Below are 72,089 nucleotides of genomic sequence, written 5' to 3' on the forward strand. Positions count from 1 at the left end.
TTTACAAGTAGAATGGGTGTAGCCCATGGTGAATTGCTTGGTTTGATAAAACCCTTATCTAGATATTCTTTTATCTTCCTTTCTACCTCTAAGTGCTGAGACTCACTCAGTCTATAGGGAGGTTTACAAATAGGTCTAGCATCTGTAGCTATGTCAATAGCATGGTCAACCTCTCTCCTCTCTCAAGTGGTAAGCCATATGGTAGATCGACTTTTAAATTCACAAAGCAATTCACTTAAAGCATCTATACAATCAACATTATACACACTAGAATAAAAAGATTTCTTTTACATTTCAAAAGCAAAGTAACTGGCTCACACCATATCATATATACATCACATGACTCAGTATCAAGAAGCCTCTGTAACTCAAGAGAACATATCAAAGGATAATTATGTACATTGTGTTCACCCTAAATAACATAAGTTTTTCCCTCTTTTTCAAATTCCAGTGAGTTCTGTTGGATAGCTCCGTTTAAGGGATGGTCCTAAACCCCAAAACCATTCTCTACCTAACACTACATCAGCTCTATCCATCTTCATAATTTGGAAGTCCAAGCTATCTTTATATCCTTGAACCTCGATTTCCAAATTGGATACCATAGTATCCCATATCTTTTTATCTTCTCCGTGCATCATGGAGACAACGTATTGATGAGCACTAGGTGCCTAGGAAATCTTAAGCTTTTTGACAAGAGCATAAGTCACAAAGTTATGTGTGGCAAAGTCATCTATCATGACTCTAGCTCCATGTCCATGAACAAATCCATGCATTTTCACTAACTCATGTGGACCAAAGGAGGATTTCCACATTGATGATGACAAGCAACACTGATATGTGATGTCCGTATGCAAAACCTCTAACAACTTATATTTTTCATTATCTGTCAGTGATAGGGTTTTGTCCTAGATGGATCTGTTTATCCTTTCTTCCCTTGTCAAAGGTTTTGGTTTTAGTTTTTTCCTCTTCCCCCTTCTTAGCATTTTTCAAACAATTCCATTGAGAATGGTTTGGTGACAAACAAGTGAAACACAAATTATCTTTTTGGCCTTCTCGAAGTCTTCCTGACTTAGCCTATGTCCCTTGACAGTCCTCTTCTTGAACGGCAATTTACGGTCTTTGTTAAACGACAGTTTTTTCTTGAATTTCCCTAAAGGTCTAGATATACTAGCCTCTTTGGTGTTGGACTCCATATCAGTGGGGTTTGCAGAGCAACACCCCAGCGTGTATGGTCCTCATATATCTAAGCGAGTTTACTCACTTCCTCAAGAGTCTTGGGAGCATTGCATTTTACTTCTCTCTTCAAAGATTTATCTAATCCCGTATGAATCCTTTGGTCTTCTAAAAGTTGTCCATCCCTTGTAATTTGAGGATTATCTCACGATATTCCACGATATATACCAACAAGGGTTTTCCTCGTTGCGCAGTGAAGTTCAAGCGTTTCTTGACCACCCTAAGAGTTCTATACTAGCCCCCTGCCTTTCTGTCTAATGTTAGACTAAAGGCATTGGTCTTGGAAACCTCATTTGATTCTCCTAGGGCCTCACACACTTGATCAAAAAATTCCAAATGTCTCATAGGATCACCATTGCCAGTGAACGTATGGGTTGGCTTGGCTATCTGAGCAGTCTTTTCAGGGCTCTGTCGACCACCATCTCTCACAACAGGTGCTATGTTTTCCACTACCGCTCTTCCCATGGCCTGTGCAAAAGCAACTAGGTCTGTGGGTAGAGCTGGTGCTCGCAGAACTATAGCAATGATAGGAGCAAGTGGAGGTGCAACATGTGGCACTGCATGAGGGTGCATTGGCCTAAAACCTGGTGGGGGTAGATGTGCGACATAAGGCATGTGCCCTACCGGTGCCCCAATAGGTGCTCTAGCCATGTGGGCATTAGGGAAAGTTGGTCTCGCAGGAGCTGGTAGCCCACTTACTCTAGGGGAGGGATCTTTCATGGGTGTACTAGAATAAGATGTGACCGCTCTAGGAATGGTCAAACTAGATATGCGAGGCATAAGGGGCTCCATGTGTGAAGTGGTATTGGTTACCATAGTAACCATGGGCATGTGGCTCAGAGGCAATTCTACATCAGTCCTAGGTGCCATAGTTGATGCAATGCCATCCAGTGGAGGAGGCAATAAATTAGTATTATCTTGGCGCGGGGGTAGCTTAGGATCTAAGAAAGTGAAGCTCATGCTAGTCTACCCTTGAGTCCTTATAGCATGGCCTTGCGAGTTAAAGGATGTGGGTTGGTCCATGGTATAGCCAGGTGATACTACAAAAGTAGGATCTGCTGGGCTCATAGGAGGTGTTACCATTTTGCTAATTATGGGCATCCTTGCTTTGGATGTCCCAACTTGCACCATGGGTCTTTGGATTCTTTCATGTTCAATGACTCTATATATACAATGGCAGATACCCTGCAATCGTTCCTCCTCTGTTGTGGCTCCGGATATGGATTGGATAATCCCTTCCTAACTAACACCATACGCTTGGCCTGTGGCAAAATCCACAAGAGTCTCTGTGGATGCATCATACTCCCAATAACTTGTGAGAAGACATTGATCCATGATTTGTATGCATAGCTCTTTCCCTAAGGTAGACACAATGTTATTGCTTGTATCGAGACTATCGGGCACTACTTGCACAGTCCTGGGATAGGACTTGTATTGGGCTAATTGGGCTATTAATTATTATTGTGCTAATTGTAAGGTCTCTTCCTCCTTTTCTCTAGCAGTTTGGATCAATGCCTCTACTGCCTGCACTTCTTTTCTAATGTTCTACCATCAAGCATAAGCACTTGTGTAGGGGGTGGTTTGATGGTCACAGTTGTAGTAGGTGCAACAGGAGTTGCATGGATAGGGATATCAACATGAACGCTCCCTACTTGCATGATGAGAGTACACCAGTGTCTTTCTAGAGTTAACCTTAACTCCTTCATCATATGGCCTATAGGTCCTCGTAAGGTTTGGCTTAGAGGTAGCGGTTGAGGCCGGACCTTTAGGCTTTGAGGTAGATAGCTATGCGGCCAAAAATACTGGTGGTTGGCTTGGTTGGTGAGACCTAGTTAGAGTTCTCACTTCTAGGGGCTAGGGATCCTTCCATTGAGTCACAATCTGAAGATGTCTCACTGGTCTCTCTAGTGGAGGTCCTTGTACAACAATGCTAGTTAGAGTTCTCACTTCTAGGGGCTAGGGATCCTTCCATTGAGTCACAATCTGAAGATGTCTCACTGGTCTCTCTAGTGGAGGTCCTTGTACAACAATGCTAGTTAGAGTTCTCACTTCTAGGGGCTAGGGATCCTTCCATTGAGTCACAATCTGAAGATGTCTCACTGGTCTCTAGTGGAGGTCCTTGTACAACAATGCTAAACTTGGTTCCAATCGAAGGTCCTAAGCCCAATGTACATTGGTACGTACCTAGTTCGATAAATGTACTATCATCTATTTTGGCCTCTAATACACACCCAGATTGTAGGTGCATGTGATTATAAGGTGGTGTAGAAAGATCCTACAGATGCCTTGGACAAGTTTAGGAAGTTTTTTAAATTTTTTCCTTTTTTAGATATTTTTTTTCAAAAAAAAATTAGATTGGCCAAAGTTTTTCCGAAACACCTATTTTGCGCTTCTTAATCCATTTGGCACTAGAAATAGTGTACTTCTTTTGGGTGGGTCAAGCGGCGCTGCAGGCACTAGCTCCCATAGTTAAGGAAGCTCCTTAACTATGTAAAATTGTAATTTTACAATTTGCGTCAATGTGATTGCAAGAGCCTAAAACATATCATAGGCAAGTTTGTGCGCCAAACATATTCGATACTCTCTCTCTCTCTCTCTCTCTCTCTCTCTCTCTCTCTCTCTCTCTCTCTCTCTCCCCCGACCTTTAACCGTAATGGTCCTATGGAATAGTTATGGCAATTTCCGCTTCAAGAGCATGTGATAGTAAGTTAGGATGAAGTCCCAAGTGATGTACTTCATGGATATATGTTAATTCCATTTGGATTAACACCATGATCCTCAATTGAGGACATTAATAAATGTCATGGATATATGTTAATCCCATTTGGATTAACACCATGATCCTCAATTGAGGACATTAATAAGTGTCATGTAAAGGCACTATAGAGGTTGTACATGATGAGACATTGGCCAACCAAGGCCTAGTTACTAAGTTTTGAGCGCCCAAGTGTGAATAAGGGCCAATTGTATATAAGGTATTTTCTCATAATGAAAGGACACAATTCCCCTTGTGCTATTGAGAGCTCTTCCCTTCTTGTACTTGAGAGAGTGAGGAGTGAGAGCATTCTAGCATTGTGCCTCTTTCATGCTTGTGTGTTTATGCTTGTATGAGAGAGTGAGAGAGAGTGTAATTGGCCTATGTGATGGTGTGAGCAACTCCACAGTGACAGCGTGGAGGTGGACCTTGGAGTTTGGAGCATACATGCGAGCTTGGAAGCTTGAAGAGACACAAGCTCGAAGCATTGGTAAGTACCCCATGACGGTTGTGTTTCATTGCTCATCCATTAGGTGAATGTGTAAAGTTCCCTCTTGGAGGTGTGGTCAAGCATAACATTTTTGGTGCCGCTGCCGAGGGAAACACCTTTTTTTCTTCCATACTCTTTGAGTTTCAGCTCCCATTGCATAGTATTCATTGTTGCCTTTGCATTTTGGTAATGCATTGTGTGAAAAATGGAAGGCTAAGGTGTGTGTGGTTGAGAAAAAAATTATAGTTTTGACGCTTTGAATGTTGTGGAAAGTAGTTTAGGAAAGGATTCATTGGTTACTCTTGATACTTTTTGTTTCACGAAGTGAACTCAATCTTGCTATTTCATGAGAAGACCAAAACCAACAAATCGACCAAACTAAGGCTGTGAGGGTCAGATAAAGAAGGAATTTAATCTTAAGGAGAAAAATTGGATCACGTGAAAGTGCAGTAGACTTTCACGACGTGAACCATTTTCGAAGTAGTTCACGGCATGAAACACTTTTTGTTTCACAACGTGAACCATTTATTCTGCAATTTCATGACGTGAACCATTTTTTCACGACGTGAACTAAGTCCTGCTATTTCACGACTTGAAATATTCTCTGCTAATTCACACCTCCTGAACATAGCGATAGAACTAGGAATTGAATCAGTTTGGGTTAGATACTATCTTATAAAATCATACATATATGCACTTAAGATCTGGAAAACTCATCAAAGACGATCTTGATGATAGTGCATCAAATCATCTAGGAACTTCCTATCAAAGAAGTGTCGGATCGGGACAACCCGCAAGGACACACTTGAGTGTCTTGAGAAACCTGACCACCGCAGAAACCAATAGTGAGGAATCCATGGAAGAAGGACTGAGATACACTGTGGGGAGGGTGACAAACCACACTCTCCAACCAAGTCCAGATCATTGATATAGCCCGAGGATTTTTTAGTCTCCAAACCAGTCATGATGAAGAAGCGCAATCTGCGGGGGGCATGGGTCCATCAACTAGCACTCGACTCATTGATATAGCCCGAGGATTTTTTAGTCTCCAAACTAGTCATGATGAAGAAGTGCAATCTACGGACATGGGTCCATCAACTAGCACTCGACTCGGTCCAAGATAAGAAGGGCCATTCCAGACGTTGAATTCTAGGCTGTCAAATACTGGCACCCCTCGAATTAGACGAGATATGGAAAGTGCAATTAGGACGAGTCAAATATTCTTTCCCACCACTGAGGAAATGGAATTGGAATTTCAACAAAGTGAGGTGGAATGACAACTCCAAGAATTGAGCTTAAGGAAACAAGAGCTTGATACCCATAGGACAAGAGCCGAGACAAAGGAGATATAATGTTAACCATCTCCAATCACGAGGAAAGGAATTTGAAATTGCTACAGGTAGAGGCAATGGGGATATTCCGAACCTGGAACCCATCAATGAGGAATCTAGAATAGAGGAAGGGGTTACAACTAGAGAAGAAGAGGGTAACATAGCCAACTTGGCTGTAGAAGTTGAGGAACGGCTTTATACCAAGAAGGACATAGAGCCAATGATCAATCACCCTACATTCTTACAAGATATGGAGCTCTTAATTACACAAAGATGCACAAAGGCTACTATTGGGGAATCCCACCAGGATACCACAATTGGACAAGTCCACGAACCTGAGATACCAAGAAGAGCCAATATGGGTAGGGGACGAGGTCTAGGAAGGGAGGGAGCAATTTCGCAAAGACCTAGAAACAATCCAGCCATGGACCTTAATGGAGCCACAAGGACAGACTTGTTAAATATTGCAGCTGAGATGGGTAGGGGGATGGTTAGGGAGTTAGTGTTGAGATATCGAGCTCTAGTGAGGCGGTGGACACTGATGACCCGCGTGGGGGATAGGCCCCACACTTACACCACTGGCATGGTTGGTGAGATCATCGGAGATATGCGGCCAGTGGGATGACAGGCTGTGTGACAGCCACTCTAGAGACTGGCATAGTTATAGCGCCAGCTCATTTAGTCGGGTTCACACTATAGAGAACCCGTGTATGTATTTGGTTGAGTACCTTCCATATTGTGTGTACTCTTATTCTTGTATATGGTGTGTTGAGTGTTGAGTAGAGAAGAAGAAGATTTTCAGCCTCTCACCGTGTGTGTTCTCTATTAGGGTTTTGTGAGTGTGTGTGTATGCTTGCAAGAGCTCAAGCTCTCTTCCCCCCTGCATCTTTTCATGGTATCAGAGCCTGGTTCGTGCTAAGGGCTGAGCTGCAAGCAAGAGAACCACAAGAAGCGGTACGAGGGTAAGAGCTTCAACTACTCTTCCCTATTGTGTTGGTGACTACACCCTTGTCGGGAGCTCTACGGGAGGCACCGGCAAACGATCTCTGATTGAGGAGCTTTCTTCGCGGGAGTAAAGCTACAGGGCTACTATACAGTCCTTCGGACTATAATTTGCGGGCCGAAAACGCGTTTCAGGCGTGTCTGGACCTCCGTTTTTCAGAAAGCAGGCGATTTCGAGCATTGCGGGTAAGTCATCAATTCTCTGCAGAACTCTGTTTTAAGAACTGCAGGAAGACAGATTGACTGTGCAGACACTGTGGGTGCTGCAAAGAGGTCTACAGTTTCCATTGGGTGTATGTATGCACATTGAGGTCACTGGTTGTGACATTTGAGTGAACTGCAGTACCGCTGTGCAGAAAATACAGCATTTGTGCAGAAAAACCAGAGTGCAGTTTCTGGTAAAATTGTGTGTTTGGCAAGATGTCTAATGATGGCATAACACAGATTGTGGCTGAGAAGCTGGATAAGAATAACTTCCATGCTTGGAGGTTCAGGTTGACTAATTTCCTGATGGGAAAAGGCTATTGGGACTACATAGAAGGTGAACATGAAGAGGCACCGGAGATACCGGACATAAATCCTACTGCTGCAGATGTGAAAGAGTTTAAAGACTGGAACCAAGGAGCCAGGAAGGTTATGTATTGGCTATCCTTTAGTATACAGGACACCATGATTGGGCACATTCAGGATGCCAAGTCCCCCAAGGAGGCGTGGGACACCTTGGTAAAGCTTTATGAAACAAATACCAAGGCACGTAAGATACAGTTGAAGAATGAACTTCATACTGTGGAGAAAAAGAGCATGTCTGTGAATGACTATGCATTGAAGATAAAGGGTATTGTGGAATCCCTCGCATCTATTGGTGTGTCAGTAGATGATGATGACAAGGTGGAAGTCTGTCTACGTGGTCTCGGGCCACAATACAAGGCGTTCAAGATGTCTATTCAGACTCGGGAAAACATTCCCAACTTTACAGATTTGGTGTCTGCTGATTATCGAAGAGAAAAACTTGGGTGAAGACCAACAGTCTTCACAAAGCAAAAACAGTTCAGAGCAACAGGCCTTCTACACGAGTTTAGGAAGAGGACGAGGTAGAGGAGGCCGTGGACGCGGTCAAGGAGGTGGCCGAACAGGTAATCAGAATTATGGCTAGCAGCAGCAGCAACAACAACAACAGTCTCAGAATCAACAACAACAACAACACGCAGGTGGAAGAGGCAGATTCAGAGGCAGGGGGAGTCAAAGAGGCCGTGGAAATTGGCAAAGGCAGTACAATGATGCACGTGAATGCTATTATTGTGGTAAGACTGGACATGTGCAGTCAGAATGTTATAAGAAGCAGGCTGACATACAAAATGGGAAAGTGCAGCAAAACAACTATGCATCCTCAAGCAGAAATAATGAGGATAATGAAAGGTTGTTTGTTATGCAGCATGTCGTGAATGCCATGTCTGAAAATGTTGATGCAGCACAAAAAGATAATGTATGGTATGTGGATTCAGGCGCTTCGAACCACATGACGAGTCATGGGGAGTGGTTCAAGGAGATGAAAAACCCGGAAAGACCAGGTTTTGTGGAAACAGGGGATGACACTGCTCATCCAATTGCCCACATTGGAGATGTGCCATTGTCTATGCAGGATGGCAAAGTGAAGTACCTTGCAGATGTACTTCATGTACCGAACATAACAAAGAATCTGGTTTCAGTTGGCCAGATGATTGAGCAGGGTTTGCAGGTTCGGTTTAACCCTGATGGATGTTATGTTGAAGATTTTAAAGACAAGTGCAGGTTGGTTGCAAAAGGCAACAGAGTGGGCAGAATGTTTACGTTGGATGTAGACATGCCTGAAATGAGTGCTGCAATGTTTGCAAATGGTTCAGGAGTTGTTGCAGACACAGACATATGGCATAAAAGGATTGGTCATGTGAATGTGCAGAGATTGAAGTCTATGCAGACAAAAGGAATTGTGACAGGGCTGCCAAAATTTAAAGTGGAAGGTATGCAAAAAATATGTGAAGCATGCCAATTTGGGAAGCAAACAAAGCATGTGTTTCCACGCAACAGATATGTGAGCAGAAATGCACTAGATGTTGTGCATTCAGATGTATGGGGTCCTACGAAGACCATATCTATGGGAGGCTGCAGGTACTATGTGACTTTCATTGATGACCACACAAGGAAAGTGTGGGTATATTTCATGAAGGAGAAGAGTGAGGTGTTCACTCACTTTCAGAATTTCAGAGTTTTGGTTGAAAAGCAAACAGGAAAATATGTCAAGTGCCTAAGGTCAGATGGAGGGGGAGAGTACTTCTCCAATGAGTTCTCTGAATATTTGAAGAAGAATGGTATTCGGAGACAGTATACATGCAGATACACTCCGCAGCAAAATGGAGTTGCTGAGCGGAAAAACAGGCACATTGCTGAGATTGCGCGAGCATTGATGGAAGAGAAGAATATGCCGCATTGCTATTGGGCTGAGGCAGTTTCTACAGCAGTATACATCATGAAGAGGACTCCAACTACAGCCATACATGATGTAAATCCAGAGGAGAGGTTTACTGGCAGAAAACCAGATTTATCTCATCTGAAAGTCTTTGGATGCATTGCATATGTGCATGTGCCAGATGAGCTAAGAACTAAGCTGGATCCAAAAGCTGAAAAATGTGTGTTTATTGGATATTCCCTTGAGCAAAAGGAATACAGGTGTTATAACCCTGCTACACGTGAGTTGAGGGTAAGCAGGGATGTTGTCTTTGATGAGATGAGCAGCTGGTATGCTGCTGAAAAAGAAGCTGTTGGGGCTGATGTGAGTGGAAGTGTGGTTGCACAGAATGCAGGTCAGCAATCACAGTCTTTGAGTGGACCAGGAGAGTCCTCATCTAGTGGGTCTGTTGATAGACCATGGAGTGGCAGGCTGCGTCATAATACCAGCCCTGCAAATGTGATTAGTACATCACGTAAAGGAAAAGAGAAAGTGGTTGAGCCCCTTGGTATGCCTGACATTTCTGCAGGGCATTCTCATGTTGATGGAGAGTCTAGTGGCTCAGATATGAGCCTTGATGAGGAGCTTGGGATCCCAGCTATGAGAACACCTGGTGTAAAGAAAGCTATGGAAGCCATGAATGAAAAGCTGCGAAGATCAGGGAGAGTGAAGAACCCTGTGCAGAGATTTACATATGATGGTTATGTGGCACATCACTATGCATATATGGCAAAGGTTGTGCAGGTTGTTGAGCCCACATGCATTGATGAGGCTATTGGAAACGTGTGTTGGGAGAAAGCTATGGATGAGGAGATGGATGCACTATATGGAAATGAAACTTGGGATTTAGTGCAATTGCCTGAAGGTAAGAAACCCATTGGATGCAAGTGGGTGTACAAAGTTAAACATAACAGTGATGGAAGCATAAACAGGTACAAGGCTAGATTGGTAGCCAAAGGATATGCGCAGACATATGGCATTGATTATGAGGAAACTTTCAGCCCAGTTGCCAAGATGGCAACGGTGAGAGTTGTGATAGCAGTGGCTGCGTCAAAGCAATGGTCTTTACATCAGATGGATGTAAAGAATGCATTCTTGCATGGGGATTTGCAAGAAGAGGTGTATATGTTATAGCCACCTGGTTATGAGGATGAGGGTCACCCCGAGCATGTTTACAGGTTGAAGAAAGCCTTGTATGGCTTAAAGCAAGCACCAAGAGCATGGTCTGACAAGATTTCTGAATATCTTGTCACTATTGGCTTTCATGTAGCCAATGCAGATTTCTCATTGTATGTGAGACATGGTGATAGAGGGGTTGTGCTTGTTGTCACCTATGTAGATGATTTGATCATTACGGGGGACCATGATGCAGAGATCTTTGATGTAAAGATCTTGCTTAGACAAAAGTTCGAGATGAAGGATCTGGGGGAGCTCAGATATTTCTTGGGCATTGAGGTGATTAGGTCACCACATGGTATTGGATTACTGCAGAGACAGTATGGCTTGGACATGTTGTCCAAGTATGGTATGACAGGCTGTAAGCCTATTTCTGTGCCATTGGATCAGAATGGCAAGTTGAGTGCAGATTCAGGAGAGATCTTGGAGGATCCTACTATGTATAGGAGCATAGTAGGAAGCTTGATCTACATGACGATCACCAGACCAGATTTGAGCTATGCTGTTGGGTTGGTGAGTCAGTTTATGCAGGTTCCACAGAAACCGCATTTAGATGCAGTGAGACGCATACTGAGGTATGTGAGGTCTACTTTACATTGTGGACTATTCTATGAGACTGGGACAGAGATATGTGTACATGGGTACACAGATGCTGATTGGGCTGGTAGTATCTCAGATAGAAGATCTACCAGTGGATTCATGTTTTCTTTGGGGAGTGCTGCTGTGACTTGGAGCAGCAAGAAGCAGCCTACGGTTGCTCTATCGAGTACAGAGGTCGAGTACAGAGGAGCTGCTATGGCAGCATGTGAGGTAGCTTGGTTGAGAAAGCTACTTGCAGATTTGGGTCTATCAGTGGATAGACAAGTTGTCATTTTCTGTGACAACATTAGCAGTATACAGTTGGCCAGGAACCCAGTCTTTCATGCTCGTACGAAGCACATAGAGGTCCACTACCACTTCGTCAGAGAGAGGGTCTTGGCAGGAGACCTTGACCTTGTTTATGTCAGCACAGAGGATCAGGTAGCTGACATCTTCACCAAAGCATTGGGTACAGAGAAGCTCCGCAGATTCAGGGCTTCGCTTGGTGTACATGAGATGGAGTTGAGCTCGAGGGGGAGTGTTGAGATATCGAGCTCTAGTGAGGCGGTGGACACTGATGACCCGCCTGGGGGATAGGCCCCACACTTACACCACTGGCATGGTTGGTGAGATCATCGGAGATATGCGGCCAGTGGGATGACAGGCTGTGTGACAGCCACTCTAGAGACTGGCATAGTTATATCTCCAGCTCATTTAGTTGGGTTCACACTATAGAGAACCCGTGTATGTATTTGGTTGAGTACCTTTCATATTGTGTGTACTCTTATTCTTGTATATGGTGTGTTGAGTGTTGAGTAGAGAAGAAGAAGATTTTCAGCCTCTCACCGTGTGTGTTCTCTATTAGGGTTTTGTGAGTGTGTGTGTATGCTTGTAAGAGCTCAAGCTCTCTTCCCCCCTGCATCTTTTCAGTTAGGTTCTACTCTAGAACCTCGACCTTCCCAGATGAAACCCCATATCATCTCAAAACTTGTCCAAAAATTCTCTGGGGATGGAGATCCTATCGAGCATGTAGGGATTTTTAAATCTACATTTAAAACCTTCGGACCAGTCATCAGTGATGTGACCATGATACATGCTTTTTCGCTGACCTTAGAAAGAAAAGCTCATCAGTGGTTCAGAACCCTTAAGCCTGAGGATAAGATTAACTTCACCAAGTTAAAAAATATTTTTGTGCCCAGATTTGCACATAGTGGTGACAAGTGGAGCCCTGTGGCCCAACTACATAACATCAAACAAAAGGAAGATGAGTCTATGAGAGACTATGTTTCTCGCTGAAACACTTGAATTCAAGATGCAAAACTCGGGAAAGATTGACAGATGATCAATTGTTACCTTGTTTCAGGAGAGGGGTTAGAGACCATAAAATGCATGATTACTTGGTACTAGCCCGGCCAACTACCCTTGATGCATGATGCTACAAATTGGCAATCGAATACAAAGATAACATGTTAGAATTGCCACAACCTGAGGATGTTAGAACATCGACAGTAACCATGACTTCGCATGTCTCGAGTCATAAAGAAATTGGAACTCGAAGCAAACAAGTTGGACATATGACTGTGGATGAGCTCAGCAATGCCATATTGGAGAAATTAAAGGTAAGGAAAGGAAGAGAGATGTCGGACCATGGGCATAGTCACCTTTACCCCCGCACGGAACTGGTGTGGTGCTCCATGTGCAGACTAAACCATACCACCACTAAATGTCCGTAGTTAAGGGCAAGACCATTATTGTATTGTGCACATTGTGTAAAATTGGGCAATCATGACACATCATCGTGTAGATTTCCAAGGTTTCAAAATATAGCAGAATTGAAACCAAATAGAGCTCCACTAGCCTTGCCGGCACCACCTATGCAAACCACTGCCATTGCTGTACAACCCAACCCTTCTTACTTACCTAGGGGGATGTTCCGGGTGGTACAAGACGCTTTGCCCTTGCCACCACCAGTTCTACTGCCCCACAACCACCACAAGAGTCCAAGATTAATCAAGTAATGATTGAAGAGCCATCAAAAGATATTGAACTGGCACGGGAACTTGAATTTAGTGGGGAATACTATGAGGATATGGGTGAGGTCATGCCAGATTATTATGTCCTATAGAATAACAAGCCAATACCTATGTTTCAAACCATGGTACACTGGTGGAAGGGCAAGGAAATCAACTCAAATCTGAGAAGAGGACCTTTACAATGCTATGGCTATGGTGGGTCACATCGAGTAGTTGAATGCCCAAATAAGAATATGACTCATACACATCAGCCACAACAATTGGTGACCACACCCACTTAGTGCTCACTTGCACTAAGTGTGGAATTAATCATCTGATCAAACATTGTCCCTATCGAGCAAGTGGTTTAGCTTCTACTACTAATCAAGCCACCATTAGAACCATTAGTGTACAATCTGGGAAGGTCACACTACTCAATGTCCTAACACGAGCTCAAGCTCAGTTAGGTGACAAAGGACAAAGCCGGGCGGATGCTACTATTTCCAAATCTAGTCGCAGGAGAAGAGTGAAGAAATTATGAAAGGGGGACACACGGGTTACAATCCAAGACGGATCCGAAAAAGATACAATTGATACCGGATCCACACAATCAGAGGAAGAGGGGGGTCAAGGGATCAATCTGGAAGGGTTAGACCTGGGAAAACAAGGTGAACAACCAGCAACCCCAAAGGGGGTTGGTGAATATCCTAATGCTGATGAGACGAAGAAATAAGGAAGTTAGAAGATACCAAGGCCCTAGTTGAAAAGTACCAACAAATAGGGCCAGCCGAGTAAGGGATACCATCTATCCACTGGATGTACCACCCCGTAATAGGGCTTTGAACCTACCCATCCCGATTCCGGAAGGAAGAAGACTCCCAAGAAAACACAATGACTAGAATGTTCGAGGAAAATGAGTTGGGGGGTCCATTCATTCCTTCCTCGTGGAAGAATACAAGACACCTCAATGGGAAGAACACTCTATATCTAAGGAACCCAAGGATATAGGAAGCCTAGCAGCAGCTATGTTATCCACGCCTGTCCAGATGCCCTTGGGTCAGTTGTAACGCAATTCCCCCACCCTATGGACAAATGTAAAAGAATGGGTCGAAGGAGGTCTATGGCCAGTGGAGAATATGGATGAGGCTCTGCCACCCTTGGTAGAAAGACCCTTGAGGCATACAAAGGAAACGTGAGTGGTTAAGATACCAGTTAACCAACTAGGACGCTACTATGAGAGTGATGACACGAATGCTACCATTCCGATTCATCATACTGGATACCAAGCGTTGGCCATCCTGGATGGCAGGGCAGGTGTCAGCATCATTACAAAACATTGCTGGGAAAATTGGGGGAAGCCGGATCTAAAAAGAGCAAATCTAATCGTTAAGATGGCTGATGGAACATCTTCCAAGACCCATTGGGCTCTTGGAAATCTTGAGTGTGCAAAATAGGCAATTGTCCATGGTACCCTTGAATGTGCTTACACACTTGAAAGCCAAGGCACAAGAAATGTCAAAAAAAATGCAAAAGAACACACTTTAAAATGGATAGAAGAGCATGTACTCAAACAGAAACCAAAAAATGAGGCAAAACCTTTCAAACCCAAGAAAAACAAGGGCCAACAAGCTGTCAAAACCAAGGTTGAAATAAAGGACAAGGGAAAGGAGACTATGGTGGTCCTAACCCCAAAAGAGCCAAAAGCTACACATGATGCAGAAGCATCCACCTCAAAGGCTAACCCTCAAACCACAGAACCCACATGTGCGACACAAGCCCAAAAGAAATCCTGTTAAGGGAAATCAGAGTTCATTTTGGGGCCTTTTGCCAAAACGAAAAATCCCTCTCCACCAATCAGAGAAAGGCCAATGTAACATTGGGAAAATTGCGAAAACAAAGTAAAATTCACAAAAAGAAGAAATAAGAATCATATTTTATTGGATATACAACTATTTGCATTCAATGAAGAGATCCTCTTCTATTTTAATAGGATTATTCTATTGTGAGTGCAGTTATATCATCAAAGACACACAAAAAAGGTTTCCTCCTAAACTACTTTTCCCACTTAAATATCTTCCTCTACCTTCTTCAATTTTCTACACTCTACCATCTCTTACTATCTCATGCTCTCAAGAATGGCAACAGAAAACCATCACCGAGCTTATGCAAAACACTGTGTAGAGCCAAATGCAAAGGATCAAAGAAGGGAGGTGAGTTCTTTGCCCCGTCAACCTGCTTCTTCTATTAACTCTATTGAGATTGCCAACAGATTTTCTGCAACTAGGTGTTGGCAAAAGCTTATTGTATCAAAAGGGAGCTAGGTTTTGATGCAACCAAATAGGAGAAAGAAGAAAAGATCAAATAATCAATTTTTAGCAGCAAGGTAGGGTGAAGGATTTTAGAACTATAGAAGGGAAGAAAAATGTCAACAAGGAGATTTTAATCCAGCATGTGTACATGCACAAAGAACTTGTGTTACATGATTATCCCGACTATCTTCAACAACATAGACCAAACTGTAAGTGTTTTTTTTTAACCTTAATGTTTTTTGTGATTTTTTGTTGATTTCTTTATGACCACAGAATTTAATTGTTGCAAATATTTATCCATCATCCTATCAAGAATGGCAGCCAATAGAATGCATTTTGGGACTATTGGATGTTCTACATGGTAGCATTCGACAGTTACAATACTAACATAGATTTGCCACCCAGTTAGCCCAATCAGGTATTTTCTTTTATAATCATTTCTACCAATCGCTGAACAAAGGAAACACCTATGGTGCCTTGAGAAGGCTAGATCTTCCATAATGGCGTATTATGGATTAGCCCATTTCTCATGCCACTATTAATACAGAGACTTACAGAGCTAAACTCTTCTCAAAAGTGCAACGTTCTCTACGGCCAAGCATTGCAACTAGAATTATCAAAATAAATATTTGCATGCGCATTACAATTTTTGTGGACTTCTTCAGCAAATATGATGTGAAGGTCTGTAGAACAATGCCTTGCTACAAAGCCAATGCTACTGCAAATAATTTTGACTTTCTAGATGATGGTGGCTGGGATAGAAAAGCATACAATAAAGTCTATTGTGAAGTGGTACCAAACTCAATTGCAATCAAATATATGATTGTGACTCATAATTTCATATTCTCTTTTTACTACAAATACAGTAGGCTTATTCAAAATCAATTTGTCCTCTTGATGGATCAAGACCTAGACTCTTTTGGTGATGAATAATGAATTGGTTGATATTAAGGTTTATGAAGATGGATTGTTGTTAGGTGTTATATCGCTTAAATAGTGATGTACACTTACACAATTACGTTATGATGTGCTCCTAGAGACAGCCAACAATGTTTCAGAAAGCTTCTCATTTATTTTGAACAACAAAAAGGTAAATGAAATAACTTAAGCTTGCTTAATATCTAAGTTTGTCATATATACAATTGAAACAACATCACAATAGGTACTACATCGAAGGGAGAACAAGATACAATGCAAAGATATCCCAAATGGGATTGTCAAAATTTGCCAAGATCAACAATTACAGGTTTATTGATACATCATTACAAAAGTAATTACATGAGAGTAGGTGATGGGACAAGCTCATTAGATTGTGGCTTTACTTGTGCAGATGATGAGAGAGGTTGATCCTCTAGAAAAGGTTGATCCATGGGCATAGGCAGAGGTTGATCCTCTAGGAGAGGCTGATCCATGGGCAAAGGCACAGGCTGATCCTCATCCCGGGGATGTTCTTTTGGCACAGTGGGAGAGGAGGTCAAAGGCTCAACTCCTAGCATTGGCTCATGCTCTAAGGAAGATAGAGGGGCAATTTGTGCCACAGGTTCATGCTCCAAGGGCTTCCCCTCTTCCATGAACTCCTTTTGAGCCAGCATTTTCCTGTACCATGGGATCCTCTTCTGCAGCACAAGCTCTTGTTCCATAGTGCGTTCTTCTGCACAGCAGAGCAGGCTCTTGTTCCATTGTCCCCTCTTTTGCAGCAGGCTCCTTTTCTCTAGTCTCCTCCTAAAAAATTTCCTCTATCTCTAGATCAGATGCCATGCTTTCCTTCTCTTTGATATGCTTACCCTCTTCCATGAACTCCTTTTGAGCCAGCATTTTCCTGTACCATGGGATCCTCTTCTACAGCACAAGCTCTTGTTCCATAGTGCATTCTTCTGCACAGCAGGCTCTTGTTCCATTATCCCTTCTTCTGCAGAGCAGCAGGCAGGCTCCTTTTCTCTAGTCTCCTCCTCAAAAATTTCCTTTGTCCTGTCTCTGGATCAGATGCCATGCTTTCCTTCTCTTTGATATGCTTACCTGAGGTCTCTCCTTTTTTTTGGCACATGCACCTCTTCTCTTGGTGCTCTGTGAGCATAGTCTAGGAGAAAACTTACAGTTTTCACCCTAAAACTGCCACAAACTCTGTATTGTAACTATCCTCATCAAGCTGCAATCAAGATTAATGAAGTTTAGTTACCTTTTGATCCCATATTGATCAGTGTACAGTGTCATTATAAATGAATGTGTCTGAAATTATAATGTCTGGTCTTTCAAAATCATAATAAGTTTCCAACATTTATTTTGTATGTATCAAGGTCCTCCATTCACAGGAGTACCCATCTTTCTACTGTGGAGTCTGGACACGCATTAAAAATCATAAGCAATCTGTTACATCATATTGAAAACCAGCATGTGTAGAGTGAAGGGGAGCACTTACAAGCGTGATGAAAAGAGGTTTAATAGAGTCTAGAAGATTGACATTGGGGGGAATTTAATCAAGAGCATTGAACAATCTCTTTAAGAATCTACAAGAGAGAGATGTACTTATAAACAATTCCAAAATAACCTTACCAAAATATAACAAAGCTGTAGAAGGGAAACATACAGACTAAGCTCTTAATGGGTCCCATATAAGGAGTTGAAGAGAAAGCACTCTACATCAATGCATACAAAGCTCCTGATGAAAAACATGTAGAGGGAGAGTAGACACACACAAAGGAGAAAACCCTGATGTATATTGCAAACCCTAACCATAGAGGGAAGCCATCTCCCTTCTCACACAATGCATAAAGCCATAATCCATAATCTACAACACACACACTGTGTTGTGTCCACACACTCATAACCCTAGCTATTGTCCACACACTATGACCAACTAGATGTGGTCATTTATGTCTCACACATGTTGCTACCTAACATGCCAGCACACACTCATAACCCTAGCTATTGTCCACACACTATGACCAACTGGACGTGGTCATTTATGTCTCACACATGCTGCTACCTAACATGCTAGCACATAGTGCAATTGGCACAAGCTGACATCGAGCTTGAATCTCAACAGCTCCAATGTTGACTGCGCAAGAAAGACATAAATCAGTCAGTCTTCAAGTAGACATAGTAAAAAGATCAAGATGATAGGCAACATTTACTTACTCTGAGTGATAGGAAAAAATGATAGTATTGACCCTATGAAAGTTGCAGTGTGTAAACCATTTGATTATGAAAGATCCTTGCCCCCTCCGCGCAACGAATTCCGGGGTGCTAGCAGCGGAAGTAGCACTTCTTGCACAGGGCAGAGCCTCTCACTCGGGGCCTCGCCCATGGATATCTGGACAAGAGACTAATCCCTTGACTCTTCCAAAACCGAACCTAAAAAAACTTCTCTCACCCAACAGACATAGGTGATTCCTCCATAATATTTTATTCTAACATAGTCAAGGTCTTCACTAACCAAACTATTCGACTAAACTCATAAGTCTCATGGTCAGATCATCAAGGAAGAGACTTGCACTTGGATCATAGATCCAACGCTTTTTTCCTCATCAAGATTTAAGAGGCACAGCCGTTGATTCTTTTCCATAGAACAAGGGTTATCCGGGGTTTACTTTAACTATCCTAACTTAACAGAATTGAACCTCATATTAGGGATCCATCAATCCAGCCTACTAACCCCATCCAATCCCATGGGTTAGCTAACTGCCCAACCACTGTAGTGATAGGATCCATTTAGGAATTTGGTTATGTTTTGCCCCGGGTACCGAGGAAAAGAGTTCCCAAGCCCCCTAGCCGCCGACGCTTCAAGCAAACTTCAAGATAGTCACACCACTTACACACCCAATATGAAATTACCAATTTCACAGATTTAGTTGTCTTTAAAACAATCTTTTAATGAAACCTTAGTATTCAGTTTCACAGATTCAGTTGTCTTTAAAATAATCTTTTAATGAAACCCTAGTATCACTAATCATAATCCTCCAAAATATCGAAATTCTAATTTCCAATCATTCTTTCATCAGTGTATCTATGGCATCATTGGTAACCAGAACGCTCACCACCTGTTCACTCAAGGGCCTTTTCAATAGTTCCTAGCTCATAGTACCCAAAAATATAATCAAGTATTCCATTCATTTCTTCCTCAGCGTACCTATGGCATCATTGGCAACCAGAACGCTCACCACCTGCTCACTCAGGAGCCTTTTCAATAGTTCCTAGCTCATAGTACCTGGAATTATAATCACTTAAGAAAAATCCAAATGGACTCTCCCTTGAAGATCAGCAAGATCAACCAACAAATCCATATAAAAGAGCCATGGACTCATCCATTGAGGACCAGCAAGGCTAATCAACCAGATCCATGCCCGTATTCAGAAAACAACTCTAACTCCTTGTTCCATTTTTCTTCCTCGACGCACACATGGGTATCTTCGGCGACCCAAAGCCCGAGCACCGTATGGTCAGCACCCTCTAGGCTCCTTCGCAGGTCACCTAGCGCTTCACTCATAGGCTGCTTCCTTAGTCCCTCATCCACCGTACTACCGGAAGCTCACCATTTAAATTGAACTGAGGCTAGTCAAGACCTCAGCTGACCTTACTATGCAAGACGTCCTCCATTGACTCTCCATCAATTGTTGCAACTTTAACACTCAGGTCTCCACGATCTCACTCACAAGATGGTCAAAATGCTTTCCCATTATTCTTGACATAAAACAATCATTTAAAAACAGGTTTCATAAATACAGTTTCTAACGAGCTCTCAACTTTTCCACATTATTCCACATCATTTCTCGTTATTCCACATTCTTCTATATCAATTCACATTGCTTATTCCACATCCAGTCATATGTATTCCCATCGTCCTTCATCCATTCTCATCCAATCACATCATATTACATCTCATCACATCTCATCCATTCACATCTACCCTGATTCACATCACATCTCATCACATCCATTCACATCGCATCTCATCCATTCATGTCTCATCACATCATATTCACATCCATTTACATCTCATCATATCATATTCACATCACATCACATCCATTCAGATATCATCACATCACATTCACATCCATTCACATCTCATCGCATCCATTCAAATATGATCACATCCATGTTGAGATTCAAGCTCAATGTCAGCTTGTGCCAGTTGCATTATGTGCTGGCATGTTAGGTAGTAACATGTGTGGAGACATAAATGACCGCGTTCAGCTGGTCATAGTGTGTGGACAGTAGCTAGGGTTAGCTGCGTGTGGACACAACACAAGTAGTGTGTTGTAGCTTATGGATTATGGCTTTACGATTGTGTGAGATGGGACATGGTTTCCCTATATGGTTAGGGTTTGACTAATACATTAGGGTTTGCTCCTGTGTGTGTGTCTCCTCTCCCTCTACCTATTTTTCATCATGGTATCAGATCCTGGTGCTCTCTATTAAGGTTTATGAGTGAGTGAGAGAAGAGGGAGAAGAAGCTGTGAAGAAAAGCTATGGAGCTTGCCATTGGGAGCTGTGAAGCTTGGAGCACACCGATTTTCACCAAATCTGAGAGCTTGTCCTACCGGGTAAGGAACACTAAACATCCTTGAGCACATTGCAGGTGCAAAAACACAAACAACATTAGATTTGAGTTGCCCAAAGCAAAGAAAATTTTTTGTTTTGCAAGCTCTCCATTGAAGCTTGAGTGTGGTGAATGTATGAGGCAAATGGTTGGCAAATCTGGCAAAGGTTCATGTATCTTGCAAATGGGAATGTGTTGGCAACTCATGTGAAAGCCCTAGAGTGAATTTGGAGTAAGTTTGATGCATTGGAGTTATTGGAAAAATACCGTTTTGAAGCCCTCACAAAAACAAAGAATAGAGGTTCAATTTTGATGCAATTGGAGTCAGTCTCTCGCAAAAATCAACCAATTGGTGGCTTGGGTGCATGCCTAGGAGTGTTGGGAACCCTCATGTAGCTTCAATAGTCACAACCAACTCTCCATATCCCCCCAAGAGCAGGCGGCGCAACCTGAAGGCCAGAAACAAGGCAGAATTTGCTAATCTTGCATAAGTGGAGGTCAAATACTAGTTTTGTGGTTGATTAATCTCAAAATCTTCTTAGCAATTTTGTGATACACACAGAGGAGAAGGTTGCTATGTGGTTTGTTGGAGCTATTATGCATTTTGGAGCTAATTATGAGCTGATTAAAAAGATTGATTAGTGAAACAGAGGGTCATTAATTGACTAATTACTCTCTCATCAACTTTTACAATTGGTCTAATTCCTTTTACATGGAGTTAGTAGACATCATTGCTAAGCTAATGAATGCCTGGTCCCTCAATTTGGACAAGAATGTATGCACCTTGGTTAGTGTTAATATGAAACATTGAGCTTGTTTGGGTGTTAACACAAGTTATCCACACTTGATTGAACCACTATATTGTTGAAAGAACGGTACAGGGGACGGAGACACACACACAGGAGCAAACCTTAATGTATATTGCAAACCCTAACCATAGAGGGAAGCCATCTCCCTTCTGACACAAAGCATAATGCCATAATCCATAATACACACAACACACTATGAGTTGTGTCCACACACATCTAACCCTAGCTAATGTCCACACACTATGACCAGCTGGACACGCGGTCATTTATGTCTCACACATTTTCCTACCTAACATGCCAGCACATAGCATAGCTGGCTCACACTGACATCGAGCTTGAATCTCAACAGCCCCTCTCAAGCTCATGATGTACTGCCGATGAAGATGTAGATGAGCTTGGGATATCAAGACTCTCAACACTCCCCCTCAAGCTCATCCCATGTACTCCCAACATAGTCCGGAAGTACTCAAACTTCTCCCTGCTAAGTGGCTTTATAAAGATGTCTACCACCTCTACTCATCAGTCTTCACATACTGTAGATCAACTGTACCATCTAGCACCTTCTCTCTGACAAAATGATAATGGATCTCTATGTGTTTGGTCCTCGCATGAAACACTGGATTCTTGGCCAACTGTATACTGCTCATGTTGTCACAATGAATGACAACTTTGCCATCAATAGGCTCACCCAAATCTGCCAAGAGACCCTTTAACCATACTGCCTCACAAGTAGCAATGGCTACACCTTTGTATTCATCCTCTGTACTAGATAAAGCAATTGTAGGTTGCTTTTTGCTGCTCCAACTCACCACGGCATTTCTAAGTGTAAAAGCATATCCACTAGTAGATCTCCTGTCATATGAGCTACCTCCCCAATCAGCATCTGTGTAGCCATGTATGTCCAAGCTTTTACCACTCTCATAAAGTAGACCATAATGTGCAGTGGTCTTAACATATCTCATAATGCATCTCACTGCATCCAAATGAGGCTTTCTAGGGCTCTACATAAACTGGCTTACTAGCCCCACAGCATAACTCAAGTCCGGGCATGTGATAGTCATGTAAATGAGACTACCAACCATCTTTCTGTACATAGATGGATCATCAAGCTCCTCACCATAATCAGCCTGCAACTTCACATTTTGCTCTAAAGGTGTACTCATAGGCTTACACCCTGTCATGCCATATTTTGCCAACATATCCAATGCATATTGGCACTGTACTAACCATGTACCTGCATGATCTTTGACCACTTCTATTCCAAGAAAGTATCTCAACTCACCAAGACCTTTAATGTCAAATTGCCCACTCAATGCTTTCTTGACATGCATCACATCTGCACCATGATCACCTGTGATAATCAAGTCATCCACATAGATGACAAGTAAAACAATCCGATGCTCTGTCTTCTTCACATAGAGTGAAGAATTTGCTGTAGAAATCCGAAATCCAAGTGAGATAAGATATCTGCTCATCTTTTCACTCCAAGCACGAGGTGCTTGCTTCAAAACCATATAATGCCTTTTTCAATTTGCATACATGAGTGGAAAATCTTGGGTGTACATACCCTTCTGGCTGTGCCATATACACTTCCTCTTATAAATCTCCATTTAGAAATGCATTTTTGACATCCATTTCATGCATTTCCCAGCCATTAGCTGCAGCCATAGCAATGACTGCTCTCACTGTGCCCATCTTAGCCAGACTAAAGGTTTCATCATAATCCAAACCTTGGGTCTGTGCATAACCTTTTGCTACCAATCTTGCTTTATGTCTCTCAATAGAACCATCAGATTTGCACTTCACTTTGTAAACCCATTTACATCCAATAACATTTTTGTCCTTTGGTAGTGCAACCAAATCCCATGTATCATTATGGACCAATGCGTCCATCTCAACATCCATTGCTTTCTCCCATACATGCTCTCCAATAGCCTCTGTATAGCATGTAGGTTCCACATGCTTCACCATAGATGTCATATATGCATAATGCATAGCAAAATCTCGATATGTCAATCTGTCAACTGGATATCTGACTCTCTGGGATCTCCGTAATGCATACGGGTCACTCTGGGATCTCCGCAATGCATACGCATCTCCGCATACGGGTCACTCTGAACACCTGTAACTCTAGCATGTGGTGGCACATATCTATCTTGCCTGTGAGATCCCAGTCTCCTCCGCGTAACGGATTCGGGTACTAGCAGCGGAAGTAGCACTTCTTGCGCGAGGCAGGGTCCCACACTCGGGGCCTCGTTGTTGAAATTTGAGCATAATGATGAGCTATGGTGGATCATACACTAGAATCAACATAATTAAAAAAGTGATTAGCAAGTGATTAAGACGTAATTAGTGAATAATTAGCACATAGATTAATGTAGGCATGGATACTCAAAAACCAGCAAATTCTCATTAGGGCTATGCCTCAATTTATAGTGTTTACATCAAGCATCAAATCCCCTTGATTTCTCCATGATTCACTCCCTGAATATCTCCACCTCTTGCCTGATTCTCTCCACCTCTTCTCTTTTCCCTGAATATCTCCCAGAATATCTCCACACTCCTAAATTCCCTCATGCTACCCATTATTCTCTCCCAGTAGATTCTTCTAACCTTTTCACAGGTTCTTTCACAGTTACATCTCCTCTTTTACAGCCTCTATCCAAGAGCTTGTTCCCACACACACCCTATTCACTTGTATATTTCAACACCTCCCCTCAAGTGAATAATCCTAGCACACCTAGACCCTATACCAAGTTTGCCTCCCTTTACTTGATAGTCCGTGACCAGTGTCTACTCCTCCCCTCAAGTTATCTCAGCACACCTGGACCCTATATCAAGTTTCTTTCTTACTTGACAGTCCCCGCGACCACTGCCTCAAGTCCCTAAACTCCATAGACCTTGACACTCTCTCTCTCTATGTGTCCAAGGCTACTATAAGTGCCCGCGACCTTGACTAAAGTGCTCACACATACATCTACCACGTGGCCTACATCATCGGTGGCTCAGAGGTGGTTTTACTTTATTGGGGCAGGTTACATTGGGTTGTGGGGTCTCTCTCTCTCTCTCTCTCTCTCTCTCTCTCTCTCTCTCTCTCAGAGATTTTCACATGGCTCCTCACTCTTTGGAGCCTCACATCTTCTCTTCTCTTCAGTCTTCTTGTCGTGGCAGCATCTCTCCACACGTCCGTCTCTTCTTTCAGTCTTCTTGGGGGAGCTTCTCTTCTCGTGGCAGCTTCTCTTCTCGTGTCCATGTCTTCCTTCAGGTCTTCTTCTCGGTGTGGATCCTCTTCTTTCAGTCTTCTTGGGGGAGCTTCTCTTCTCGTGGCAGCTTCTCTTCTCGTGTCCATGTCTTCCTTCAGGTCTTCTTCTCGGTGTGGATCCTCTTCTTGGGAAGAGATATTCTTCTTCTTTCATGGCTGGGGCCATGAGCTCGTTCGTCAGGTCATTTTGCTCCATGTGAGCAACATGTTTCAATGTTTTGCTGACAGTTCCTTTGGGCTTTTGATGTTCATCTTTTATCATTACTAACCTTTTCACAGGTTCTTTCACAGTTACATCTCCTCTTTTACAGCCTCTATCCAAGAGCTTGTTCCCACACACACCCTATTCACTTGTATATTTCAACACTCGTCCACCACAGATATCTGGACAAAAGACTAATCCATCGGTTTTCCCAAAACCGAACCAGGAAAAACTTCCCTTATCCGAAAAGCACGGGCGATTCCTCCAGGATAACTTTTTACTCTAACGTAGTTAAGACCATTAGTGATCAAACTGATCCGACTGCACCTATAAAGATACTTGGTCAGATCAAGGAAGAAACTTGTACTTGGATCATTGGGATCAACGCTTTTTTTCCCATCAAGAGGCACAGTCGTTGATTCCTATCCATAGAACAATTACTATCCGGGACTTACTTCATCTATCGTAATAACAGAAATTGAGTCTCGATTTACGGATCTATCAGTCTAGCCTAACCCCATCCGATCCCATGGGTTAGCCAACCGCCCAACCACTGTAGTGATGGGATCCAATTTGGAATTTGGTAAGGTTTTGTCCCGGGTACCAAGGAAAAGAGTTCCAAGGCCCCCTAGCCGGAAGTTCATGCAAACATAAAACTAGCCACACCACTTACACACCCAATATGAAATTGCCTTTTTCTTAGCATCAGCTAACTTTAAAACAATCCTTTAATGAAATCATAGTACCACTGATCACAATCTTCCAAATTATCCAGTTGATTCTTAATTTCCCATCATTCCTTCATCAGAGTATCTATGGCATCATTGGCAACTAGAACGCTCACCACCTGTCCACTCAGGGGCCTTTTCAATAGTTCCTAGCCCATAATACTCGGCAATATAATCACTTATAAAAATCAAGAAGGACTCTCGTTGAAGATCAGCAAGATCAACCAACAGATCCATAAAAAGAGCCATGGACTCATCCATTGAAGACCAGCAAGGTCAATCAACCAGATCCATGCCCGGTTTCAGAAAACAACTCTTACTCCTTGTTCCAATATCTTCCTCGATGCACGTGTGGGTATCCTAGGCGACCCAGAGCCCGAGCACCGTATGGTCAGCACCCTCTAGGATCCTTCGCAGGTGACCTAGTGCTTCACTCATAGGCCGCTTCCTTGGTCCCTCATCCACCGTACCAGAAGCTCACCATTTTAATCAAACTTAGGCTGGTCAAGACCTTGGCCGACCTTGCTACGCGAGACCTCCTCCATTGACTCTCCGTCAGCAGTTGCAACTTTATCAGTTAGGTCTCCACCCACGACCTTGCTCACAAGACGGTCAAAATGCTTCCCCAGCATTCTTGACATAAAACAGCCATTTACAAATAGCATTTACAAATAGTTTACAAATACAATTTCTATATTAACTCTCATTTTTTCACATTATCCCTCATTAATCCACATTACTTATTCCACATTCCATTTATATGTGTACTCATCCAATCACATCATTTTCCATCTCTTCACTTCAGATTCCTTCACATTACATATCATATATTCACATCCATATCCACATGCATACATCCACATGCATACATCCACATCCACATCCATATCCACATGCATACATCCACATCCACATCCACATCCACATTCACATCCATACATCCACATCTACATGCTTACCTCCATTTTCACATCCTCATTTATACATCCACATCCCATATCCACATTCATACATACACATCCATATCCACATCCACATGCATACATCCACTATCACGTCCTCATTCATACATCCACATCCACATACATACATACATCCACATCCACATTCCACATTCACATCTATACATCTACATCTACATCCACATTCACATACATCCACATCCATATTTTCATTCACATCTATACATCCACATCTACATCCACATACATACATACATCCACATCCACATTCCACATTCACATCTATACATCCACATTCACATACATCCACATCCACATTCCCATTCACATCTATACATCCACATCTACATCCACATTCACATCCATGCATATACATCTTCATGCATACATCCATTTTCACATTCATACATCCACACTCCCATCTCCACATCCACACTCCCATCTCCACATCCACACATCCACATACATACATCCATTTCCACATTCCCATTCATATAACTCCATATGCCTTCACATCTAATCTTTTACATCACATCCATTCTCGCCCTATCACAACCCATATACATCTTATCCTATCACATACACTTCTTACCTTCATCCCATACACATCTTATCACATCTTAATTCATCTTATCACCTCCTAACTTATTTCATAAGCATCTTATCACCTCTTATCACATCTTATACACCTCTTATCACATCTCATATCTATTTATAGAATATAAGAGAATTCTTATATTTGATATAAGATTTCTTTACACATTTATTTATGCATAAATTCTATTTAAAGAGATTAATACTTTCGAAGTAAAAATCAATCTTTTATGCATCTTCCTATGCATAAATTCATTTTAAACGAAAATGATACTTTTGAATAAAAATTCAATCTTTTATGCATCTTCCTATGCATAAATTCAATTTAGATGAGAATGACACTCTTGAATCAATCTTTTATGCATCTTCCTATGCATAAATTCAATTTGGTAGGAATTACACTTTTAGAATAAAAGAATTTCTCTTATGCATCTAAGTTATGCATAAAATCCATTTATGATGAAAATCACACTTTTAGTATAAAAAGACTATCTTTTATGCATACTTCTATGCATGAAATCTAGATATGATAAAAGTGACACTTTTATAATAAAATAATCAACTCATGCATACTTCTATGCATGAAATTCAATTGTGATAAAAGTAACACTTTTATAATAAAATAATCAACTTTTATGCATACCTCTATGCATGAAATCCAAAAATGATAAAAGTAACACTTTTATAATAAAATAATCAACTTTTATGCATACCTCTATGCATGAAATCCAAATATGATAAAAGTAACACTTTTATAATAAAATAATCAACTCTTATGCATACTTCTATGCATGAAATTCAATTGTGATAAAAGTAACACTTTTATAATAAAATAATCAACTTTTATGCATACCTCTATGCATGAAATCCAAATATGATAAAAGTAACACTTTTATAATAAAATAATCAACTTTTATGCATACCTCTATGCATGAAATTCAAATATGATAAAAATAACACTTTTATAATAAAATAATCATCTTTTGTGCATACATCTATGCATGAAATTCAATTATGCTAAAAGTAACACTTTTGTAATAAAATAATCATCTTTTATGCATACCTCTATGCATGAAATTAAATTATGCTAAAAGTAACACTTTTATAATAAAATAATAATCTTTTATGCATATCTCTATGCATGAAATTCAATTAAGCTAAAAGTAACACTTTTATAATAAAATAATAATCTTTTATGCATACCTCTATGCATGAAATTCAATTAAGCTAAAAGTAACACTTTTACATTAATCTAATAATCAATTTCTCTATGATTACAATGAATATCTTTCAATTAATCTAGGATGATAATTCCTAGAATATGGTAGGAAGTCCTCTTTTCATGCTTTGAATGAAATTATTTTATGCGTAATTTTTATAAAAATTTTGCCATAGCTCCGCTGCTATGATGAGACTGATAAATCTCAATTTTTCTAAGGGATAAAGCTTATCATTAATGAAATAATTAGAATGAACTCTAATTGGATCATTAATCCATAATGGATTGAATCATCAATATACATAAACCAAAAGCATAGAAAAAAGCCATTAATTTGGTCTCAAGCATAGATTAATCTTGGATTTAAGGAAAAGGTTTATGAAAAGCTTCATTTGGATTGAGAATGGGTCATGAGTATGACCATTTCTTGAGTGAGAGAGAGCATTTACATAAAAACCATTTGAATTAAGCATAAATGGAAATTTATATAATTCTTAACTATCATTAATCAATTAACTTCAATAGCATTCATCAATTGTATGTAATTCCTAACTATCATTAACCTCAATAGCATTCAAAAACCATTCCAATTAAGCTTCTCAAGCTTGAGAGGGGTTGAGAAGAGAGAAGCATTGAGAAATTATAGAAAAGATCAAAATTCACCATTTACCTTCAATTTGCTTGATTCTTTGTTCACGGTAGAGGCCCCCAACCAATCAATTGGTTAAGTATATTGATGGAGCCACTAATGGGGATTGAAGAAAGAGGGAAGCTCCAAAAACTAGTGAATTATTAATGAATTCACAATTCTTGGCTTAGGTGAAGTAGAGTAACGATGCATAAACACTATATATTTTTCAACAAGGGGGAGGCTTCTATTTATAGGAAAAATTGAGCTCCTAACCAAACAAACTGATTCTAGAATTTTCTAAATCAGTTTGGTCAATATTTGACCATTTTTAGGTCAGTTAAGCTAGCTTTTTGGAACTAGACTTGAATTAGGAGAGAGGAGAGATGAAATATCTCAATTTTTATGAGTTTAAAACTCATTCAAGCATGTGAAATATGCACCTCCTTTAAAGAACTCCCCTTCCTTACATATGTGTCAAAATGGAATCATTATACCCAAAATATCTCATATTTTTAATATTGCTCATAGTTTTTTACTAATAAACCTTGTACATTTTCAACTCTTCATCTTATGTGAAATATGCACCTCCTTTAAAGAACTCCCCTTCCTTACATATGTGTCAAAATGGAATCATTATACCCAAAATATCTCATATTTTTAATATTGCTCATAGTTTTTTACTAATAAACCTTGTACATTTTCAACTCTTCATCTTATGTGAGCATTTACTCATTTTTGGATACCCAAAATATCTCATATTTTTAATATTGCTCATAGTTTTTTACTAATAAACCTTGTACATTTTCAACTCTTTATCTTATGTGAGCATTTACTCATTTTTGGGTATCTTCTTTTACAAAATTGGATTTATCTCCTCCCTACACATGGATTGATGCTATTGGCCCATAGGAACCTTAATTGGACCATAATCCAAAAATTTCTAAAAATCTAGACCCTTAGACTAAGGTCCTTCATACTCATTTCCAATTAATTCCAATTGCACATTGGAAAGTTCTTTTTGAATTTCTGTTTCAGGGGAACTTATTTTAATAAGATGAGAAATTTTTCTATCTACAAATATTCAAAATCTGAATATTCTCTCTCTAGAATATTCTCTCTCTCTAAGTCAAAACAGTTAGAAACAAGGTCTTTTATATTTCTGAAGAGGGGATTGATTACAGGGAAAGATGCTGGACATTTTGAGAGGCTGGGGAGGAATCTTACATTCTCTCCCACTTGAAAAATGCGAGATGCCCTCATCTCGCAAACTGGGGGTAATTTTGCAAGATGCACAAGTATGAGACTGAGAGAAAATTTTTAATTAAGATTAACCACCAATTAAAAAAGTCTCAAAGAGAGTAAGGGTCAAGACAAGAACAAGATTTAAACTTTATTCATTCTTGGAACATATACAGTAAAGATAGAAGAACTCTTTACACTTCCATAAGCCCGTCCATCATATGATCACAAAAGCAGCACTCACAAGCTGCGCACGTATAAGGTAACTCATCTATGGGAATAATTCTGTTGGTTATTGCCGCACCTATCTCAGTGGTATGAGGTGATCTAACAAAAGGACCTCTGAGAGGCAAGCCAAAAACGGGGTAAAGGCATATCTTCTGATGAGGAAGAAAACACGCCAATAAGAAGACCCGCTCAGAAAACCCAAGATGCCTTGATCTCATGACGCAGTAGTATCGAGGACCCAAACCCAAAGCTTCAATAACCATGGCTAAGCGGAAATTGTTACGAAAGTGCTGCTGACCCCAGGGTGTTACCCTAGTTATGTCTTGATAGGTCCGCCATTTGGTCTGAGCTACAGAAGTTCCCAAGTGAGGAAAAAGTGAGCGCTCATACAGTTCTATAAAATCCTTCTTCACAGACTCGCTTGCGTCTTGAAGGTGAGAAATCATCATGGATAAAACTAATTCCTATTGCCAAGCCATGAAGGAGATTAAGAAAGAAAGGCGATCGATGGAAGTAAGATTACTGTGAGCGACAAGTAAAAGTTACGACTTATATAAAGGAAGGAGCTAGCGTAACTTAGAAGCCAACGGTATCTTGTCACTGAAGTTTTACCGTCTTTCCATGATTTGGTTTTGGCACATATTCCTATAGAAGGCTTACATGAGATACATTATGAACTTTGAGATAAGGAGATAAAAGAAGCTTGTAGGCTAAGTCACCTACTTTCATTGAATTCAGATATAAGGCTCACAATATCTGGGGGATAACTTCTTATACTCCCCAAGAGATAAAGAACTTCTTTTGGGCCGTACTCGAATGAAAACCAAAACCTTGGTATCCAAAACACCGATTTTCACTTCTGAACTCATTGTTCTCAATTCTTAAAATAGCGTGACTCTTGAGAAGTATTCTAGGGAGAGGGTCTTCCTTTTTTAAACAGAATCTTTCTTTTATTTTAGAGAGGGAATAATTATAAGATCAAAAAGGGAGATTCTTACTCCTGTATACCTCGAAGGTTGGGGAGGAATCTTACATTCTACCCCACTTAAAAAAGTGCGAGATGTCCTCATCTCGCAAGGTAGAGGACAACTCTTTTTCTTAAGATCCAATTTTATTCTGGGGTTCCTTATATTCTGGTCAACCCAACAGAATACTGGGATAAATATCCCTTATATAGAACTCATCATTAAATAACAATTCATTTCAAATCATATCATTCATATCTTTAACATGATAATGGTCCCTTAGATCAAAAATTTTTCTTTCTGAACATTCCTCCACGGAAATTTCAGTCAAGTAAGTTCTCAATTTGTCATCCCTTAACTTGATATACCGAGTCAAGTGTTAACAGTAGCACTTTGACAGCACAATCCACTAATCTCATAGTGATTTGCTGAAATCATTATCATCATTCCAGTTATGAATATCATCACAAGGACTCGTCCCATTCATCCTCATTGAGGTTTCGCTCAGCTTATTACATTTCAACCAAATTTCATGGATCATCATTTTTCAATCAGAATCTAAATCAATTCATCAATTCTCAAACAGAATTAAAAATCATATCAACCACATTCGAAATCATCTTCTGGATAGCATTAACACTTATAATTTCAAGTCTTAGATTTACTCGTATATACTGTCAGTAAAGAGCTGCAGTTATACTCTCGGTATATACGGGTAGTCACGGCCCTTGGAATTATAAGGTAAATACCATCATGTCTAGGCCTCAAGCAAGTCAGGGATTCTATATAATTGTGGTACTTCCATCTGAAGACCCAATTACTAATTTACGAATTTTTAGTTTGAATATCAAATTGTATGAATTATATCACACAATTACAACCTTTTTGTGCTTCTTGATAAATTTTTTGACATATTTGGCTTCTCAGTTGATCTTTATTAACCAATTCGCTCTGATACCAACTGTGAGATCCCAGTCTCCTCCACGCAACAGATTCGGGTACTAGCAGCGGAAGTAGCACTTCTTGCGCGAGGCAGGGTCCCACACTCGGGGCCTCGTCCACGGATATCCGGACAAAAGACTAATCCATCGGTTTTTCCAAAACCAAACCCGAAAAAACTTCCCTTATCCGGAAAGCACGGGCGATTTCTCCAGGATAACTTTTACTCTAACGTAGTCAAGACCATTAGTGATCAAACTGATCCGAGTGCACCTATAAAGATACTCGGTCAGATCAGGAAGAAACTTGCACTTGGATCATTGGGATCAATACTTTTTTTTCCATCAAGAGGCACTGCCGTTGATTCCTATCCATAGAACAATTACTATCCGGGACTTACTTCATCTATTGTAATAACAGAAATTGAGTCTCGATTTACGGATCCATCAGTCCAGCCTAACCCCATCCGATCCCATGGGTTAGCCAACCACCCAACCACTGTAGTGATGGGATCCAATTTGGAATTTGGTTAGGTTTTGTCCTGGGTACCGAGGAAAAGAGTTCCAAGGCCCCCTAGCCGGAAGTTCATGCAAACATAAAATTAGCCACACCACTTACACACCCAAAATAAAATTGTCTTTTTCTTAGCATCAGCTAAGAAAAACAATCCTTTAATGAAACCATAGTACCACTGATCACAATCTTCCAAATTATCCGGTTGATTCTTAATTTCCCATCATTCCTTCATCAGAGTATCTATTGCATCATTGGCAACTAGAACGCTCACCACCTGTCCACTCATCAGGGGCCTTTTCAATAGTTCCTAGCCCATAATACTCAGCAATATAATCACTTATAAAAATCAAGAAGGACTCTCGTTGAAGATCAGCAAGATCAACCAATAGATCCATAAAAAGAGCCATGGACTCATCCATTGAAGACCAGCAAGGTCAATCAACCAGATCCATGCCCGGTTTCAGAAAACAACTCTTACTCCTTGTTCCAATATCTTCCTCGACGCACGTGTGGGTATCCTAGGCGACCCAGAGCCCGCGCACCGTATGGTCAGCACCCTCTAGGATCCTTCGCAGGTGACCTAGCGCTTCACTCATAGGCCGCTTCCTTGGTCCCTCATCCACCGTACAGGCAGCTCACCATTTTAATCGAACCGAGGCTCGTCAAGACCTCGGCCGACCTTGCTACGTGAGACATCCTCCATTGACTCTCCGTCAGTAGTTGCAACTTTATCAGTTAGGTTTCCACCACGACCTTGATCACAAGACGGTCAAAATGCTTCCCCAGCATTCTTGACATAAAACAGCCATTTACAAACAGCATTTACAAACAGTTTACAAATACAATTTCTATATTAACTCTCATTTTTTCACATTATCCCTCATTAATCCACATTACTTATTCCACATTCCATTTATATGTGTACTCATCCAATCACATCATTTTCCATCTCTTCACTTCAGATTCCTTCACCATAAATTCAATTTAGATGAGAATGACACTCTTGAATCAATCTTTTATGCATCTTCGCATGCATAAATTCAATTTGGTAGGAATTACACTTTTAGAATAAAAGAATTTCTCTTATGCATCTAAGTTATGCATAAAATCCATTTATGATGAAAATCACACTTTTAGTATAAAAAGACTATCTTTTATGCATGAAATCTAAATATGATAAAAGTAACACTTTTATAATAAAATAATCAACTCTTATGCATACTTCTATGCATGAAATTCAATTGTGATAAAAGTAACACTTTTATAATAAAATAATCAACTTTTATGCATACCTCTATGCATGAAATCCAAATATGATAAAAGTAACACTTTTAAAATAAAATAATCAACTCTTATGCATACTTCTATGCATGAAATTCAATTGTGATAAAAGTAACACTTTTATAATAAAATAATCAACTTTTATGCATACCTCTATGCATGAAATCCAAATATGATAAAAGTAACACCTTTTTAATAAAAAATCAACTTTTATGCATACCTCTATGCATGAAATCCAAATATGATAAAAGTAACACTTTTATAATAAAATAATCAACTTTTATGCATACCTCTATGCATGAAATTCAAATATGATAAAAATAACACTTTTATAATAAAATAATCATCTTTTGTGCATACATCTATGCATGAAATTCAATTATGCTAAAAGTAACACTTTTGTAATAAAATAATCATCTTTTATGGATACCTCTATGCATGAAATTCAATTATGCTAAAAGTAACACTTTTATAATAAAATATTAATCTTTTATGCATACCTCTATGCATGAAATTTAATTAAGCTAAAAGTAACACTTTTATAATAAAATAATAATCTTTTATGCATACCTCTATGCATGAAATTCAATTAAGCTAAAAGTAACACTTTTATAATAAAATAATAATCTTTTATGCATACCTCTATGCATGAAATTTAATTAAGTTAAAAGTAACACTTTTACATTAATCTAATAATCAATTTCTCTATGATTACAATGAATATCTTTCAATTAATCTAGGATGATAATTCCTAGAATATGGTAGGAAGTCCTCTTTTCATGCTTTGAATGAAATTATTTTATGCATAATTTTTATAAAAATTTTGCCATAGCTCCGCTGCTATGACTGATAAATCTCAATTTTTCTAAAAAGGGATAAAGCTTATCATTAATGAAATAATTAGAATGAACTCTAATTGGATCATTAATCCATAATGGATTGAATCATCAATATACATAAACCAAAAGCATAGAAAAAAGCCATTAATTTGGCCTCAAGCATAGATTAATCTTGAATTAAGCAAAAGCTTTATGAAAAGCTTCATTTGGATTGAGAATGGGTCATGAGTATGACCATTTCTTGAGTGAGAGAGAGCATTTACATAAAAAACATTTGAATTAAGCATAAATGGAAATTTATATAATTCTTAACTATCATTAATCAATTAACTTCAATAGCATTCATCAATTCTATGTAATTCCTAACTATCATTAATCAATTAACCTCAATAGCATTCAAAAACCATTCCAATTAAGCTTCTCAAGCTTGAGAGGGGTTGAGAAGAGAGAAGCATTGAGAAATTATAGAAAAGATCAAAATTCACCATTTACCTTCAATTTGCTTGATTCTTTGTTCACGGCGGTAGAGGCCCCCAACCAATCAATTGGTTAAGTATGTTGATGGAGCCACTAATGGGGATTGAAGAAAGAGGGAAGCTCCAAAAACTAGTGAATTATTAATGAATTCACAATTCTTGGCTTAGGTGGAGTAGAGTAACGATGCATAAACACTATATATTTTTCAACAAGGGGGAGGCTTCTATTTATAGGAAAAATTGAGCTCCTAACCAAACAAACTGATTCTAGAATTTTCTAAATCAGTTTGGTCAATATTTGACCATTTTTAGGTCAGTGAAGCTAACTTTTTGAAACTAGACTTGAATTAGGAGAGAGGAGAGATGAAATATCTCAATTTTTATGAGTTTATAACTCATTCAAGCATGTGAAATATGCACCTCCTTTAAAGAACTCCCCTTCCTTACATATGTGTCAAAATGGAATCATTATACCCAAAATATCTCATATTTTTAATATTGCTCATAGTTTTTTACTAATAAACCTTGTACATTTTCAACTCTTCATCTTATGTGAAATATGCACCTCCTTTAAAGAACTCCCCTTCCTTACATATGTGTCAAAATGGAATCATTATACCCAAAATATCTCATATTTTTAATATTGCTCATAGTTTTTTACTAATAAACCTTGTACATTTTCAACTCTTCATCTTATGTGAGCATTTACTCATTTTTGGATACCCAAAATATCTCATATTTTTAATATTGCTCATAGTTTTTTACTAATAAACCTTGTACATTTTCAACTCTTCATCTTATGTGAGCATTTACTCATTTTTGGGTATCTTCTTTTACAAAATTGGATTTATCTCCTCCCTACACATGGATTGATGCTATTGGCCCATAGGAACCTTAATTGGACCATAATCCAAAAATTTCTGACAATCTAGACCCTTAGACTAAGGTCCTTCATACTCATTTCCAATTAATTCCAATTGCACATTGGAAAGTTCTTTTTGAATTTCGATTTCAGGGGAACTTATTTTAATAAGATGAGAAATTTTTCTATCTACAAATATTCAAAATCTGAATATTCTCTCTCTCTAAGTCAAAACAGTTAGAAACAAGGTCTTTTATATTTCTGAAGAGGGGATTGATTACAGGGAAAGATGTTGGACATTTTGAGAGGCTGGGGAGGAATCTTACATTCTCTCCCACTTGAAAAACGCGAGATGTCCTCATCTCACAAACTGAGGGTAATTTTGCAAGATGCACAAGTATGAGACTGAGAGAAAATTTTTAATTAAGATTAACCACCAATTAAAAAAGTCTCAAATCGAGTAAGGGTCAAGACAAGAACAAGATTTAAACTTTATTCATTCTTGGAACATATACAGTAAAGATAGAAGAACTCTTTACACTTCCATAAGCCCGTCCATCATATGATCACAAAAGCAGCACTCACAAGCTGCGCACGTATAAGGTAACTCATCTATGGGAATAATTCTATTGGTTATTGCCGCACCTATCTCAGTGGTATGAGGTGATCTAACAAAAGGACCTCTGAGAGGCAAGCCAAAAACGGGGTAAAGGCATATCTTCTGATGAGGAAGAAAACACGCCAGTAAGAAGACCCGCTCAGAAAACCCAAGATGCCTTGATCTCATGACGCAGTAGTATCGAGGACCCAAACCCAAAGCTTCAATAACCATGGCTAAGCGGACATTGTTACGAAAGTGCTACTGACCCCAGGGTGTTACCCTAGTTATGTCTTGATAGGTCCGCCATTTGGTCTGAGCTCCAGAAGTTCCCAAGTGAGGAAAAAGTGAGCGCTCATACAGTTCTATAAAATCCTTCTTCACAGACTCGCTTGCGTCTTGAAGGTGAGAAATCATCATGGATAAAACTAATTCCTGTTGCCAAGCCATGAAGGAGATTAAGAAAGAAAGGCGATCGATGGAAGTAAGATTACTGTGAGCGACAAGTAAAAGTTACGACTTATATAAAGGAAGGAGCTAGCGTAACTTAGAAGCCACGGTATCTTGTCACTGAAGTTTTACCGTCTTTCCATGATTTGGTTTTGGCACATATTCCTATAGAAGGCTTACATGAGATACATTATGAACTTTGAGATGAGGAGATAAAAGAAGCTTGTAGGCTAAGTCACCTACTTTCATTGAATTCAGATATAAGGCTCACAATATCTGGGGGATAACTTTTTATACTCCCCAAGAGATAAAGAACTTCTTTTGGGCCGTACTCGAATGAAAACCAAAACCTTGGTATCCAAAACACCGATTTTCACTTCTGAACTCATTGTTGTGAATTCTTAAAACAGCGTGACTCTTGAGAAGTATTCTAGGGAGAGGGTCTTCCTTTTTTAAATAGAATCTTTCTTTTATTTTAGAGAGGGAATAATTATAAGATCAAAAAGGGAGATTTTTACTCCTGTATACCTCGAAGGTTGGGGAGGAATCTTACATTCTACCCCACTTAAAAAAGTGCGAGATGTCCTCATCTCGCAAGGTAGAGGACAACTCTTTTTCTTAAGATCCAATTTTATTCTGGGGTTCCTTATATTCTGGTCAACCCAACAGAATACTGGGATAAATATCCCTTATATAGAACTCATCATTAAATAACAATTCATTTCAGATCATATCATTCATATCTTTAACATGATAATGGTCCCTTAGATCGAAAATTTTTCTTTCTGAACATTCCTCCACGGAAATTTCAGTCAAGTAAGTTATCAATTTGTCATCCCTTAACTTGATATACCGAGTCAAGTGTTAACAGTAGCACTTTGACAGCACAATCCACTAATCTCATAGTGATTTGTTGAAATCATTATCATCATTCCAGTTATGAATATCATCACAGGGACTCGTCCCATTCATCCTCATTGAGGTTTCGCTCAGCTTATTACATTTCAACCAAATTTCAGGGATCATCATTTTTCAATCAGAATCTAAATCAATTCATCAATTCTCAAACAGAATTAAAAATCATATCAACCACATTTGAAATCATCTTCTGGATAGCATTAACACTTATAATTTCAAGTCTTAGATTTACTCGTATATACTGTCAGTAAAGAGCTGCAGTTATACTCTCGGTATATATGGGTAGTCACGGCCTTTGGAATTATAAGGTAAATACCATCATGTCTAGGCCTCAAGCAAGTCAGGGATTCTATATAATTGCGGTACTTCCATCTGAAGACCCAATTACTAATTTACAAATTTTTAGTTTGAATATCAAATTGTATGAATTATATCACACAATTATAACCTTTTTGTGCTTCTTGATAAATTTTTTGACATATTTGGCTTCTCAGTTGATCTTTATTAACCAATTTGCTCTGATACCAACTGTGAGATCCTAGTCTCCTCCGCGCAACGGATTCGGGTACTAGCAGCGGAAGTAGCACTTCTTGCGCGAGGCAGGGTCCCACACTCGGGGCCTCGTCCAACGGATATCCGGACAAAAGACTAATCCATTGGTTTTTCCAAAATCGAACCCGGAAAAACTTCCCTTATCCGGAAAGCACGAGCGATTCCTCCAGGATAACTTTTACTCTAACGTAGTCAAGACCATTAGTGATCAAACTGATCCGACTGCACCTATAAAGATACTCGGTCAGATCAAGGAAGAAACTTGCACTTGGATCATTGGGATCAACGCTTTTTTTCCCATCAAGAGGAACAGCCGTTGATTCCTATCCATAGAACAATTACTATCCGGGACTTACTTCATCTATCGTAATAATAGAAATTGAGTCTCGATTTACGGATCCATCAGTCCAGCCTAACCCCATCCGATCCCATGGGTTAGGCAACCGCCCAACCACTGTAGTGATGGGATCCAATTTGGAATTTGGTTAGGTTTTGTCCCGAGTACCAAGGAAAAGAGTTCCAAGGCCCCCTAGCCGGAAGTTCATGCAAACATAAAACTAGCCACACCACTTACACACCCAATATGAAATTGCCTTTTTCTTAGCATCACCTAACTTTAAAACAATCCTTTAATGAAACCATAGTACCACTGATCACAATCTTCCAAATTATCCAGTTGATTCTTAATTTCCCATCATTTCTTCATTAGTAATTACTTGGATCTCAAATATCATGGGAATTCCTCTTTTTGCATAAAAATAAATTTACCAAAAATTCCTCTTTTTGCATAAAAATAAATTTACCAAAAATTCCTCTTTTACCATTTAATTACTTGGATCTCAAATATCATGGAAATTTCTCTTTTTGTATAAAATAAATTTACCAAAATTTACTCTTTTCTCATAATCAATTTATTATATTCCATTATGTTGATGAAGCTTTTGGAGGTCAATATTACATATCAAAGGAGAAGATGGTACATTGTGCTCTCCTTGTAATGTAATAACTTTTCCTTTATGCTCAAATGTTAGTTTATTATGCAAATACCTTCTCAAAAGTGTTTCCCCCAATGAAAATAACCATTTTTTCCTAAGAATTACATCTACGATCGACAGATACATCACTTGAAAATTCAAAAGTGCTTCATACTTTTGAGTCTTTATCTCAACTTGGTTTACCACAGTATCCCACTCATCTTTATCATAGCCATTGGCTAATGATACTATATAGTTGAGAACTTGGGACTTGAGGCAACTTAAGTTTCTTAACCAAGTTGTAATTTAAAAAGTTGTGTGTGGTCGTATCATCATGAGGATTCTAACTTTTTTATCTTTAATATTTTCATGCACTCGAACCAAATCATGTGGTCCAAATGATGGTTCCTATATAGATTTTTCCATCATACAACAATGCTTTTCATAATAATGACAAACCTCAACTGATTTATATTTAGAAGAATCGTTGAATAGTGTGCACTGATTTTCCTTTAGGTTTATCATCACCATTCCAAGTAAGTTCTTGTCCTTGGGACTTAGAGGCTAAGATGTCACATAATTGGTGTCCCATATAGCCCTTAGTTCATGGAAAGAGTTACAATTCTTAACATTATTAGCCACTATGTATGCAAGTTTGTACATTGAATCATTATACCATGTTAAATAATGTTGTACTTTATCATTTGCAACTTCTTTGGCATTACTTGAAAATACTATGTTGCAAGGCCATTGGTTTGAGGCCTTTGTAGCCCATGTGCTTTCTCGAGCTCTTGATAGCACCACTTTGTCTTCACATAGTGATGTTAGCTAGTTGCACATGCTTAAGTAAACATTATATTTCACCAGGTGAGCAATCCATTAAACATTGCCAATGTTGCTTATATAAGCATTGGGAGTTGATTGATGTCAACCTCATTGCAACTCTTAGTTGTCTTGGAATTGGGTATAGTTTTCTTGGCATTTCTCTTAAGACAGTAGATGGAGCAAGGGAATTGAATGAAGTATAGTCATAGGTTTTCCATGTTATCAAGGTGATATGGTTGTGAGGACGATGCCAATTGTAGCCCTTCTAGTTTGTGACCATCAACTTTACCACATTCAATTGTAGCCCTTCTAGTTTGCGACCATCAACTTTACCACATTCCATTAGAGTCTAGTGCATCAACAAAGGCAACCTTGGGATCCCCATATGGGTGTGAGGAAGAATATGCCAATTGTAGCCCTTCTACTTTACAACCATCAACTTTATCACATTTAATCAAAACCCACATCAACAAAGGCAATTTTGGAATCGTCATATCCTTAAATTGACACATGCTATTGCTCCTCCTCCTCTCGAGCTTTGTGTCCCTTCTTAGCTTTCTTAGCAGCCTCTTCCACATCTCTCTGTGCTTGAGTAGTGGCCTTTCTTGCCTCTTCCTCTGTCTTGAGATGCAACTACTATGATAATCCAATTACACAAATCAAACACAAATCTATTATAACAAGAACAAAATGGCTATCCTAAAGAAGGGTACAATATTCTTTGGGTGGTCTTGTAATTTTTGGAGAAGAACGTGCTAACTCTCCACCCACATGCAAGTGTGGTTATATTATATTATATATAAATATACATATGTTTATACATGTATATACATATATTAATTGCATGTTTAAAGAAACGTATGTAGATAACATTAATGGAATATTTGTTAAAATGCAAGCAAGATGATGAACTAAGGTGGATCAAATGCAAGAATCAACATCATTATCAAGTGATTAAACGATGATTAAGATGAGACCAGTGAGCAATTAACTGATAGCTTAATGTAGGCATAGATACTAAAAAACTAGCAAATACTCATTAGGCCCTCAATTTATAGTGTTTACATCCATGATTTGCTCCTTGATTTGTTCCTTGATTTGTGCCACCTCCCCTACATCTGGGGGGACACCTCATCCTTGATTCACTCCACCTCTTTTTCTTGATTCTCTCCATCTCTTCACTTTTCCGAGAATATCTCCACACATCCTAGATTTTTTCTCATGCTACCCTTTATTCTCTCCTAGTAGATTCCAATCATCTTTTCACTACTACCCACTCATTTACAGACTCTCTTTTACATCCTCTTGCTAAGGGCTTGTTCTTGCACACACACCCATTCACTTGTATATTTCAACAATATTGCTATTTCAAAGCTTTGAAATCAATTTGTTGAAATAGAAGAACACTTGCATTTGAGATTACACACCATTGAACTCAATTTGTGGAAATAGAAGAACACTAAGTCTTGGATTTGAGGTTACACACCATTGAACTCAATTTCTCGTGCTGCAGGGGATTAAAGTGGAGAGCGCACCTTTTGTGATGCAAATGGCGATGATGAGGAAGGACATGCAAGGTGTGGTGATGATGGTGACGGTGATGAAAATGATGTGATGGTCGTCATGCACATCATGGCGGTGATGGTGATGAGGGTGGGGGCCTGTGTTGAGGATGGTGGTGGTGGCACTTCTTAATCTTCAACTGTATATCATCAATGGAGGATAAGCTATGAGGAGGAGGAGGAGCAGGGAAACTCCCCCCTTTAGCTCTTTAAGTGGTCCTCCAAGAGCCATGCATGGCTTGAACTCCTTCAATTTCCCCTCCATCTCTATCCCTTGATCAAACTTATAGTGAAATCTCTAGGGAAGCTCATCAGCCAAAGACCCAAAACTTTGACTTAAATTCCAGATGGCATCCCCAAGTTGTTCTTTGAACTTGATGTCAGCAACAACAAGGAACTTCCCAAGGTTCTCGAGATCGACTTGGGATTCAACATTCAACAACCCATTATTTATGAGAATCTACCTAATGCATGCTTCCATTGTGGGAAGCTGGGAAACTTCATTTAGAAACTGCCCAGTTAAAAATGGACAAACCCTTGAAAATGAATCTATCGCTATCCCATAGTCTCACAAGAAAGATGGTTTTCAACAAGCCCATAGAAGAGGATGCAACAAGAAAGCTCTCCCTCTTTAACCAAATTGTTATAGGAACCCTCTTTTTCTCCTAGAACGATTGAAGGTACTGAAGAAGGGAGAACTCAAAAATCCCAATCTTGAGTATTTTCCTATCCACTTATATACTTCTTTCCTCTCTCTTTTTCTTAGTGTTAAATGCTTTTTTCTCTCTCTAATATGCATATGTATACTCTATGCATATATGCATATTAGAGCATATATAGAGTATGCATAGCTCTAATTTGCATGCAAATTAGAGCATGCATAACTCTAATATGCATGTATAGAGCCTATGTATGCTCTATGTACACTCTATACATATATGCATATTAGAACATACATAGAGTATGCATAGCTCTAATTTGCATGCATAGAGGCTCTATGCATGCAAATTAGAACATGCATATTAGAACATACATAGAGTATGCATAGCTCTAATTTGCATGCATAGAGGCTCTATGCATGCAAATTAGAGCATGCATAACTCTAATATACATGTATAGAGCCTGTAAGATTCCTCCCCAGCCTCTCAAAATGTCCAGCATCTTCCCCTGTAATCAATCCCTCTTCAAAAATATAAAAGACTTGTTTCTAATTGTTTTAACCTAGAGAGAGAAAATATTCTAGAGAGAGAATATTTAAATTTTTAATATTTTTGGATAGACAATTATCTCATCTTATTAAAATAAGTTCCCCTAAAACAAAAATTCAAAAAGAACTTTCCAATATGCAATTGGAATTAATTGGAAATGGGTATAAAGGACCTTAGCCTAAGGGTCTAGATTTTCAGAAATTTTTGGATTATGGTCCAATTAAGGTTCCTATGGGCCAATAGCATCAATCCATGTGTAGGGAGGAGATAAATCCAATTTGTAAAAGAAGATACCCAAAAATGAGTAAATGCTCACATAAGATGAAGAGTTGAAAATGTACAAGGTTTATTAGTAAAAAACTATGAGCAATATTAAAAATATGAGATATTTTGGGTATCCAAAAATGAGTAAATGCTCACATAAGATGAAGAGTTGAAAATGTACAAGGTTTATTAGTAAAAAACTATGAGCAATATTAAAATGATTCCATTATGACACATATGTAAGGAAGGGGAGTTCTTTAAAGGAGATGCATATTTCACATAAGATGAAGAGTTGAAAATGTACAAGGTTTATTAGTTTAAAAAAAACTATGAGCAATATTAAAATGATTCCATTATGACACATATGTAAGGAAGGGGAGTTCTTTAAAGGAGGTGCATATTTCACATGCTTGAATGAGTTTTAAACTCATAAAAATTGAGATATTTCATCTCTCCTCTCTCTTAATTCAAGTCTAGTTCCAAAAAGTTAGCTTAACTGACCTAAAAATGGTCAAAAATTGACCAAACTGATTTGGAAAATTCTAGAATCAGTTTGTTTGGTTAGGAGCTCAATTTTTCCTATAAATAGAAGCCTCCCCCTTGTTGAAAAATATATAATGTTTATGCATCGTTACTCTACTCCACCTAAGCCAAGAACTGTGAATTCATTTAATAATTCACTAGTTTTTGGAGCTTCCCGCTTTCTTCAATCTCCATTAGTGGCTCCATCAACATACTTAACCAATTGATTGGTTGGGGGCCTCTACTGTGAACAAAGAATCAAGCAATTTGTAAGGTAATTAGTGAATATTGATAGAATTATGTGCCAAACCCAAATCATGGAAAGACGGTAAAACTTCAGTGGCAAGATATCGTTGGCTTCTAGGTTACGCTAACTCCTTCCTTTATATAAGTCGTAACTTTTACTTATCGCTCACAGTAATCTTACTTCCATCGATCTCCTTCTTCTTAATCTCCTTCATGGCTTGGCAACAGGAATTAGTTTTATCCATGATGATTTCTCACCTTCAAGATGCAAGCAAGACTGTGAAGAAGGATTTTATAGAACAGTATGAGCGCTCACTTTTTCCTCAATTGGGAACGTCTGTAGCTCAGACCAAATGGCGGACCTATCAAGACATAACTAGGGTAACACCTTGGGGTCAGCAGCACTTTCGCAACAATGTCTGCTTAGCCATGGTTATTGAAGCCTTGGGTTTGGGTCCCCGATACTACTGCGTCATGAGATCAAGACATCTTGGGTTTTCTGAGCGGGTCTTCTTACTGGCGTGTTTTCTTCCTCATCAGAAGATATGCCTTTACCCCGTTTTTGGTTTGTCTCTCAGAGGTCCTTTTGTTAGAACACCTCATACCACTGAGATAGGCACAGCAATAACCAACAGAATCATTCCCATAGATGAGTTACCTTATACGTGCACAGCTTGTGAGTGCTGCTTTTGTGATCATATGATGGACGGGCTTATGGAAGTGTAAAGAGTTCTTCTATCTTTACTGTATATGTTCCAAGAATGAATAAAGTTTAAATCTTGTTATTGTCTTGACCCTTACTCTCTTTGAGATTTTTTTAATTGGTGATTAATCTTAATTAAAAAATTTCTCTTAGTCTCATACTTGTGCATCTTGCGAAATTACCCCCAGTTTGCGAGATGAGGGCATCTCGCGTTTTTCAAGTGGGAGAGAATGTAAGATTCCTCCCCAGCCTCTCAAAATGTCCAGCATCTTCCCCTGTAATCAATCCCTCTTCAAAAATATAAAAGACTTGTTTCTAACTGTTTTAACCTAGAGAGAGAAAATATTCTAGAGAGAGAATATTTAAATTTTTAATATTTTTGGATAGAAAATTATCTCATCTTATTAAAATAAGTTCCCCTGAAACAGAAATTCAAAAAGAACTTTCCAATATGCAATTGGAATTAATTGGAAATGGGTATAAAGGACCTTAACCTAAGGGTCTAGATTTTCAGAAATTTTTGGATTATGGTCCAATTAAGGTTCCTATGGGCCAATAGCATCAATCCATGTGTAGGGAGGAGATAAATCCAATTTGTAAAAGAAGATACCCAAAAATGAGTAAATACTCACATAAGATGAAGAGTTGAAAATGTACAAGGTTTATTAGTAAAAAACTATGAGCAATATTAAAAATATGAGATATTTTGGATATCCAAAAATGAGTAAATGCTCACATAAGATGAAGAGTTGAAAATGTACAAGGTTTATTAGTAAAAAACTATGAGCAATATTAAAATGATTCCATTATGACACATATGTAAGGAAGGGGAGTTCTTTAAAGGAGGTGCATATTTCACATAAGATGAAGAGTTGAAAATGTACAAGGTTTATTAGTTAAAAAAAAACTATGAGCAATATTAAAATGATTCCATTATGACACATATGTAAGGAAGGGGAGTTCTTTAAAGGAGGTGCATATTTCACATAAGATGAAGAGTTGAAAATGTACAAGGTTTATTAGTAAAAAAAAAACTATGAGCAATATTAAAATGATTCCATTATGACACATATGTAAGGAAGGGGAGTTCTTTAAAGGAGGTGCATATTTCACATGCTTGAATGAGTTTTAAACTCATAAAAATTGAGATATTTCATCTCTCCTCTCTCCTAATTCAAGTCTAGTTCCAAAAAGTTAGCTTAACTGACCTAAAAATGGTCAAAAATTGACCAAACTGATTTGGAAAATTCTAGAATCAGTTTGTTTGGTTAGGAGCTCAATTTTTCCTATAAATAGAAGCCTCCCCCTTGTTGAAAAATATATAATGTTTATGCATCGTTACTCTACTCCTCCTAAGCCAAGAACTGTGAATTCATTTAATAATTCACTAGTTTTTGGAGCTTCCCTCTTTCTTCAATCCCCATTAGTGGCTCCATCAACATACTTAACCAATTGATTGGTTGGGGGCCTCTACCGTGAACAAAGAATCAAGCAATTTGTAAGGTAATCAGTGAATATTGATCTTTTCTATAATTTCTCAATGTTTCTCTCTTCTCAATCCCTCTCAAGCTTGAGAAGCTTAATTGGTATGGTTTTTTAAATGCTATTGAAGTTAATTGGTGAATAGTAGTGAAGAGTTACATAATTTAATAAATGCTATTAAAGTTAATTTCCATTTATGTTTAAATTCTAATGGTTTTTATGTAATTTCTCTCTCTCACTCAAGAAATGGTCATACTCATGACCCATTCTCAATCCAAATCAAGCTTTTCATAAAGCTTTTCCTTAACCCAAGATTAAGCTATGCTTGAGGCCAAATTAATGGCTTTTTTCTATGCTTTTAGTTTATGTATATTGATGATTCAATCCATTATGGATTAATGATCCAATTAGAGATCATTTTAATTATTTCCTTAATGATAAGCTTTATCCCTTAGAAAAATTGAGATTTATCAGTCATAGCAGCGGAGCTATGGCAAAATTTTTATAAAAATTATGCATAAAATAATTTCATTCAAAGCATAAAAAGAGGACTTTCTACCATATTCTAGGAATTATCATCCTAGATTAATTGAAAGAATTTCATTATAATCATGGAGAAATTAAATTTTAATATCATGCATAAAGGATAAATTTTTATATCAAAAGTGTTACTTTTATCATTTTTATTTCATGCATAGAAGTATACATAATGGATAAATTTTTATATCAAAAGTGTTACTTTTATCATATTTGAATTTCATGCATAAAGGTATGCATAAAAGTTGATTATCTTATTATAAAAGTGTGTCTTTTATTATATTGAATTTCATGCATAGAGGTATGCATAAAGGTTGATTATTTTATTATAAAAGTGTGACTTTTATCATAATTGAATTTCATGCATAGAGGTATGCATAAAAGTTGATTATTTTATTGTAAGAGTGTTACTTTTATCATATTGGATTTCATGCATAGAGGTATGCATAAAAGATATTCTTTTATACTAAAAGTGTGATTTTTCTCATAAATGGATTTTATGCATAACTTAGATGCATAAGAGAAATTCTTTTATTCTAATAGTGTAATTCCTACCAAATTGAATTTATGCATAAGAAGATGCATAAAAGATTGATTTTAATTTCGAAGTGTTAGTCTCCTTAAATGGAATTTATGCATAAATAAATGTGTAGAGAAATCTTATATCAAATATAAGAATTCTCTTAAAAAAGATATGAAATGTGATAAGATGTGATAAGAGGTGTATGAGATGTGATAAGATTTGATAAGATGCATATGGAAAGTAATAGGATGTGATAAGAGGTGTATGAGATGTAAAAAGATGTGATAAGATGTGTATGAGATGTGATAGAATGTGTTAAGATGAGTTAGGATGTGTTAAGATGTATATGGGATGTGTTAGGACGAGAATGGATGTAATATGGTTGTATGATGTGGATGTATACATATAGATGTATATGTATGAATGTGATAGAATGTGTTAAGATGAGTTAGGATGTGTTAAGATGTTTATGGGATGTGTTAGGATGAGAATGGATGTAATATGGTTGTATGAATGTGATGTGGATGTATACATGTAGATGTATATGTATATGTATGAATGTGAATGTTGGTGTGGATGTGGATGTATGGATGTAGATACGGATGTGTATGTATGTATGTGGATGTGTATGTATGAATGAGGATGTGAAAATGGATGTATGTATGTAGATGTGGATGTATGGATGTATGTATGTAGATGTGGATGTATGTATGTAGATGTGGATGTATGGATGTGAATGTGAATGAAGAGGTGGATGTGGATGTATGGATGTAGATACGGATATGGATGTATGAATGTGAAAATGGATGTATGCATGAAGATGTATATGCATAGATGTGAATGTGGATGTAGATGTGGATGTATAGATGTGAATGGGAATGTGGATGTGAATGGGAATGTGGATGTGAATGTGGATGTAGATGTGGATGTACAGATGTGAATGGGAATGTGGATGTGGATGTATATGAATGTGGATGTAGATGTGGATGTATAGAGGTGAATGGGAATGTGGATGTGGATGTATGTATGTATGTGGATGTAGATGTGGATGTATAGATGTGAATGGAAATGTGAATGTGGATGTATGTATGTATGTGGATGTGGATGTATGAATGAGGAGGTGATAATGGATGTATGCATGTAGATGTGGATATATGGATGTGAATATGAATGTGGATGTGGATGTGGATATGGATGTGTATGTATGAATGTAGATATGGGATGTGGATGTATAAATGAGGATGTGAAAATGGAGGTATGCATGTAGATGTGGATGTATGGATGTGAATGTGGATGTGGATGTGGATGTATGGATATGGATATGGATGTGTATGTATGAATGAGGATATGGGATGTGGATGTATAAATGAGGATGTGAAAATGGATGTATGCATGTAAATGTGGATGTATGGATGTGAATGTGAATGTGTATGTGAATTAATGTGTCGTCGATATGAGGAAATGGATGAGAATGAGTACACATTGAATGGAATGTGGAATAAGTAATGTGGACTAAGGAAAGATAATGTGGAAAGACGAGAGTTCGATTTAGAAACTGTATTTTGTGACTATTTGTAAATGACTGTTTTATGTCAAGAATGCTGGGGAAGCATTTTGACCGTCTTGTGGATTAAGGTCATGAAGACCTAACTGTTAAAGTTGCAACTGCTGACGGAGAGTCAATGGAGGACGTCTCGCGTAGCAAGGTCGACCGAGGTCTTGACTAGCCTCGGTTCGATTTAAATGGTGAGCTTCCGGTACGGTGGATGAGGGACCAAGGAAGTGGCCTATGAGTGAAGCGCTAGGTCACCTGCGAAGGATCCTAGAGGGTGCTGACCATACGGTGCTCAGGCTCTGGGTCGCCGAAGATACCCACACGTGCGTCGTGGAAGATATTGGAACAAGGAGTAAGAGTTGTTTGTGAAACCGGGCATGGATCTGGTTGATTGACCTTGCTGGTCTTCAATGGATGAGTCCATGGCTCTTTATATGGATCTGTTGGTTGATCTTGCTGATCTTCAACGAGAGTCCATCTTGATTTTTATAAGTGATTATATTGCCGAGTATTATGGGCTAGGAACTATTGAAAAGGCCCCTGTGTGGACAGGTGGTGAGCGTTCTAGTTGCCAATGATGCCATAGATACTCTGATGAAGGAATGATGGGAAATTATGAATCAACCGGATAAATTGGAAGATTATGATCAGTGGTACTATGGTTTCATTAAAGGATTGTTTTAAAGTTAGTTGATGCTAAGAAAAAGGCAATTTCATATTGGGTGTGTAAGTGGTGTGGCTAGTTTTATGTTTGCATGAACTTCCGGCTAGGGGGCCTTGGAACTCTTTTCCTTGGTACCCGGGACAAAACCTAACCAAATTCCAAATTGGATCCCATCACTACAGTGGTTGGGCGGTTGGCTAACCCATGGGATCGGATGGGGTTAGGCTAGACTGATGGATCCGTAAATCAAGACTCAATTTCCGTCATTACGATAGATGAAGTAAGTCCCGGATAGTAATTGTTCTATGGATAGGAATCGACGGCTGTGCCTCTTGATGGAGAAAAAAGCGTTGATCCCAATGATCCAAGTGCAAGTTTCTTCCTTGATCTGACCAAGTATCTTTATAGGTGCAGTCGGATCAGTTTGATCACTATTACAGGTTTTGACTACGTTAGAGTAAAAGTTTTCCTGGTGGAATCACCCGTGCTTTCCGGTAAAGGAAGTTTTTCCGGGTTCGGTTTTGGAACAACCGACGGATTAGTCTCTTATCCGGATATCCGTGTGGTGGGTGAGGCCCTGAGTGTGAGACCCCTACCCGCGCACGATGAGTTACTTCCGCTGCTAGTACCCCGAATCCGTTGCGCGGTGGGGACAGGGATCTCACAAAGCCTATGTAGGCTCTAATATGCATGTATAGAGGCTCTATGCATGCAAATTAGAGCATGCATAACTCTAATATGCATGTATAGAGCCTATGTAGGCTCTAATATGCATGTATAGAGGCTCTATGCATGCAAATTAGAGCATGCATAACTCTAATATGTATGTATAGAGCCTATGTATGTTCTATGAATAACTCTAATATGTATGTATAGAGCCGATATGTGTTCTATGAATAACTCTAATGTGTATGTATAGAGCCTATGTATGTTTTATACATGCATAGAGGCTTCTATACATGCAAATTAGAGCAGAGGTGGAGAGAAAACACCTTGAATTGAATCTGCTAAACATGAAGAGGTTTGTATTAGAAAGGAGATAGAGAAGAAGGAACTAGAGGTTTGTATTAGAAAGGAGATAGAGAAGAAGGAACTAGAGGAGGTAAACAAGTGTAAAGTGGAAGCAACAAAGAAGGCTCAGGAACCAGCCTGAAGCAAAATAGATCCTCTCAAAAGAAAGTTTAATTGGTCTTAGCTATAGCTATATGCATTAAACTTATGATTATGCTTTTACATTAAGCTTTATACATAAGCTTAATGCATATGGTGTATGCATAAAGCTTTTGGTTTAATTAAGCTTTTGCATAAATCTTTTGGTAAACTGGTTTATGCATAACCTTTATACAAAAAGCTAGTGCATAAAGCTTTATGATAAGGTTATGCGTATCCGTTTACTAACATATATATTTTCTTCAACTTATATATTGATGCTCGACGCGTAAGCTCAACTTCGCAACATAAACTCTACTGCTCTTCTTCAAGTGCTGTTCTTCAAGGTAAGAGTACTTGTCTTTTATAATCCCTTTCTTTACTGTTTACTGTGCATCCCTGGGTGCTTTGGAGTATTTTTTCCATTATGCATTAGATTCATTTTTATACAGGATAAGGCTCATGCATTATGGATTTATGCATAAACCTTAAGCACAAGAAGGCTTTATAAGTTAAGTTTGTGTATAAACCATATGCATTAATCTTTATGCTTTATGCATGTGACTTACTTAAAGCTTAAGCTTAATGTATAAGCTTTATGCATAAGGCTTATGCATTAAGCCTTATGTGCTTAAAGCTTAATGCACCTAGCTTATGCATTAAGCCTTATGCTTAAAGCTTAATGCATATGGCTTATGTATTAAGCTTTATGCATAAAGCTTAATGCATAATAAGATTTATGCCTAAGGCTTATGCATTAAGTCTTATGCATGCCTTATGTATAAGCCATTGCATTAAGCTTTATGCTTTAAGGCTTTATGTAAAAGCTTATGTTTTTATGCATAAGGCTTATGGATAAAGCTTATGCATTAAACTTAAGCTTTAAGCCTTATGCATCAATCTTATACATAAAGCTTAATGCATTAAGCCATTGCATTAGGCTTTATGCATTAAACATATGTATAAAGCTTAATTCATAGGCATTAATGATTTAATACATAAGATTAATGCATTATGCATTGATGTGTTGATGTATTATGCATAAAGTATTAAGCTTATGAGACTAATGCATTAAGCCTATCCATATCTATAATGCTTAAGCTTATGCATTATGCATTATACTTAATATATTATGCATAAGTTTTATGGTTTAAGGGTTTAGGTCATACACATGTACGCTCTATACATGCCTATATGTGAGCGATACATAGACTACGTGAGCATATAGAGTATACGCATTTTCTATGCATGCTCTATGTGAGCTATATATGCATATGTTTATGCATAGAGCATGTATTGCTCACATAGAGCATGCATAGAGCATACACATGCTTTATGCATGCTCTATGTGAGCTATGTATGCATATGTTAATGCATAGAGCATGCATCACTCACATAGAACATGCTTATGGCTTTATGCTTTTGCATTATGTTTTTATGCATAAAGCTTAATACATAAGGTTTTATGCATAAAGCTTGTGCATGAGCTTTATGCGTAATGTTTTTATGTATAAAGCTTTTTTGATGTGGAGTGTTATGCATGGATGGAGAGTATAAGCTTTTTGAATGTTTGTACTCTCTTGTGCATATAGCATATGTTGCTTATGCTCTCTTTTTCTATACATAAGGTATACTCTCTATTCATAGAGTTTACATGTGTATAGATATAATCATCATAATTCTTACCTGACCTCGTTATGTCAGAGTTCAGTGGGAAGTGATGTTGCATGCTAATGTAAGGAGGTCTAGCAAGTATTGTGAAGTGGGATCCTCTCACATATTAGAGCATACATAAGCTCTATGCATGCATGCAAATAGATCATGCATAGAGCTTAAACCTTAATGCATTATTATTAGTGCAATAAGCTTCATACCAATGATATTAATTTTTATAGATGTGACCATCATGGGGATCACCAACGAATTAAGATCCGATCCTTCTCTAGTACACCTCATATACCCATAGAGATGACCTTGATTTGCGTAGTGTTTTTGAGGCTTAGGCAGCAAATGCTATTCATAGAAGAGATATTTTTTATCATTGGAAATTTTCCTTGCCAATGCTTTTATTAACGATTTTTGAATGCCGAATAATGAAAGATTAATTATGTTAAATACAATAGGCTTGGAACTGGCTAAACTCTAGGTACGAGACTGAGCAAGTGTTGCTTGGGCTTATCCCCCCATCTTCTATGTGCTAGACACTTTAGCTATCCCATAGTCACTTGTTTTTAGCTATCCCATAGTCACTTGTTTTTAGCTATCCCGCAATCTCCCATTTTCATGCATTCGACCACCTTCCCTACCCTTTTTGCATACCCCTCACTCTTCACTTTCCCTACTTCTCGTCCTTTAGCTCCTCCTAGTGCTTAATGCACTCCTATCTGCTCCACACAGTAAACCCTTCTCACATCCGTGATGCCATCTCCATAGCATGCGGCATCCTCACAAGATGCCACTTAGATGGTGATAGCTCGAGGGCTTCTCAGAGCCATCGGCAATCTAGTATTGGGGGAGGTGGGCATGGGCGGATGCTTTGAAGGAGGTGCATGGTCATGGTCACCTTCACCTATGGCAACAAACGATGTGCTCGGGCAAGGTGGTATGCTTTACTATATCCTTGATGAGGAGGGCAGGCCTTTTATGGAGGAGGGTCACCTTCACCTATGGCAACAAATGATGTGCTCGGGCAAGGTGGTATGCTTAACTATATCCTTGATGAGGAGGGCAGGCCTTTTATGGATGCGATGGGGTGGAGGCTTTATTATACCTTCCATTAATTAGTCAACCAAACCTATAAAGATGCCTTCAAACCATGGGGAGACCAGAAGGATAGAGATTTCATATATGTGATGCACTACATGCATGAGTGGTTCCCAAATCCACCACACACGCATTCTTCTGATGAGTGGGCAAGGAATTGCATAATAAAGATACTCAATAATAGGAGTTCTCACGTAAGGAGGTGCGCAAAAGATGGTTCACAAATTCCCTCCAATTGCATTAATGAAGGAGCGCAAGAAGGTAAAGAAAGAAGATAAGGAGGGTAATCAACACCCTCACCAAAAGGCGACACATACGAGTCAGCTGTAGAAGTACGGTGTGACAAAGTATGAATCCAGAGAAAAGGAAGCTTGGCTCACATGATTTGTAAGTTTTTTCTGTGCCATACAACATCACTAATTTTAGTTCATTTGTCCTCGTGAATTTCATATCTCATGCATGTTGTAATTTGTTGTAGGAAAGGTTAGTAGGTCACTCCCCAAAATGGATCGGGAGAATAGGTATTGCAAGCATATCACAACAAAGCCGAGACATAGGAGTGGCTCAAACGCAAGGGAGTGGTCATCAATGAGCTTAGGGAAACTTAGTGAGTAGTTGAACTTGAATTTTAATTATAACCCAAGTGTCTTAATTCTTATGTTGTTTTGCTTGTGGCTAACTTTTTTGCATTGTTTCACTATTTAATGTAGGAAGACAATGCTAAAAGTGACAGTGATGAAGGTGGTGGTGCATCTGGTGAAGATGCGGGCAAGGATAATCTTGATAAAGATGAAGAATTAATTTAATTAGCTTTCTTAGTAATCTTCATCTTTTGTCATTTTTGGACATGATCAACTCATGTAATTTATAATATAAGAATACTATTATACTATTTTAGCCGCTTAGGGAAGGGTGCTTAAAATGGAGTGACCAGAAGCTAAGATTAGGGATAATCATTGTAAGATTCCTCCCCCAACCCTTTTGATGTCTAGTATCTTCTCCTGTATAATCAATCCCTCTTCAGAAATATAAAGACCTTGTTTCTAACTGTTTTAACCTAGAGAGAGAAAATTATTCTAGAGAGAGAATAGTCAGATTTTGAATATTTTTGGATAGAAAAATATCTCATATAATTAAGATGAATTCCCCTGAAACAAAAATTCAAAAATAATTTTCCAATGTGAAATTGGAATTAATTAGAAATAGGTAAAAAGAACATTAGTCTAAGGGTCTAGATTTTCATAAATCTTTGGATTATGGTCCAATTAAGGTTCCTATGGGCCAATAGCATCAATCCATGTGTAGGGAGGAGATAAATCCAAATTGTAAAAAGAAGATACCCAAAAATGAGTAAATGCTCACATAAGATGAAGAGTTGAAAATGTACAAGGTTTATTAGTAAAAAACTATGAGCAATATTAAAAATATGAGATATTTTGGGAATAATGATTTTATTATGACACATATGTAAGGAAGGGGAGTCCCTTAAATGCTCACATAAGATGAAGAGTTGAAAATGTACAAGGTTTATTAGTAAAAAACTATAAGCAATATTAAAAATATGAGATATTTTGGGAATAATGATTTTATTATGACACATATGTAAGGAAGGGGAGTCCCTTAAATACTCACATAAGATGAAGAGTTGAAAATGTACAAGGTTTATTAGTAAAAAAAAAACTATGAGCAATATTAAAAATATGAGATATTTTGGGAATAATGATTTTATTATGACACATATGTAAGGAAGGGGAGTCCCTTAAATGCTCACATAAGATGAAGAGTTGAAAATGTACAAGGTTTATTAGTAAAAAAAACTATGAGTAATATTAAAATGATTCCATTATGACACTTATGTAAGGAAGAGGAGTTCTTTAAAGGAGGTGCATATTTCACATAAGATGAAGAGTTGAAAATGTACAAGGTTTATTAATAAAAAAACTATGACACATACGTAAGGAAGGAGAGTTCTTTAAAGGAGGTGCATATTTCACATGCTTGAATGAGTTTTAAACTCATAAAAATTGAGATATTTCATCTCTCCTCTCTCCTCATTCAAGTCTAGTTCCAAAAAGTTAGCTTAACTGACCTAAAAATGGTCAAAAAGTGACCAAACTGACTTGGAAAATTCTAGAATCAGTTTGTTTGGTTAGGAGCTCAAATTTTCCTATAAATAGAAGCCTCCCCTTGTTGAAAAATATATAGTGTCTTATGCTTGTTACTCTACTCCACCTAAGCTAAAATATATAGTGTCTTATGCTTGTTACTCTACTCCACCTAAGCCAAAATATATAGTGTCTTATGCTTGTTACTCTACTCCACCTAAGCCAAAATATATAGTGTCTTATGCTTTGTTACTCTACTCCACCTAAGCCAAAATATAGAGTGTCTTATGCATTGTTACTCTACTCTACCTAAGCCAAGAACTGTGAATTCTTTAATAATTCACTAGTTTTGATACTTCTCTCGTTCTTCAATCCCCATCAACTTACTAAACCAATTGATTAGTTGGGGGCCTCTACCGTGAATAAAGAATCAAGCAAATTATAAGGTAAGTATATTGAATTTTGATCTTTTCTATAATTTCTCAATGATTCTCTCTTCTCAACCCCTCTCAAGCTTGAGAAGCTTAATTGGTATGGTTTTTTAAATACTATTGAAGTTAAGTGGTGAATAGTAGTGAAGAGTTACATAATTTAATAAATGCTATTGAAGTTAATTTCCATTTATGTTTAAATTCTAATGGTTTTTATGTAATTTCTCTCTCTCACTCAAGAAATGGTCATACTCATGACCCATTCTCAATCCAAATGAAGCTTTTCATAAAGCTTTTCCTTAATCCAAGATTAAGCTATGCTTGAGACCAAATTAATGGCTTTTTTCTATGCTTTTAGTTTATGCATGTTGATGATTCAATCCATTATGGATTGATGATCCAATTAGAGACCATTCTAATTATTTCCTTAATGATAAGCTTTATCCCTTAGAAGAAATTGAGATTTATCAGTCATAGTAGCGGAGCTATGGCAAAATTTTTATAGAAATTACGCATAAAATAATTTCATTCAAAGCATAAAAAGAGGACTTCCTACCATATTCTAGGAACTATCATCCTAGATTAATTAAAAGAATATTATTTGCATGGAGATATGGATGTTTGCATGTAGATGTAGAGGTATGGGTGTGAGTGTGAATGTGGAGGTGGATGTATGCATGGAGATGTGGATGTATGCATGTAGAAATAGATGTGTAGGTGAGGATGTAAATGGAGATGTGGATGGATGTATGTAGATGTAGATGTATAGATGTAGATGTGAATGGAGATGTGGATGTATGCATGTAGATGTAGGTGTATAGATGTAGATGTGGATGTGGAGGTGGATGGATGCATGTAGATGTAGATGTATAGATGTAGATGTGAATGGAGATGTGGATGTATGCATGTAGATGTAGGTGTATAGATGTAGATGTGGATGTAGAGGTGGATGTATGCATGTAGATGTAGATGTATAGATGTGGATGTGAATGTGGAGGTGGATATATGCATATAGATGTAGATGTATGGAGGTTAATGTGAATGTGGATGTGGATGTATGCATAGAGATGTAGATGTGAATGTACGCATATAGATGTGGATGTATGGATGTGATTATATGATATGTGATGTGAGGGAATCTGAAGTGATGAGATGGAAATGATGTGATGGGATGAGTATACATATAAATGGAATATGGAATAAGTAATGTAGATTGATGAGGGATAATGTGGATAAATGAAAGTTAAAATAGAAATTGTATTGTAAACTGTTTGTAAATACTGTTTGTAAATGATTGTTTTATGTCAAGAATGCTGGGGGGAGCATTTTGACCGTTTTGTGATAAAAGTCGTGATGGTAAAGTTGCAACTGCTGACGGGGAGTCAATGAAGGACGTCTCGCGTAGCAAGGTCGGCCGAGGTCTTGACCAGCCTCGGTGCGATTAAAATGGTGAGCTTCCGGTACGGTGGATGAGGGGCCAAGGAAGCGGCCTATGCGTGAAGCGCTAGGTCACCTGCGAAGGATCCTAGAGGGTGCTGACCATATGGTGCTCGGGCTCTGGGTCGCCTAGGATACCCACGCGTGCGTCGAGGAAGATATTGGAGCAGAGTTGGAGTTGTTTTCTGAAATCGGGCATGGATCTGGTTGATTGACCTTGCTGGTCTTCAATGGATGAGTCCATGGCTCCTTATATGGATCTGTTGGTTGATCTTGCTGATCTTCAACGAGAGTCCATCTTGATAAGTGATTATATTGCCCAGTATTAAGGGCTAGGAACTATCGAAACGGCCCCTGAGCGTTCTAGTTGCCAATGATGCCATAGATACTCTGATGAAGGAATGATGGGAAATTAAGAATCAATTGGATAAATTGGAAGATTGTGATCAGTGATACTATGGTTTTATTAAAGGATTGGTTTAAACTGGTTGAATCTGGTTGAAAAAGGAAATTTCATATTGGGTGTGTGAGTGGTGTGACTAGTTTTATTTTGCATGAACTTCCGGCTAGGGGGCCTTGGAACTCTTTTCCTTGGTACCCGGGACAAAACCTAACCAAATTCTTAATTGGATCCCATCACTACAGTGGTTGGGCGGTTGGCTAACCCATGGGATTGGATGGGGTTAGGCTGGACTGATGGATCCGTAAATCGAGACTCAAACTTTTGTTTTTACGATAGATAAAATAAATCCCGGACATTAACTGTTCTATGGATAGGAATCAACGGGATGTGCCTCTTGAATGGGAAAAAAAGCGTTGATCCCAATGATCCAAGTGCAAGTTTCTTCCTTAATCTGAACATGTATCTTATAGATGCAATTGGATCAGCTCGATCAGAAAGGATCTTGACTACGTTAGAGTAAAAAGTTATCCTGGTGGAATCGCCCGTGCTTTCCGGTAAAGGAAGTTTTTCCAGGTTCGGTTTTGGAACGACCGACGGATTAGTCTCTTATCCGGATATCCGTGGGTGAGGCCCCGAATGTGGGACCCCTGTCCCGCACGAGAAGTGCTACTTCCGCTGCTAGTATTCCGAATCTGTTGCTCGGTGGGAACAGGGATCTTACAGTTGGTATCAGAGCATTTGGTTAATAAAGATCAACTGAGAAGACAAATATATCAAAAATTTATCAAGAAACACAAAAAGGTTATAATTGTGTGAGATAATTCATACAATTTGATATTCAAACTGAAACTCGTAATTTGGTAATTGGGTCTTCAGATGGAAGTACCGCAATTATATAGAATCCCTGACTTGCTTGAGGCCTAGACATGATAGTATTTACCTTATAATTCCAAGGGCCGTGACTACCCATATATATACCGAGAGTATACTGTAGCTCTTTACTGACAGTATATACGAGTAAATCTAAGACTTGAAATTATAAGCGTTAATGCTATCTAGATGGTGATTTCGAATGTGATTGATATGATTTTAATTCTGTTTGAGAATTGATGAATTGATTTGGATTCTGATTGAAAATGCTGATTGGAAAATGTTGATTTCTAAAAATTAGTTGAAATATAATGAAACCTCAATGAGGGAGAATGGGACGAGTCCCTATGATGATATTCATAACTAGAATGATGATAATGAATTCAGCAAATCACTATGAGATTAGTGGGTTGTGCTGTTAGATTGCTACTGTTAATACTTGACCGGTAGATCAAGTTAAGGGATGTCAAATTGAGAACTTGCTTGACTGAAATTTCCGTGGAGGAATGTTCCGAAGGAAACTTTTCGGTCTAATGGACCATTATCATGTTAAAGATATGGATGACATGATCTGAATGAATTGTTATTTAATTATGAGTTCTATATAAGGGATATTTATCCCAGTATTCTGTTGGGTTGACCAGAATATAAGGAACCCCAGAATAAAATTGGATCTAAAGAAAAAGAGTTGTCCTCTACCTTGCGAGATGAGGACATCTCGCACTTTTTAAGTGGGGTAGGATGTAAGATTCCTCCCCAGCCTTCGAGGTATACAGGAGTAAGAATCTCCCTTTCTGATCTTATAATTATTCCCTCTCTAAAATAAAAGAAAGTTTCTGTTTAAAAAAGGAAGACCCTTTTCCTAGAATACTTCTCAGGAGTCACGCCTATTTTAAGGATTCAGAACAATGAGTTCCGAAGTGAAAATCGGTGTTTTGGATACCAAGGTTTTGGTTTTCATTCGAGTACGGCCCAAAAGAAGTTCTTTATCTCTTGGGGAGTATAAGAAGTTATCCCCCAGATATTGTGATCCTTATATCTGAATTCAATGAAAGTAGGTGACTTAGCCTACAAGTTTCTTTTATCTCCTCATCTCAAAATTCTTAATGCCTTCTATAGAAAAATGTGTCAAACTCAAATCATGGAAAGACGGTAAAACTTCAGTGGGCAAGTTACCGTTGGCTTCTAGGTTACGCTAGCTCCTTCCTTTATATAAGTCGTAACTTTTACTTGTCGCTCACAGTAATCTTACTCCCATCAATCTCCTTTCTTTCTTAATCTCCTTCATGGCTTGGCAACAAGAACTAGTTTTATCCATGATGATTTCTCACCTTCAAGACGCAAGAGAGTCTGTGAAGAAAGACTTTATAGAACAGTATGAGCGCTCACTTTTTCCTCACCTAGGAACTTCTGTAGCACAGACCAAATGGCGGACCTATCAAAACATAACTAGGGTAACACCCTGGGGTCAGCAGCACTTTCGTAACAATGTCCGCTTGGCCATGGTTATTGAAGCTTTGGGTTTGGGTCCCCGATACTACTGCGTCATGAGATCAAGACATCTTGGGTTTTCTGAGCGGGTCTTCTTACTGGCGTGTTTTCTTCCTCATAAGAAGATTTGCCTTTATCCCGTTTTTGGCTTGCTCTCAGAGGTTCTTTTGTTAGATCACCTCATACCATTGAGATAGGTGCGGCAATAACCAGCAGAATCATTCCCATAAATGAGTTACCCTATACTTGTGCAGCTTGTCAGTGCTGCTTTTGTGACCATATGATGGACGGGCTTATGGAAGTGTAAAGAGTTCTTCTATCTTTACTGTATAAGTTCCGAGAATGAATAAAGTTTAAATCTTGTTCTTATCTTGCTTTCTTTAAGACTTTTCTTGGTGGTTAATCTTGATTAAAATTTTTCTCTAAGTCTCATATTCGTGCATCTTGCGAAATTATCCCAGTTTGCGAGATGAGGACATCTCGCATTTTTTAAGTGGGGTAGAATGTAAGATTCCTCTCCCAACCCTTTTGATGTCTAGTATCTTCTCCTGTAATCAATCCCTCTTCAGAAATATAAAGACCTTGTTTCTAACTGTTTTAACCTAGAGAGAGAAAATTATTCTAGAGAGAGAATAGTCAGATTTTGAATATTTTTGGATAGAAAAATATCTCATATAATTAAGATGAATTCCCCTGAAACAAAAATTCAAAAATAATTTTCCAATGTGAAATTGGAATTAATTAGAAATAGGTATAAAGAACCTTAGTCTAAGGGTCTAGATTTTCATAGATCTTTGGATTATGGTCCAATTAAGGTTCCTATGGGCCAATAGCATCAATCCATGTGTAGGGAGAAGATAAATCCAAATTGTAAAAAGAAGATACCCAAAAATGAGTAAATGCTCACATAAGATGAAGAGTTGAAAATGTACAAGGTTTATTAGTAAAAAACTATGAGCAATATTAAAAATATGAGATATTTTGGGAATAATGATTTTATTATGACACATATGTAAGGAAGGGGAGTCCCTTAAATGCTCACATAAGATGAAGAGTTGAAAATGTACAAGGTTTATTAGTAAAAAACTATGAGCAATATTAAAAATATGAGATATTTTGGGAATAATGATTTTATTATGACACATATGTAAGGAAGGGGAGTCCCTTAAATGCTCACATAAGATGAAGAGTTGAAAATGTACAAGGTTTATTAGTTTAAAAAAAACTATGAGCAATATTAAAAATATGAGATATTTTGGGAATAATGATTTTATTATGACACATATGTAAGGAAGGGGAGTCCCTTAAATGCTCACATAAGATGAAGAGTTGAAAATGTACAAGGTTTATTAGTAAAAAAAACTATGAGTAATATTAAAATGATTCCATTATGACACTTATGTAAGGAAGAGGAGTTTTTTAAAGGAGGTGCATATTTCACATAAGATGAAGAGTTGAAAATGTACAAGGTTTATTAATAAAAAAACTATGACACATATGTAAGGAAGGAGAGTTCTTTAAAGGAGGTGCATATTTCACATGCTTGAATGAGTTTTAAACTCATAAAAATTGAGATATTTCATCTCTCCTCTCTCCTCATTCAAGTCTAGTTCCAAAAAGTTAGCTTAACTGACCTAAAAATGGTCAAAAAGTGACCAAACTGACTTGGAAAATTCTAGAATCAGTTTGTTTGGTTAGGAGCTCAAATTTTCCTATAAATAGAAGCCTCCCCTTGTTGAAAAATATATAGTGTCTTATGCTTGTTACTCTACTCCACCTAAGCCAAAATATATAGTGTCTTATGCTTGTTACTCTACTCCACCTAAGCCAAAATATATAGTGTCTTATGCTTGTTACTCTACTCTACCTAAGCCAAAATATATAGTGTCTTATGCTTTGTTACTCTACTCCACCTAAGCCAAAATATAGAGTGTCTTATGCATTGTTACTCTACTCTACCTAAGCCAAGAACTGTGAATTCTTTAATAATTCACTAGTTTTGATACTTCTCTCGTTCTTCAATCCCCATCAACTTACTAAACCAATTGATTAGTTGGGGGCCTCTACCGTGAATAAAGAATCAAGCAAATTATAAGGTAAGTATATTGAATTTTGATCTTTTCTATAATTTCTCAATGATTCTCTCTTCTCAACCCCTCTCAAGCTTGAGAAGCTTAATTGGTATGGTTTTTTAAATACTATTGAAGTTAAGTGGTGAATAGTAGTGAAGAGTTACATAATTTAATAAATGCTATTGAAGTTAATTTCCATTTATGTTTAAATTCTAATGGTTTTTATGTAATTTCTCTCTCTCACTCAAGAAATGGTCATACTCATGACCCATTCTCAATCCAAATGAAGCTTTTCATAAAGCTTTTCCTTAATCCAAGATTAAGCTATGCTTGAGACCAAATTAATGGCTTTTTTCTATGCTTTTAGTTTATGCATGTTGATGATTCAATCCATTATGGATTGATGATCCAATTAGAGACCATTCTAATTATTTCCTTAATGATAAGCTTTATCCCTTAGAAGAAATTGAGATTTATCAGTCATAGTAGCGGAGCTATGGCAAAATTTTTATAGAAATTACGCATAAAATAATTTCATTCAAAGCATAAAAAGAGGACTTCCTACCATATTCTAGGAACTATCATCCTAGATTAATTAAAAGAATATTATTTGCATGGAGATATGGATGTTTGCATGTAGATGTAGAGGTATGGGTGTGAGTGTGAATGTGGAGGTGGATGTATGCATGTAGAAATAGATGTGTAGGTGAGGATGTAAATGGAGATGTGGATGGATGTATGTAGATGTAGATGTATAGATGTAGGTGGATATATGCATATAGATGTAGATGTAGATGTATAGATGTAGGTGGATATATGCATATAGATGTAGATGTATGGAGGTGAATGTGAATGTGGATGTGGATGTATGCATAGAGATGTAGATGTGAATGTACGCATATAGATGTGGATGTATGGATGTGATTATACGATATGTGATGTGAGGGAATCTGAAGTGATGAGATGGAAATGATGTGATGGGATGAGTATACATATAAATGGAATATGGAATAAGTAATGTAGATTGATGAGGGATAATGTGGATAAATGAAAGTTAAAATAGAAATCGTATTGTAAACTGTTTGTAAATACTGTTTGTAAATGATTGTTTTATGTCAAGAATGCTGGGGGGAGCATTTTGACCGTTTTGTGATAAAAGTCGTGATGGTAAAGTTGCAACTGCTGACGGGGAGTCAATGAAGGACGTCTCGCGTAGCAAGGTCGGCCGAGGTCTTGACAGCCTCGGTGCGATTAAAATGGTGAGCTTCCGGTACGGTGGATGAGGGGCCAAGGAAGCGGCCTATGCGTGAAGCGCTAGGTCACCTGCGAAGGATCCTAGAGGGTGCTGACCATATGGTGCTCGGGCTCTGGGTCGCCTAGGATACCCACGCGTGCGTCGAGGAAGATATTGGAGCAGAGTTGGAGTTGTTTTCTGAAATCGGGCATGGATCTGGTTGATTGACCTTGCTGGTCTTCAATGGATGAGTCCATGGCTCCTTATATGGATCTGTTGGTTGATCTTGCTGATCTTCAACGAGAGTCCATCTTGATAAGTGATTATATTGCCCAGTATTAAGGGCTAGGAACTATCGAAACGGCCCCTGAGCGTTCTAGTTGCCAATGATGCCATAGATACTCTGATGAAGGAATGATGGGAAATTAAGAATCAATTGGATAAATTGGAAGATTGTGATCAGTGATACTATGGTTTTATTAAAGGATTGTTTTAAACTGGTTGAATCTGGTTGAAAAAGGAAATTTCATATTGGGTGTGTGAGTGGTGTGACTAGTTTTATTTTGCATGAACTTCCGGCTAGGGGGCCTTGGAACTCTTTTCCTTGGTACCCGGGACAAAACCTAACCAAATTCTTAATTGGATCCCATCACTACAGTGGTTGGGCGGTTGGCTAACCCATGGGATTGGATGGGGTTAGGCTGGACTGATGGATCCGTAAATCGAGACTCAAACTTTTGTTTTTACGATAGATAAAAACAAACTTTTGTTTTTACGATAGATAAAATAAATCCCGGACAGTAACTGTTCTATGGATAGGAATCAATGGCTGTGCCTCTTGAATGGGGAAAAAAGCGTTGATCCCAATGATCCAAGTGCAAGTTTCTTCCTTAATCTGAACATGTATCTTATAGATGCAATTGGATCAGCTCGATCAGAAAGGATCTTGACTACGTTAGAGTAAAAAGTTATCCTGGTGGAATCGCCCGTGCTTTCCGGTAAAGGAAGTTTTTCCGGGTTCGGTTTTGGAACGATCGACGGATTAGTCTCTTATCCGGATATCCTTGGGTGAGGCCCCGAATGTGGGACCCCTGTCCCGCACGAGAAGTGCTACTTCCGCTGCTAGTATTCCGAATCTGTTGCTCGGTGGGAACAGGGATCTTACAGTTGGTATCAGAGCATTTGGTTAATAAAGATCAACTGAGAAGACAAATATATCTAAAATTTTTCAAGAAACACAAAAAGGTTATAATTGTGTGAGATAATTCATACAATTTGATATTCAAACTGAAACTCGTAATTTGGTAATTGGGTCTTCAGATGGAAGTACCGCAATTATATAGAATCCCTGACTTGCTTGAGGCCTAGACATGATAGTATTTACCTTATAATTCCAAGGGCCGTGACTACCCATATATATACCGAGAGTATACTGTAGCTCTTTACTGACAGTATATACGAGTAAATCTAAGACTTGAAATTATAAGCGTTAATGCTATCTAGATGGTGATTTCGAATGTGATTGATATGATTTTAATTCTGTTTGAGAATTGATGAATTGATTTGGATTCTGATTGAAAATGCTGATTGGAAAATGTTGATTTCTAAAAATTAGTTGAAATATAATGAAACCTCAATGAGGGAGAATGGGACGAGTCCCTATGATGATATTCATAACTAGAATGATGATAATGAATTCAGCAAATCACTATGAGATTAGTGGGTTGTGCTGTTAGATTGCTACTGTTAATACTTGACCGGTAGATCAAGTTAAGGGATGTCAAATTGAGAACTTGCTTGACTGAAATTTCCGTGGAGGAATGTTCCGAAGGAAACTTTTCGGTCTAATGGACCATTATCATGTTAAAGATATGAATGACATGATCTGAATGAATTGTTATTTAATTATGAGTTCTATATAAGGGATATTTATCCCAGTATTCTGTTGGGTTGACCAGAATATAAGGAACCCCAGAATAAAATTGGATCTAAAGAAAAAGAGTTGTCCTCTACCTTGCGAGATGAGGACATCTCGCACTTTTTAAGTGGGGTAGGATGTAAGATTCCTCCCCAGCCTTCGAGGTATACAGGAGTAAGAATCTCCCTTTCTGATCTTATAATTATTCCCTCTCTAAAATAAAAGAAAGTTTCTGTTTAAAAAAGGAAGACCCTTTTCCTAGAATACTTCTCAGGAGTCACGCCTATTTTAAGGATTCAGAACAATGAGTTCAGAAGTGAAAATCGGTGTTTTGGATACCAAGGTTTTGGTTTTCATTCGAGTACGGCCCAAAAGAAGTTCTTTATCTCTTGGGGAGTATAAGAAGTTATCCCCCAGATATTGTGATCCTTATATCTGAATTCAATGAAAGTAGGTGACTTAGCCTACAAGTTTCTTTTATCTCCTCATCTCAAAATTCTTAATGCCTTCTATAAAAAAATGTGTCAAACTCAAATCATGGAAAGACGGTAAAACTTCAGTGGCAAGTTACCGTTGGCTTCTAGGTTACGCTAGCTCCTTCCTTTATATAAGTCGTAACTTTTACTTGTCGCTCATAGTAATCTTACTCCCATCAATCTCCTTTCTTTCTTAATCTCCTTCATGGCTTGGCAACAAGAACTAGTTTTATCCATGATGATTTCTCACCTTCAAGACGCAAGAGAGTCTGTGAAGAAAGACTTTATAGAACAGTCACTTTTTCCTCACCTAGGAACTTCTGTAGCGCAGACCAAATGGCGGACCTATCAAAACATAACTAGGGTAACACCCTGGGGTCAGCAGCACTTTCGTAACAATGTCCGCTTGGCCATGGTTATTGAAGCTTTGGGTTTGGGTCCCCGATACTACTGCGTCATGAGATCAAGACATCTTGGGTTTTCTGAGCGGGTCTTCTTACTGGCGTGTTTTCTTCCTCATAAGAAGATATGCCTTTATCCCGTTTTTGGCTTGCTCTAAGAGGTTCTTTTGTTAGATCACCTCATACCATTGAGATAGGTGCGGCAATAACCAGCAGAATCATTCCCATAGATGAGTTACCCTATACTTGTGCAGCTTGTCAGTGCTGCTTTTGTGACCATATGATGGACGGGCTTATGGAAGTGTAAAGAGTTCTTCTATCTTTACTGTATAAGTTCCGAGAATGAATAAAGTTTAAATCTTGTTCTTATCTTGCTTTCTTTAAAACTTTTCTTGGTGGTTAATCTTGATTAAAATTTTTCTCTAAGTCTCATATTCGTGCATCTTGCGAAATTATCCCAGTTTGCGAGATGAGGACATCTCGCATTTTTTAAGTGGGGTAGAATGTAAGATTCCTCTCCCAACCCTTTTGATGTCTAGTATCTTCTCCTGTAATCAATCCCTCTTCAGAAATATAAAGACCTTGTTTCTAACTGTTTTAACCTAGAGAGAGAAAATTATTCTAGAGAGAGAATATTCAGATTTTGAATATTTTTGGATAGAAAAATATCTCATATAATTAAGATGAATTCCCCTGAAACAAAAATTCAAAAATAATTTTCCAATGTGAAATTGAAATTAATTAGAAATAGGTATAAAGAACCTTAGTCTAAGAGTCTAGATTCTCATAAATCTTTGGATTATGGTCCAATTAAGGTTCCTATGGGCCAATAGCATCAATCCATGTGTAGGGAGAAGATAAATCCAAATTGTAAAAAGAAGATACCCAAAAATGAGTAAATGCTCACATAAGATGAAGAGTTGAAAATGTACAAGGTTTATTAGTAAAAAACTATGAGCAATATTAAAAATATGAGATATTTTGGGAATAATGATTTTATTATGACACATATGTAAGGAAGGGGAGTCCCTTAAATGCTCACATAAGATGAAGAGTTGAAAATGTACAAGGTTTATTAGTAAAAAACTATGAGCAATATTAAAAATATGAGATATTTTGGGAATAATGATTTTATTATGACACATATGTAAGGAAGGGGAGTCCCTTAAATGCTCACATAAGATGAAGAGTTGAAAATGTACAAGGTTTATTAGTTAAAAAAAACTATGAGTAATATTAAAATGATTCCATTATGACACTTATGTAAGGAAGAGGAGTTCTTTAAAGGAGGTGTATATTTCACATAAGATGAAGAGTTGAAAATGTACAAGGTTTATTAATAAAAAACTATGACACATATGTAAGGAAGGAGAGTTCTTTAAAAGAGGTGCATATTTCACATGCTTGAATGAGTTTTAAACTCATAAAAATTGAGATATTTCATCTCTTCTCTCTCCTCATTCAAGTCTAGTTCCAAAAAGTTAGCTTAACTGACCTAAAAATGGTCAAAAAGTGACCAAACTGACTTGGAAAATTCTAGAATCAGTTTGTTTGGTTAGGAGCTCAAATTTTCCTATAAATAGAAGCCTCCCCTTGTTGAAAAATATATAGTGTCTTATGCTTGTTACTCTACTCCACCTAAGCCAAAATATATAGTGTCTTATGCTTGTTACTCTACTCCACCTAAGCCAAAATATATAGTGTCTTATGCTTGTTACTCTACTCCACCTAAGCCAAAATATATAGTGTCTTATGCTTTGTTACTCTACTCCACCTAAGCCAAAATATAGAGTGTCTTATGCATTGTTACTCTACTCTACCTAAGCCAAGAACTGTGAATTCTTTAATAATTCACTAGTTTTGATACTTCTCTCGTTCTTCAATCCCCATCAACTTACTAAACCAATTGATTAGTTGGGGGCCTCTACCGTGAATAAAGAATCAAGCAAATTATAAGGTAAGTATATTGAATTTTGATCTTTTCTATAATTTCTCAATGATTCTCTCTTCTCAACCCCTCTCAAGCTTGAGAAGCTTAATTGGTATGGTTTTTTAAATACTATTGAAGTTAAGTGGTGAATAGTAGTGAAGAGTTACATAATTTAATAAATGCTATTGAAGTTAATTTCCATTTATGTTTAAATTCTAATGGTTTTTATGTAATTTCTCTCTCTCACTCAAGAAATGGTCATACTCATGACCCATTCTCAATCCAAATGAAGCTTTTCATAAAGCTTTTCCTTAATCCAAGATTAAGCTATGCTTGAGACCAAATTAATGGCTTTTTTCTATGCTTTTAGTTTATGCATGTTGATAATTCAATCCATTATGGATTGATGATCCAATTAGAGACCATTCTAATTATTTCCTTAATGATAAGCTTTATCCCTTAGAAGAAATTGAGATTTATCAGTCATAGTAGCGGAGCTATGGTAAAATTTTTATAGAAATTACGCATAAAATAATTTCATTCAAAGCATAAAAAGAGGACTTCCTACCATATTCTAGGAACTATCATCCTAGATTAATTAAAAGAATATTATTTGCATGGAGATATGGATGTTTGCATGTAGATGTAGAGGTATGGGTGTGAGTGTGAATGTGGAGGTGGATGTATGCATGGAGATGTGGATGTATGCATGTAGAAATAGATGTGTAGGTGAGGATGTAAATGGAGATGTGGATGGATGTATGTAGATGTAGATGTATAGATGTAGATGTGAATGGAGATGTGGATGTATGCATGTAGATGTAGGTGTATAGATGTAGATGTGGATGTGGAGGTGGATGGATGCATGTAGATGTAGATGTATAGATGTAGATGTGAATGGAGATGTGGATGTATGCATGTAGATGTAGGTGTATAGATGTAGATGTGGATGTAGAGGTGGATGTATGCATGTAGATGTAGATGTATAGATGTGGATGTGAATGTGGAGGTGGATATATGCATATATATGTAGATGTATGGAGGTGAATGTGAATGTGGATGTGGATGTATGCATAGAGATGTAGATGTGAATGTACGCATATAGATGTGGATGTATGGATGTGATTATATGATATGTGATGTGAGAGAATCTGAAGTGATGAGATGGAAATGATGTGATGGGATGAGTATACATATAAATGGAATATGGAATAAGTAATGTAGATTGATGAGGGATAATGTGGATAAATGAAAGTTAAAATAGAAATTGTATTGTAAACTGTTTGTAAATACTGTTTGTAAATGATTGTTTTATGTCAAGAATGCTGGGGGGAGCATTTTGACCGTTTTGTGATAAAAGTCGTGATGGTAAAGTTGCAACTGCTGACGGGGAGTCAATGAAGGACGTCTTGCGTAGCAAGGTCGGCCGAGGTCTTGACCAGCCTCGGTGCGATTAAAATGGTGAGCTTCCGGTACGGTGGATGAGGGGCCAAGGAAGCGGCCTATGCGTGAAGCGCTAGGTCACCTACGAAGGATCCTAGAGGGTGCTGACCATATGGTGCTCGGGCTCTGGGTCGCCTAGGATACCCACGCGTGCGTCGAGGAAGATATTGGAGCAGAGTTGGAGTTGTTTTCTGAAATCGGGCATGGATCTGGTTGATTGACCTTGCTGGTCTTCAATGGATGAGTCCATGGCTCCTTATATGGATCTGTTGGTTGATCTTGCTGATCTTCAACGAGAGTCCATCTTGATAAGTGATTATATTGCCCAGTATTAAGGGCTAGGAACTATCGAAACGGCCCCTGAGCGTTCTAGTTGCCAATGATGCCATAGATACTCTGATGAAGGAATGATGGGAAATTAAGAATCAATTGAATAAATTGGAAGATTGTGATCAGTGATACTATGGTTTTATTAAAGGATTGTTTTAAACTGGTTGAATCTGGTTGAAAAAGGAAATTTCATATTGGGTGTGTGAGTGGTGTGACTAGTTTTATTTTGCATGAACTTCCGGCTTTTACGATAGATAAAATAAATCCTGGACAGTAACTGTTCTATGGATAGGAATCAACGGCTGTGCCTCTTGAATGGGGAAAAAAGCGTTGATCCCAATGATCCAAGTGCAAGTTTCTTCCTTAATCTGAACATGTATCTTATAGATGCAATTGGATCAGCTCGATCAGAAAGGATCTTGACTACGTTAGAGTAAAAAGTTATCCTGGTGGAATCGCCCGTGCTTTTCGGTAAAGGAAGTTTTTCCGGGTTCGGTTTTGGAACGACCGACGGATTAGTCTCCTATCCGGATATCCGTGGGTGAGGCCCCGAATGTGGGAGGAACCTTACAATTGGTATCAGAGCAAGTTTGGCTCCTAGGAATTGCAGTTTAAGGACTGTTTTGTAATAAATGTTTTACCTAACATAATTAGTAAAGACATCCTACTAAAACAAATAAATTAAATTGATGTTTGAATGATTGTAGGAAGAGGAAAATGCCTACTCCAAATTTCTAGTTTTCCAATGCATCTTCGAGACTGCTAGTCACTCCTCGAATTTCGAGTTCCGCGACACCATGGTGCAGATATTAGAGAAGATATCCCTCCCTCATTTCTCTCGTATTCAGAGAGGATGGGGTAGAGATTTTTGGAGTCGTGGGCCGAGATACTTCATCATCCAAGCAGATCAGATTGGGAACCTCACCACCGACCTTAAGCGGATTCGTTGGATTGAGAAGCTGAAGATGGTCTGCTTATTTTGGTTCGTCGGTACCCCCAGGGACGACACCTCGGTGACTATAGATGGGGTTCGCATACCTCAGGATCGTTGGGTGTATGACAAAGTGATGCAGGTCTTACCTGCTGATAGAGTAGCAGTGTTGGGACCCACCCCAATCCAGAGTTTACCACCCTTACCACATCAGTTTTTAGAGTCTTAGAAACTACAGCAGAACCCCCATATTTCATATATGTGGACCGCTCTACCCTTATGTCACAGTGAAGCCTAGGAATTTCCCTTGATGTCAAATAAGACTAATTATATAAGTCTCAGATCTTTGTAATAAAACTTGTCCTTGTAAATATTTGGAAATAAAATAATTTCAATGGTTTTGCTCTCCAAAAATTAAGCGTTGTGCAAATATGAATCTTGTAATCTTAAAAATTGTTTTTA

The sequence above is a fragment of the Cibotium barometz genome, chromosome 30 (genome assembly GCF_041138505.1).
Source record: "Cibotium barometz isolate CiBa-2024 chromosome 30, ASM4113850v1, whole genome shotgun sequence".
Taxonomy (NCBI): domain Eukaryota; kingdom Viridiplantae; phylum Streptophyta; class Polypodiopsida; order Cyatheales; family Cibotiaceae; genus Cibotium; species Cibotium barometz.